At 41.2% G+C, this 68,578-nt stretch overlaps 1 protein-coding gene across 1 annotated transcript; it reads right to left on the reverse strand.

Moving 5' to 3' along the window:
• Nucleotides 1–32,621: 32,621 nt before the first annotated feature.
• Nucleotides 32,622–60,599, reverse strand: CUNH18orf63 (chromosome unknown C18orf63 homolog). Its single transcript, XM_088019715.1, has 12 exons — nt 60,466–60,599; nt 58,227–58,305; nt 55,936–55,992; nt 52,761–52,872; nt 52,122–52,163; nt 50,519–50,595; nt 45,180–45,289; nt 44,043–44,139; nt 43,856–43,941; nt 42,222–42,405; nt 32,853–33,872; nt 32,622–32,675 (listed from the first exon to the last, which is right to left on the reverse strand). Exons 1-12 carry the CDS (start codon nt 60,597–60,599, stop codon nt 32,622–32,624), a joined length of 2,052 nt encoding a protein of 683 aa, XP_087875841.1.
• Between the last annotated feature and the right edge of the window lie 7,979 nt (nt 60,600–68,578).

Genomic DNA, 68,578 nt, shown 5'->3' on the forward strand with positions numbered 1-68,578 from the left:
GGCCCCTTGAAATGGGGAGTCTCACAGAGGCTCACCAGGGTCAATCCGTGCTAACTACTTTCTGGAAGAAGCTGTGACCACTTAAGCAGCAAGAAAGGGACAGGCAGCTGTCATCAATGATTTGAGTGGAATCAGCATTAGATAATCAATCAGTATACCATAACTCTGCAAGGTCTTATTTGCCTCCTTTAGCATTACGAGTTGGAAAACTCCCTGAAGCCGGAATCCCCTGGACTGGAAAAGGCTGAAGCTCCTCCGGAGGGCTCGCCCTTCAGAACAGTTTGATTCAGGACAATGGGGGCAAAGTTCTGTGGAGGATGGAGCCAGCCCAGAGGGGCAGATACATCAGGAATTAACACTCAGGGCTTTCAAAAGAACCTGCTTTTTAAGAATGCATGTTAAAATAGAATAGAAATAGAAACTGTAACTTCCCAACCAAGAGAGAAAAAAGATGGGAAGTAAAGAAAAATTGATAAATCAACAGAAAATGGAAAGGCAGAAACAAAGGAACCAAATAAAAAGGAAGGCAAATAGGGAGCCAAACGCCTGGCAGAAAGAAGTCCATGTGGTACTGAATATGCGTTGGAGCCAGTGCAGTAATGTAAGAAGAACAAATAAAAATTATAAAAACTGGAAAAAAGGAATAAAACTGTCATTCTTTTTTATTTATATGATCGCATATGTAGGAAACTGGAAAGAATTTAGGATTTAGAAAACTCAAGAGAATTAAAGAATAAAAAGTATCAATCAAGAACTAATTTTAATTAATATAAAATTTAACCATTTTGCAAGAAGTAACAAATAATTACAAAATGTAATTGGTAGAGATGTTGCTTATAATAGCAAAACTAGTAACAAAATACTTAGCAATAAATTTAATAAGAGACGTGTACACCCTTTATGAAGAAAATGATACAATTCTAAGGACCTAAAGAAGACTTAAGTGTAAAGACCTACAAAGACCATGTATTCACAGACATATTAATGAATATGTCAATTTTTCCTCATAGTTGCTACTGCTGTGTAAAAAATTCCTTGAACTCAGTGGCATGAAAACCAGACATTTTTCTATGCTCACACTCTGTGCGTTATGGTCTGGAAAGGCCATAGCAGGCACTGAACTGCCCTCCTCCTGTGAGGCAGGAAGGAACCCACTTCCAAGCTGATTCCTTCCCTTGCGGTCTGGCACCTGGTCTGAGCATGGCCCTTAGCCCCTGCACGTGGTCTGGGTGGGGCCTGGCCTTCTCATGGCTGCGCTAGGTACTGAGCAGGAGCGTGCAGATAGTATTTGATCCCAAGGTAGAAACTTCGTGGTCTTCATGGTGCAAGAACATTCTTGTTACTGATATCCCTTCCATAGTGTTCAAAACAAAGCAGTCCTAGATAGCAAGAGAGAATGTCGTGTTTATAACACTCACGTACACAGGGATGAGGGGTCGGCACCCTGGAGCTCAGGTGCTGTCTGCAATGTCTCCATTGCTTGGTTTCATTTTTCACTCTCACTCTTCAGCATGAGTAGATGTCTGTGCTTTGTAAACCTAAGCAGTCTATTTATCTTCTTGATCTGCTCAGTTTTTAAGATAAAATTGTGTATTTATTGCCTGCCTTGGAAAACAGACAACATGCATGGATATCATGAGCCACCACAGGGAAAATGATGGTGGCATTTCTAGAATGAGAGTGACAACTTCCATGCACGCTAATTATAGGTTTACAGGTTTCCTGACTGCTCTCTTGGAGGGGAAGGTACTACACAGAACAAGGCTGGAAAACATGCAGGTAGAAGCAACCCTTTCCACTCATTTTCTGGAAATTGAGAAAATGTGTAGTCAATTGTTTGTGTAATAAAGTGTCCGGGGGTTATTGCAAAATTGACTATTTCTCAGTGGAGGTCATTCTCTGATCATTCCTTCATGGTTACAATAAATATGTATTTGATGTGATGAAAAAGTCCTCAACAGGAGAGGACTTAACTTCCTATATTTTAGAAAAAAAATGGAGAAAAGTGGCACAAATTAATTCTTCTCCAGTTGTCTTTTGAATGTGATGATATAGCAGCTTTTAAAAATTGCTCATACAAAGGGCCAACAAGCTCAGAAGATGCTCAACAGCTCAGGCCATGAGGAAATGCACGTCAAAACCACAATGAGGGGCGCCCGGCTGGCTCAGCCGGTGGAGCACGCGACTCAGTCTCCGGGTCGTGAAGCCTCCTTCAAATACAAAAGCCATGCAGTGAGACACCACTCTACAGCCACTAGGATGGCCATCATAAAACACAATGGAAACTGACAAGTGTTGGCAGGGATACGGAAACCCTGGCCCGACTCACACGCCACTGGTGGGCATGCAGACGTGCAGCTGCTGTGGAAAACAGTTTGGCAGCTCTTCAACACTTTAGACAGAGTGACCAGATGCCCCGGCAATTCCACTCCAGGGTACATACTGAAAAGAATTGGAAACAGACGTTCAAACAAATACTTGCACAGGGGTATTCATAACAGTGAGATTCATGATTGCCATGAGGTGAAAACAACCAAAATGTCCATCAGCAGGTGGACAGATAAACACCGGATGGCTCTCCACACAATGCAGTGTCGCTCGGCCATCAAAGGGAATGGGGCACTGGCACACGCTACCATTCGGATGAACCTTGAAAATCTGCTGTGTCGGGCACCTGGGTGGCTCAGATGGTTAAGCGTCTGCCTTCGGCTCAGGTCATGATCCCAGGGTCCTGGGATCGAGTCCCGCATCGGGCTCCCTGCTCCTTGGGAGACTGCCTCTCCCTCTGCTTCTCTCTCTCTCTCTCTCTCTCCGTTTCTCATGAATAAATAAATAAAATCTTTAAAAAAAAAAAAAAAAAGAAAAGAAAATGTGCTGTGTGAAAGAAGCCAGATACCAAAGGCCGCGTGTCATAAAGATGCCTCTTACGGGACATGTCCAGAGTCGGCAAATCCAGGGGGACAGAAAGCACATCAGTGGGTGTGGGGGGCGGGTAGCGAGATGGGGAGTGACTGCTGAATGGGTAGGGGTTTTATTTGGGGGTGATGAAAAAGTTCTGGAACTAGGTAGCAGAGTTGCACAACATTATGAGTATACTGAATGCCAATGAACTATACACTCCAGGTGGTTCAAAGGGTAAATTTTATGTCATGTGTATTTTACTAGAGTAAAAGAATTGCAGACCAGAAAGCAGAGATGCAGTATTTTTCCATCACGCAACTCAGGGTAGACGGGCTTCTCAGTTTCCTGGACAGGCTTCTCCTGGAGACAGTTGCCTTCTAGCTGGGCTTGGGCCACGAGACTACATCTGAATCAGAGGGCAGAGATATTGCCGCTGTGCCTCATGCCAAACCAGAAAAATACAACCCCAGAATTCAAAAACAAAAAACAAAGATTTATTTCATACCCATAGAGCTTAATTTTTGGAACTGAAAGTCTTTTGGTAGCCAGGGTCTGTGGGCTCCACTGAGAAGGCTGGTTCGAATCCATGATCACTTGGGGGCAGAATTGCCAGATGTGGCTGGGAGTGGAAAATGGGAGTTACCCCTTTTCAGAGGAAGAGCAGCGGCAATGATGGAGGTGAGGAGAGGATGGGGGGCAGGCAGCAAGGGCTCCAGACCCTGCAGAGCTGGGCGGAGAGGGCTGCTGGTCACTTCTGAGAGCCCTGCTGTGGAGCTGGTGTGCTATAGTGATGGGTCTCCCCTTCCAGAAATGTGCCCAGGAGGAATCGCAGCCTGAGGGGTGCGAGTCTGAACAGTGTGGTTGTCCTGTTTTCTCTGTTGCGATGCCCCTTCTTTCGCCTGCAGACTTTTGTTCATGCCTTAAGACTCGATTCCAGCAGGAGCTCCTTGGGAACCCCTCAGCACTTGCCCAGCCAGAATCTGCCCCACTTGCCTCTATGGTTCATAGACCTGTCTGTATCTCCTCACTGCGGCTTTGTTAGGTTAGTAACTCACAGCCATGCTTGCTTTTGCTCCACTCCACTCCATCAGAGACCACTCAGCTGGTCTGCAATGGCCATTCTCTTCTTCCTTAATAATAGAATCCTAATTTTATTAAGAGAGTTGGTGCACTTTTTTGGCCCTTCCCAACTTCCTAGTTCCAGCTGCCCGGAGAGCTTACGTGATGACTGGAGCTCCAGCAGCTATTCTGGATAATAAGGTGTTCTTGAGTATGGAAGCCATTGCTTGGATAGTGAAGCATAAAACTTCAAGGTGCTTGGAACTTATTGTCATAGACCTGTCATGGGCCATCATGGACCAGCTTTGGACTGCTTATGGACTTCCTTTACATAAGAGAAGAATACATATTATGTCATTTAAGCCACTGTTACTTTGGATATTTCCATTATATGCAGCCCAAATTGAATGTTAAGTGGTACACTTGCATATCCTTGCCCCCAAAATTCTCCCACAAATTCCAGAAGCATCGATGAATAATGTTCATTTTACTGAACACTGGAGAAGGATGTTATATTGCAAATCACATGAATTTGTAAAATCCTTTTAAAACTCTTCTGTTCCTCCTCCAAGATTCTTTTCCCTGTAGCAGTGGTTTCATCCCTATTCTTCCCCAATCCCTCCGAATCTCCTCTTCAGCTTAACCAACCCTTCTCCTCCCCAACCCACACTCAAAGTTCTGTCAGCCTGCACACTCTAGCTTAGTCATCTGCTGAGTAAGACAAGACCACCAATTGCTCACCAGGTATGTCTCCGGGGCCTTGAGTCACTCTTCCATATTTGAGATTATAATTACTTACTTCTATCTTTGTAGCCACTTCACTTCCTACCTCCTGCTCACATGGTGGGGTTCATCAGTGTTCATGCAGAACCTCCTGCTCACATGGTGGGGTTCATCAGTGTTCATGCAGAACCCTGCATGCACCTGTGTATCCCCACTGCCCAGCACAGCACTCTGATGGGCAGAGTTCTACTCAATCCACCTGGCCCCCTTTCTTGTGGCCACAACTTTCACTGCAGCCTCCAGGGTAAATAAGTCTGCTATGTATCTGCCACATAAAGAATCAGCTGTACCAGGGTTATGCCCTGAGCCACTGGGAGTTCTTCACTCCTCTTGACCTGCACTTGGGGGGGCTGTATATCACCTCCTCTTTGGTTTATTTCTAAATACGGTGCAGGACAGGAGGACCAACTTCAATTGGTCTGTAAGCTACAAATTTTAAAGCTAATGTATGTCTAGGCTTCATGTGTTTTTTGTGGGCTTTGCTCTGTGCTTTCATTGGCTTTATCCCAAGCCTCTTGGGCAATTATTTTTGGCTCATTCAGGGAATGGCTTTAAATCAACTTTTTCTGTTCCAAATGCTTAATATAGGGCTTGTCCACATGTAGTGTTCATAGTATTATTGGAAAGTGTCTCTTGTACGTAAATCTTTCTGTACCTAATCAGTTGCCTCCATGCGGATGCAGTGTACACCCTATTTGCCTAGCCCGACAGAGAATTCTTTTTTCAAAAATATTTATTTAAGAGAGAGAGAAAGAGAGCGGAGAGAGAAGCAGAGGGAGAGAGAGAATCTCAAACAGACTCCCTGATGAGGGCAGAGCCTGATGCAGGGCCTGATTTCACCACCCATGAGATCATGACCTGAGCCAAAACCAAGAGTTGGGGGGCGCCTGGGTGGCTCAGATGGTTAAGCATCTGTCTTCGGCTCAGGTCATGATCCCAGGGTCCTGGGATCGAGCCCCACGTTGGGCTCCTGGCTCAGCGGGGAGTCTGCTTCTCCCTCTCCCCCTGCTCATGCTCTCTCTCTCTCTCTGCATCTGTCTCAAATGAATAAATAAAATTATTAAAAAAAATAAAACAAGAGTTGGACACTTAACTGACTGAGCCCTCCAGGCACACCCCCCTGCCCCCCGTCAGAGAATTCTAAGTGGGTTCTCCCCTGGAGGAGCTATTTCTTACATCCCATTTCCACAGAGGGGGAGGGACTGAAAACCTGTACTAGGATTTCCACACTATCCAATCTATCCGGACCAGCATAAGGCCTTTGGAGTCCCTAAAGACCTGTGGTCAACAACAGAAGTGAAGGGGCCAACTACACATCCTGGGGGCAAAGAAAACCCTTGGGCAGGGCTGCGCACACTGCCGATGGGAACCCAGCTCAGTGACCCCCTGCTACAGGTAAGGAGACATTATTGTGCCCAGGCTCTGATCAGCCTGTGGGAGGACTCAGGCTGCATCTGGGGGGTTCCGGGGGGTGCCCCAGTTGGGGGGCTGGGTGGGGGACACTCAGGCTGTTTCACATTTTCTCTCTGATTTCTTCTCTTTCTGTGTAATTTCCAACTGCTGCTGTAGCAAATAACCACCCACCTAATGGCTTACCGTACACTTACACACTTAAGACAACCCAGACTAATTGCCTTACAGTTGTGGAGAAGTCGGATATGGGTCCAGTGGGCTAAAATCAAGGTGCTGGCAGGATCGTGTTCCTGCCAGAGGCTCTAGGGGAGAAGCCGTGGCCTTGCTTTCTCCGGCTTCTAGAGGCCACTCAATTCCTTGGCTCATGGCTCCTTCCTCTGTCTTCAGCCAGAAACATGCCATCTTCAAATCTATCTCTCCCCTCTGCCCCATCCTCAGGTCTTCTCGTACTCTCCTGCCTCCCTCGTCCCCTTAGTCCTAGATAATGTCCTCACCCAAGATTAACTCAATCACGGCTGCAAGGTATGCCATATAAGGTAACATATCATAGTTTCTGGGAGTTAGGACCATGGGGCCATCATTCTGTCTCTCACCCCTCCCTGTGCACTCTGAGACCCTGGAGCCATGTCCTGTGCTGCTTCTAATTTTGACCCCTCCCACCCCCAAGTCCAACACCGGCACTACATCTAGTGGTCCGGTGTTGATTGACTCAGTCTGGTAAAAAGCTTCTCTTGGCCATCGATTTTCCCCTTACAGACTGACGGCTGCATTGTTGGGAAAGCCCACATCCCTCCCTCTGCCTTCTTTGTTTTTTATCTTGATTTGTCTATTATCAACTTCCACCTCATTTTTATGTCCTTTGATTGCATGAGAAAGCTCCAGAGCTTACAGAGGAAAGGAGGGCTGCTCACAGAGGAGCCCCGTTTCTTCCGGCTCCGGGCCCCAGATGCAGCCGTGGGCAGGCCTGAGGAGGTGGCTCCACGGCAAGTGGGGCAGTCTGGAACCGGATTATTTTAAGCGCAGAAATGTGCTGGAACTTCAAATCATTGCTGCAATCTGCTGGCTTTTTCCCCTTTTAGGCTGGCTTCTTTAATAGTTCTCTTCCCTCCCCTGAAAAATAATAGCCTTTACATAACTCTGTAGCTGGAAATATAAGACAAGCCCACTGGTTGTTTAAGAAATGTGAATTTTAAGATTAGGAAGCAAAAAAAAAAAAAAAAAATAGAACACGTTGCCTGGGTAGCTGGAGATTCTCAACAGGAATGTATGTGGGACACTGTTCTGTCTTAAAGGTGACAGTTTTAAAGCTTAGGAATTTTCTTTAAAAACAAAATCCAAAGTGGTTCACAGTCTCTCTTTTTTTAACCTTAAAAGGTTTTACCCCTCTTAAATGAATTCTGCTTAATCACTTCAACTATGGTGAACAGAAATATGGGGGTGGGGGTGGGAAACCCCACACATGCCATTGTTCAAACCCTGAGCCTGACAATAGCAGTGAAAAGGATAGAAGCCCGCCTTAGATGCTTCTACAACTGCCTGAGGTCACCTGAGAAAGGCACTGCCTGCCCAGAGGTTGTGAGCGCCCTGGTCCTCGCACCAGCCCCACAGCATCACGGGGCACGGGGAGAGGTGCGGTCCCTGCCCCAGCGGACAAGCCCCCACAGGAGGCTCAGGGGTCTGGCCTGCAGGAGCCCGTGTCATCTTCAGGGCCCCCTCCCAGGGCTGAGCATGGAGATTCAAGGACACATTAAATCTCACAGTTAGCATTGCATTTCTTTTATATTAAGCATTACCTCCCCTCTTTAAAATAGAAGAGATTGAGAAACACTGTCGCTTATGTTGTGCTCTTTTGGGGACCTGCCAGGGCATCCCTCGGACCAGCAGCTACTTTGACTGCACAACTGAGGAGAAAGGGTCACAGCTCCGGCGCAGGGCACTCTGTACCATTTGAAAGAATACGGCCTTCTAAAGAATACTGTTTTTTAACGTTATAGAATGAGATGTAAAAGTATGAGGAAGACAGGATTTACCGTGTCAGAGGAAAATAATACAAGAGTTTTGCACATTCTACCTAGGAACGTCTACCTGGGTGAAGGGTTTCCTTCTTCTGTTGCTAGTGGCGTGGACAGCTGCAGAGTGTAACCACTTGATACCAGGTTATACTCAGTTTTGTGCTGAGGAAGTGCCCCCTAAATTTTACACACACAGATGAACCTGGATGGAAGGTCATAAGAATTCCATTCTCCCTTACATACTCCTTGTGATTTGTGGGAATCACCTTGCTTAACTTGTCTGGAGCAGAGCCACCTTCTCACGGAGGGGTGCTGAGAAATAAATACCTTAAAAGCACTTAAAAGTGGTTTTTGCAATTGCAGGGTGATCTAAGTCACAAATAATTGCTAATCATTATTTTCCCCAGGCTCTTAATTTCTCCAGGTGCCAGAGAAATGCAAAATTAAATTAAACATTAGCATATACCTCGAGTGCTGCATTTTTAATGTTGACACATTAGTTGTGGTATTTCAAGTTGGGAAACACAAGACCATAATATATAAATTGGAATCCTAAGTACTCAACCATGCTCTCCCTGGGGACTCTTATAATAGATGGAAGTAGCCATGTTTCTTGAGAATATGTCCAGAGATCTGGAACTGGGCAAATGTTTTCCAAGTCTAACGAGAAGATATGATGTGTGTTAGAGACTTGAAGCATTTTTCTCTCCTTTGTGTTCTCATGGTGTTGCGATCTGTCTCTCCTTTTCTGCCGGTGGGGGCTGGAGCCCCACGTTGATCTAGAGCTGAGTGCATGGTGCCCTGGGATTTAACAGTGCACCTGAGCGGGCACCTCCCTCCCCCATACTGGCCTATCATAATATTGTTTAGGTCAGTGTGTAACTAAAGAATATTTATTCATTGATGAGCCATGAGCAATTTCCTGTCCAAAGTTCTGTTTTCCTTGAACTTTACAATCATCTTTTTTTTTTACTTATTTGGTTTTCACGTTTTTATTATGAATTCAGCCTCAAACTGTTCTGCATCTGTCCAAATCTCCTCTCAAGACATGTGGAAGCACTGACTTCACTTTCGGAGCGTGCCTGAGACCCCTCTACTCTGCCCAGGACTGATGGGTGCCTGTGGGCCCGGTGAACACCCCTGGGCCCGCCCTCTGCTGGCGCTGCAGACTCTCCTCAGTGCCTTTCCGTCCTGGGTGTCTTACTTCCTGTGCCCCCCATCTCCCACCCTCTCGTTTTGGGGAAGTACATTTTCTAGTAGCTTTCCAAGAAAGGGAGCATGGGAATTAATTTATTTTACACCTTGCGTGTCTAAAATATCTTGATCCATCTGATGCACGGTTGACAGTTTGGCTGAACATAGACGTCTAAACTGGAAATTTAATTTTCCTTCAGAATACTGGAGAATTTACTTCATTGCCTTCTAACTTCCACTGCTGAGCTGTGATACTTTTCTGATTCTTGCTTGTGTGTATGCCACCTATTTTTTCTCTCTGGACATTTGCAGGATTTTTTCTTTCTTTCTTTCTTTTTTGCTTCCAATGTTGCAAAAGAATCAATTATTATATTGGGTGCTCAGTGGGTCCTTCCAGTCAGGTAACTCATGTCTTGTACTTCCAGAAGTTTTCTTGAATTATTTCTCTGATGATTTCCTCTCTCACACACATTCTTTGCATTTTCTTTTCAGTTATTAGGTCTCCTGAACTTATTCTCTCTTTTCTTAACTTTTCTGTCCTTTTCCCCATATTTTTCCTTTTGCTCTATATCCTGGAGATTTCCTGACTTTTACCTCCTAATACTTCTACTGAGTTTTCCACCTTGCTGTCATATCTTAATATCCAAGAGTTCTTTTTTGTTGTTATTCTCTGAGTTTTCCTTTTCTGAAAAATAGTATCTTGTTCAATCATCTTGTTGAGAATACCAATGAGAGTACTTCTGAAGTTTTCTTCTTCCTCAGAGTCTCTGTTCCCTCCACCTGGTTGTCTCCTGTGTTGGTCTCTCTTTCATGTCAGAGGGAAGATGTCAGAGGGAAGATACTCAGATTTAAGTATTGGGGACTGAGAAGCTAATGGTAAGCTCTGAGGATCTGGGTGGGGTCTATGGACGTAGGGTTCATTGTGGGGAGACCTGCTGAGCTCTGGAACCAGGGAACCTGTGATGCTAGTATTTGTGTTCAGGAATTTCCTTGAGCTGCTCAGCTTCACTGGAAAAGTGTTTTTCAATCTCTTGCCTGAGGGACTTAGTTCTAGGAGCAACATGGAGGAGGAAGGCTGAGGATTTCTGTGCCTGTGGGGGTTCTCCAGAGAAGCAGAACATACATATATATTCAGAGATTTATTCTAAGGAACTGGCCTATGCGATTGTGGGGCTGGCAGGTCTGAAATCCAGTGGGCAGGCTGGAAGGCTGCAAATGCAGGCAGGGTTAATGTTACCATCTTCAGGTAGGATTTCTTTTTTTCTGGGAAATCTCGGTCTTGCTCTTAAGGCCTCCAACTGATTGGGTGAGGCCCATCGACATTATCAAGGGTAATCCGCTGTGCTGAAAGTCAACTGATTGTCGGTGTTAACCACATCTACGAAATACCTTCACAGCAACATTGTGTTTCATTAAGTAACTAGAGACTACGGCCTAGCCGTAGTCTAGGCTGACACCTAAGAGGAATCATCAGTCTTCTTATCTTTTAAGTTATAATTAATCAATCAATAATAATCAATTCAATAAATATTTATTGAGCAGCTAGTCTATGGTCTTGGCCTTTCATCCTCACTCTGTTGTGTACCCGGCTCTCAGGCGTGCATGCCTCACAGGACAGCCTGTTCATACCCTGCAGAGAACCTCAGGCTCACTGGGGCGCTCGGGGTCAGCACATTTGGATGGCAGAACAGGGGAAGATATGGGTTTGCTTGTAGACAAACGTCTCTATTTTATTGCCTTGCATCACCCCGACTCCATCCAGGCAGGCAAAGTCATCTGTCACCTGTTCAGATGCCTTCCAGATTTTAAAACCACACAGCTACTTGAGTAAATCAGCTACTCTGTAAACACTTTATTAGGAGCCATTTGCCGTCCATTTGAAAATCATAAATGATGTTCCTGAATAGAGAGCCCAGCTGTGTTCCTTCAACTGCTTTTCTGGCAGACGGGGGTCTGTGCTCCCCAAACTCTGTGCAGAGAGCTCCACCCACACATCAGCATCTTCAGACTGAAGGTCAGAGTTCATCATTATATTCTGTTGGGGATTCTCAAACTGTGTCTGACTGAAGAAGAGCAAACACCCCGGTTTGGGGAATGGCCTTCATGATGGGTGTGCCAACACTTCGATGAGCATTCCCTAGGCAGATGCCGTTCATTCATCAGCAGCAACTGAAAGGCGTTTTCTGGCCTCTTCTGCCTGGACACACAATAAGTCTACACATCTGAGTTTTGTGCGTCCAGCCTCTCGGCCACCTGGGATAGAGCGGTACAGCGAAAATGCCCCTCGCCTCACGTAGACATGGTGTGTCCCACAAAGTTACGTGTAAACACCATTTCCCTCAACCATGCTCGGATTTCCCAGTCTCTGAATCTGCTTTTGCATCCAACTCCCATTTATTAAAATCTGAGCCGTTCTCATGGGTACACCTGCCACCTCAAGCAGCACGTCCCCTCCGTCCAAACTGGTCCCAGGCAGGCCCAAGGGAGGATGACATTTAAGGCTCTCTTATCCAGGAATTTGAACGCCTCCCTAAGCAATTTGTATCTGGCCATCAATAAACATTTTACGGGCATTGCCTTGTGCAGGCTGACATATTTATCTAAGGTCTCACTTGCAATCTCGATTAATAAGGAAGACACAAACACAGGGCACAGGCAACTCAGAGAAGTGACTGTATGACTGGGGTGGCTCTGCCGTCCCTTCATCCGACACGCCTCTAGCTCCGGTCGCCTAGGCCACATTTCTGGTCCCTCTCCACGTTCCTTCACTCTGTGAATGGGCCTGTGCTGGCTGCAAAGCTAACAATGGAAGGAGAGTGGTAGTTGCCGCAGCCAGTGGAATGAACACAAATAGTAAATGACGTATCTAAAGGCAATTTGTTATAGGATTTCTGAAGCTCTTTCAATATTTCCTCAGGTGCTGGGGGCAAAAACAATCAAGTATGTGCAGCATCAGCCCTTGAGGAGCTGATGGCCTGGGAGGGACAGTGTGTTATGTTCCATTGAAGTGAGAGGACATGCAGGAGGAAAAGGGGGAGGTGTCTGGGCTGGGTTTTAGTGGTGCCACGTGGAGAAACACATTTCTGGTGAAGAGGAAAGATTCTTAAAGTACGGGAGTGAAGAGGCGGGTGTATATAATATAGTTACAGAACTATATAAAGCTATATGTTTGTGTATTGGATTATATACAATATACATCGTATATAAAAATATATGCAATATCTTACCCTGGCCTGAGGTCCCAGTTCCTAAAGGCAGAGGCGGTGGGGCTGGAGAAAGCTGTACCCTTGCCTGGACCCGCTGCACCAGGCATCAGAGAAGTGACCTTACATGGAGGCAGGGTCTCAGCAGGCTCTGCTAGACACACAGGGTTACTGGCCAGTCGCCTGCCCATTAGCCCCCCTGGAGGGGCTGCAGCGCTGTCATGACCAGCCAAGGTGGGTGGGGAGCACCACTCTGCAGGGCAGGCATGGGGCACAGGCTTTGTCTCTTTCTCTCTTTGTCCCTGACCCCCTCTCAGAGGGTAAGCCAGGAGGGGGAAAGGTAGGGGAAGAGCAGAACCTGCCCCCGATTTCCCTCACTACCCCTCTGCAATACATACATACACACATGTACACACACACACACACACACGCATGCACGCACACGCACACCCCCCTGGGGCCGTGATGCTAGCCTGCACTGTGGGAGGGTGGGGCTGCCAATCAAACAGGAGATTTATATCTTCAAATGTATATGACTGCATCTTAAAGAGCCCAAATGAAACTTTCCAAAACCTTGTGGTGACCTAAGAGCTGTCAGTAGGGAGTCTGCTAAGCCGTGGGGAGGGGACTGGACAGCACAGTGGGTATCAGTTTTGAGGCACATTTGTGTCTAAAGCAATCTGCTCACCAGCCTGGTTCCAGAAGTGAAAGGATAAGCTAGTGTTTTTGATCATCAGCGGCTCCTAATCACACCTGCGGGAGGGTGGCCTCCCCGCCCCCCTGCAAGCTCCCCTCGCCAAGCCAGCTGGAGCCCTGGCTCAAGGGCCACTGGGCGCTGGCACCTCCCAGTACTTTATTCCCAGGAGCCAAACCTGCAGCTTTCAGGACCCTTTGGACAGCATTTCTTCTTTCTTCCTTCTTCCCTGGGTTAATTCCCCCAAATAAGGAAGGCGGCACTTCTCGACTTACATTGTGAACTTGCATAAAGAGCTAGCCCTTGTGTGAACAAGGCAGGAACTCACACTCACCACGCACTGCCCCTGTGGTCTGATTCTCTGTCAGGAGGGCGATCGGTGGTGACTTTTCAGCGGTTGATGCTCTGCAGTCAGCCATCATGACAGACTGACGGGTTGCAGACAGGCTGGGGCTGAGATTTAGGTTTTGGAATTACTTGGATCCGGTGTTGGAACAAACACCAACAGTTCCATTCAGTGCTGTTTCTGGGGCTTGAAAACACAAAGGAAGATAGTCATGTAGCATAGCGATCGTCTTCCCGTTCCAGGAACCACCAGCATGACATGGCTTCGAAGCGTGTCCTCACTGGCCTCTGACACAGGCTTGTCTGTGTTCTCCAGCCACAGGCAGGCGACACCAGACTCCATCTGTTCCTCTTGTGGCTTTGGGAGCTCACTCGAGTCATGGGTTTATTGAGGGCCTTTTCTGAGGTCCTGGATTGCACCTCAGGTTCATTCTCACCCGAGATCTGATTCCCTAAGGAACCAGTGTTGAGAGCACCTTGTACACAGAAGGCCCTCGATCAGTTATCTGTTGAATGAACGAGTATGAGATAGCAGGGACCATGGTTCTGGTGGCTCCCACTGTTCAAAACATCTTTATTTTCCTCACTGCCATCTCTTACTGGCAAAGGGGTCAAGTCTACTTCTCAGTGGCCAGAGGGAAAGCCGCGGACTGTGAACTGACATCCTGAGAGGCCTCGCGACTGTGGGGGAGGGGGATCTGAGGTGCATGTCTTCCTTCTACCCTTGCCTCTCACTTCACAAAGTTACCAAGTGCCCACCAATCAGCATCTGGCCTTGACTGAAGTCTGGAGCCCGTTAGGGCCCCTAATTGGACCCCAACCCACCTTCACACCTTCTCTCCCACAGTGTATCCACTCGGGTCAGCCTGGGACTGTCTGTGCCCAAAGAGACCTGTAAGATTCCAGCATCCTTCCTGGGCCTGGCTCTCGGGTCTCCCCCAACCAGCTCAGGGGGAACGCCCGGCCCTTATGCTCCTCGAGCACCGCTGTCTAAACCCACTCACAAGGCTCTACTACGTGTACTGTGAGTCAAAGCTATTTTCCCCACGTAAACACACTCTGCAGAAGAGACCCCGTTTTCCTGTGACTGGGTTACAGAAAACCTAACTCTGGCAGTGCTGTCACCGCCGGGAGCCCCGCAATGGCTCGGGGTCACTCAGCCTCAACATCACCACCGTTTGGGGTGGATGCTTCTGCTGTCAGGGGCTGAGGGAACAGCCTCCACAGCATGCCTCTCCAGTAATTCCCACCACTGCTTTCTTAAAAACACATTCTTTTCTGGATTTTTTCTACATAATCATCTTAGAAGAAACTGTGCGGTCTCCCACGTCTTACCTCAAATGCAAACTACCAGATCCACCTGGGAACAGATGCGGGCTGCTCAACAGGCCAGTAGAAGCTTCTGGGGTACAAGCGCAGACTACAGTGAAGAACCCTGCACTGTGATGTGGTGGACAGTGACATTCAGAGCATGACCGTACTGTAGAAGTCCCCTGCGGCGACAGCTGGGGCTCTGACGACCTCGGACAGCTGCCGACTGCTGGGTCCTGATGTGACGGGGGCAGGGCCGGTGGCCTAAGGACAGGGACAGACAGTCACTCTTGGAGAAGCTGCGCTACTGCCCTGGCTTGGCAGCCTCACGGGACATGGAGGTTCCCGATACTCCTTAGGGACGCTCGAGAATGCAGGACATCTTCTCTCATTAGGGCTGTGGTTGAGTCAGGACTTGTGGAATTCAAAACCGGAGCCTGATGGAGGAATCAAATAGAATGTGAGGGTTCGAACAGAGCTTCCCAAGACGTCCACAGAAGCCCAGGTGATCTCCTCAGATGTGGCACAGATGAGGCTAGAAATTTCCAGTTAAGGAGTGTGGGTAGACTTCATGGTTTTTAAGACCCCCAAGAAGAAATAACCTTCAACAGAGAATAAAAAGTGCCCTCAAGTTGGTCTCGATTAAAGCCGCGGCAGGCTACCGCATGACTTAACCCGCTTTATGCCCCGGTTCTATCCCTCTTCCTCCTTCCACCGACAACGTTCCGAGTGACAGGGAAAAAAAAAACCAAACCCAAACAACTCCTTGTTTTCTTCCCTTTAAATACTACCAAATTCCCTGGAATTGGTGACTTTAAGGACTTAGAGAAATTAAACTACCAACTCCAGAATTTCCTCACTTAGTTTCATCAGTTGCTCCTTTGTTAGGTCAGGAGGCAGGGACCTGTACCGCGTTCCCTGAGGACGCGGTCAAAGAGGATCCCATCTCGGCAACGAGTTCTCTGCAGAGACCAGCGTCTCAAATCTTAGCAGAATTACAGTGTTGTGAGAACCACGTTGAACAAGCACTTTCCAGGGGCCACTGTGGTTAGAGGAGAGCAGAAGGTAGAGGGGCCGGGAGCTGGTATTAGACATCAGTAGGCACCCACGTGCATTCAGAAGCTTACATTCTAGCTACTCACAGGAGGTAAAGCAGAATCCACAATTCCCAGCTCATGTTCCCAGCCCAACACATGATTCTCTTCCTCACTGAACAATAATAATAAAGGGCGATGCCGCTGGGGGAGACCAGATATCAAGTTATATGTATATATCCTCATTGAAGAGAGAATGGTAATTAAAATTCTAAAGTTCCTGCAATATCTTAAGAGATAGGAGGTTGAATTGGCCTTTGAAGACGAATGTCTTTTTCTTCTGGGAAGCCACCCTAATGGGGAAAGACCTTCTGGGAAGGAGATGTTTGCAACTGTGTGGCTCTGCCCCAGGGAGGCTAAACTCTGCATAATAATGTAAAGGTTGTAAATATTGTGGTCAGTGTCTCATTTCTGCAGACTGTGATTCTTTAATTTATTTTCCAAATATGGATTTAGACTACAGTGTGCCAATATTTTATTGCTTATTTTTGTGGCATTGGTGCATAGTTCTTCACAGGCAGTGTTGAGAAAAAATCTGCAGACTGCAGGAAATGCATGCAGGCCTGACCTTCTCTTCACTCCTATGTACTGGGGAGAGATCATTGAAGAAGAAGAAGACAAAGAAGTCAGGTAAGGCAAGGTGAGGTCAGCTTAAAAAGAGAAGGGAATCAACTGGTCTTGGGGAGGCACAGTAACACAGACTAAATCCTGGGCTATAAAAAAAAAGTCTCAGTAAATAAATTTAAAACGAATGACCACAGTAGCATTAAACTAGAAAACAATGACAGAAAGGGATCTGCGAAAGCCACAAATATTTGGAAATTAAACAAACTTCTAAATAGAATTTGTAAGTATTTTAAGCTGAATGAAGATGAAAACACAACATGCCAAAATTGTGGGATACAGCTAGAGCAGTGCTTAGAGGGACATGGATAGCCCTGAATGCTTATATTAGAAAAGAGAAAGATCTGACACCCGTGATCTAAGCTTCCCTTATATCAGTTAACCACTAAGTCCTGGCAGCTCTACTTCCTGGATATTTCTCAAGCAGTTTATTTCTCCACATCATGTGACTGCAGCCCCCTACGCGATCTCCCATCTCCGGTCTTGCCTGCCTTCAACCTAAGTCTCCAGACCCTCCTCTACAGCTGCTCTCGCTGCCCTTCCTGCCTTGTGCTCTAGCCCTGCTGGTCTTCCCTGGCCCCTTGGAGTTCTCGTGCCTTCCTCTGGGTCTTCTCATACACACGTTCCCTGCCGCCCACCCCCCTTCACCCTTTCCTCCAGTTCACACCACTAATTCCCACCCTCAGAAATGTCCTAGCTGAAACTTCCCTTCTTTCTGGAAGCCACACTCCTGCTATCACTTCCATAATAGCTCATAGTGCTTCCTTTGTGGTAGCACTTAACACATCCTCAAAACGTGTTGCATTGTGTCTCTTCCCCACCGGATGGGGGGACAGCAACCAGGCCTTTTATATTTGATACTGCATGTCTGGCTTCTAGCATAACTTCTGTGCCTTGTAGGTGCTAAGTAAATATTTGAAAATGAATGAAAGCCTACTCAAGTGGAAATATGACCACTACATCTGTGGTTACAGGTCAGTGAGGTCAGGATTTTTGGATCACAGCTTGCAGTCAATGTCAGTTGTTTGCTGGCATCCACTGGCTCCTCCAGTTTGACAACAGCCCTGAATTCTATTTGGGAATCTGAGTGGTTCCTGGGACCCATATACTTACTCTGGCTCCAGCAGTTACTTAAATATTCAGCATTGAGAAAGCTGATCTGCTTGTGGCTTCAACTGCTTGAAGCCACATTTCTCAATTAAATGAGTTACTGGGATTCCCTAAAAGGCTCCAGGGCCCTCCCGCTTCGTCATCTTCCCATCACGAAGGTGCTGGGTGACTTCCCTGGCAGTATTCCTGTCAACTTTCCTGGCAGGACTATTTAGAAGTACCTGGGGGATTGCCCAGTGCTCAAGAAAGAGCATAAGCAACAACTTGGCACATGTCGGAGTGAAACATGCCTAACACCATGAGGAGATGCAACAGATAAGAATAAAAAAGAAAAACCAATGTGGAATTAATCTAAATTTAAACAGTATCACTCCTTCAATATTTTTGCATATATCAGGCAAAAGGAAATGGATGTCTGGCCAAAAGAGAAAATGCTATGTCTTGTGCCATCTGTTTTTCAAAATAAATGAATTGTCTTCTTCCTGATGATACAAATAGTTCATGCTCATTATAAACACTTGGGACATTTTTTAAAAGGTACAGAAAAAAGAAAGATCACGCAAATCAGGATGCAAAGTAACCACTGGTGATGTTCTGATGCATTTCCCTTCATAAGTTTTTATACAGGTAATACAGATGTACATTTTCCTTCTCAAAATTCAAATGTATGTTTTTGTGTATCACTTGTGTCCACATATGTGACTCCAAGAAGCAATCTGTATAACCTGCCATTTTGCAGATATAAATTACAAGAAACTCTTCTCCTATTGTTGAACATGTGGGTTTTTAGTTTTTACTGTTACAAATTACTTGGTGGTGAGCACACTGAATATTAATCTTCATGGGCACCTCTGCTCAAATCACAGGCCAGCTTCTCCTCTGGTGTTTGGACCCTCTCTTCCTTTCTCAAGGACACTCCTCCTACCTCAGTGTTCCCTGCTTGAGAATCCTTGCGATCAGTGTGCAAACTTTCTCTAGTAACTTCCATCTTGCACAAAGCAAAGCCCCTGTCACCCCATACCCTCTCCAGCTGCCAGGCCCTCCCTACTCCAGTTGCTGACCACTTTCCCTTTATCCGATCCTGACTTCAGCTCCACTGCTTCACCTCATATTCACTTCCATCAGCTCTGGTCGGGTACGGCCCCGCCCCTCCAGGAAAACCGCTTTCCATCTCTGCTTGTTCATGCATTTCTCTGTCCTCACTGTCCCTGACTTGTTGGCAACATTCAGTAGAGCCTACCTTCCTTCCAAAGGACAGTCCCAGCTCCTGGCTCCCACGACATCATCCTTGTTGGTTCTCGGACTTCCACATCCTTTGCTGGCTCTTCTTCGGCTTGTCCAAAACTGTTGGGGGTACCTTAGGGTCAGATCTCGGACCTCTTCCCTTCTATACCTTGTCTGGGTAATCTTATTTTCTCCCTGGACTTTAACCACCAGTGATATGCTAATGACTGCAAATGTGTCTCTCCAGGTCAGACCTTTCTCTAGATTCACAGATTAACTGCCTAACTGATGTACTTCCCTCGGATGTCCGTTAGGCAACTTAAGCCTAACACTGCTAAAACAAAAACATTTAGTTCCCCCAGCTCTTCAAAATGCCTCCATCCTTCCCCTCTCTTCTGAAACTCAGTAACTCCCATGATGAGTCACTGGTATTTCAAGACAAAAATGTAGGACTCAAGCCCATTTCTCTTTTTCCCACTTCATATCCAACCCACTATGAAGTTCATCTATTTCCACAATATTTTTAAGTTCAGTCTGTCTCTCCATCTCCAGTGGTTCTCTTCTTTTCTAAAGCCTTCACCATGTCTTGCCTGGATGGCCTGGCAGCCCCTCCAGTGCTCTCCAGGCTTTATGTCTTGTCCAAGTGTGACCTGTTCTCCACACATCCCCCAGAGCGGCCTCTTTACCAGCCTCCCACTGCTTCACCATCTGGCCTCTGCTGTCTCTTTGATCTCACCTCTGACCACTCTCCCCCGGGCACTGATGCCCTGGCCACCTGGGCCATCTTGCTCTTCCTCTCCCCCGCCACCATTTTCCACCCTAGAGCCTTTGTGTTTGTTGTTCTTTCTCCTTGGAACATTCTGCTCCCAATCTTCACATGACTGCCTCCTTCCTACCACCCAGGACTCACCTCAAATGTCACTTTACAATTTAAAGTTGGCTCTCCCTTCACATATTAACTCCAGAGTCTGAAAAACTTGCACATATGCAAATCACACACAAAACAAGTGGAAAACAAAGAAAAATGCCAACTGGAAATGATCCAAAGTCCGTCAGCAGTGGAATGGATAAACCATGGTATATTCATATAATGGGAGAGTACAGCAAAGGAAAAGGAACGAACAAGAGCAAGGGCATCAGCATGGTTGGACCTCAAGTCATGACGATGAATGAGAGAAGGAAGTCGCAGAAGAATGCACACAGCGTTGAGTTAACCTACACAACTTTCAAATATATTGTGTGGGGATATAGCTACATATGTGCTCAAACTATAAAGAAAAGCAAGAGAATGATTAACAAAGTATTCAGGGAGATGGTGACCTCCCTTCTGTGGGGGGAGTAAGGGGTGCATAGGGAGCCTCTGAAGTTTGGTAAGGTTGTCCCTTAACTTGGACAGTAGGATAAGATACTTGTTTCATTTTTAATCTTTAAGTTGCACATGTATACTTTATAAGTGCTTTTGAATTAATGGTATTTTTTACAATAAAAAGTGTTTTTTTTTTAAGATGGGACTGTAGAGCAACAGAATTATTTTTTCCTTAGGATTAAAATAATAATGTGAACTATGCTTACTCTGTGTATCTTGGTTCCCTCAGAGCTGAGTTGAAGGAACTGGACTCCTCAGCCAAGATCTCTTCCTGTTCTTACATTCTGTCATTCAGCACAGGGCAGGCTGGTTTGAAGGGACCTTGAGAGGAGATCTGGTCTATCTCCATATGTTCCAGAGGAATTGCCAGTTAATTAAAACCAGTCCAGACAAAAGTAAACCAGTTTGATTTGGAAATCCCATTCTCCATCTCCCCAGGAAGAAATTACACAGCCTTGTTATGTAATTAACTTTAAATGTCTGAAAATTCTTCCTTCTGACTTATATAGTTGGTTTACACTTTGGGACCTCCTTTCAAACAATGGGACAATACATTCAAAGTCAGAAAGTTTGGGGAGACTTAGACTAAACGGGGCTGTCCGTCAGAAATGTCATGGCTCCCCACACCCAGATGGAGCTCTATACCTGCTCCTAGAGCACAACAGGATGAAGATGCGTAGTGCGCGTGTGGGGAGAGGAACGCTGGGCTAATGTGCTCTTGGGCCAAATAAAATCTCTGTCAAGTTGATGGCACAAATACAATGTTCAGTAATCTCTCAAAGGAGAACCTGCCTGATGTGTGTCAATGTTCTTATAGGGCAGGGACACGCAAAACTGTATGTTTCAACAAAAGTATTTTCTGACACTGTGGAAGAAGCCTTCTGTTTCTCATAGCCCCCAAGATTGAACTGCACTGGAAATCAGGTTAACCAGAGCTAAATTTAATCGTTGTGTGACCTCACTGGGTATATGCAACCTGGCATATTGAATATCCTACTTCATGTTGCTTTTATTCTCAATTTCATCTAGTTATTTCCTTAGGGACCACAGAGCAATAGTAGGCAGAGAAGTAATGAAATGTGGTAAATGTGGTTAAAGAGAAATAGGACTAAAAATACTTTTCTTTGTTTCATTTTAGCAGCCCCATATATAGCGTGGCTTACTTTAGTTTACAAAGTCCCAAAACTAGTTCTTAGGACGAAAAAGGCAAGCTGAATTTATTGCTGTGGGAAATACAGAGCTTGCTCAATTTTATAACATAGAAGTTCTTTGTTTTATAGCTATGCCATGAAAGTCTGGGTCATAATCATTAACTGCCATTTATACAGAGTGCCAAAGCATGCTCACTGAAGCTCACGGGCACCTTCTGAGCCGGGACACTGCGTGGGTGGCACTGGCATCGACGGCTCTGCCAGGCCTGTGGCATCCTCAGCAGCTACAAGGCAATCTTGTGGCCTGGGTGAGGTTAGCACAGAGACATGCTAACACCGAATGGACTCTGGAAGCCTCAGGCATGATCTCTGAGGGAACAGGTCTTTCTGCTGAAAACTGAGAGAAGCTTACACTTTCTCAAATAGGTCTCAGTGCTATAAGCTGGGAGGACTTTTGGGCATTTTGGCCTAACCCAAGAGTGAGTCTCAAGGGAAACAGAGGAGAGAAGGGAAGAATTCCCCTCCCACACTCCTCAGTTCTTGAAGGGCTTTTGCCAATGTCTAAGCTCCATGCACCACTGCCAAACCCTCCCTCCATCTAGAGATCCACTGAGTGGGGTGAGAAGTGTCTAAAGGGAGCAAGTTTACAAGGGGGCAGTGAAGCAGAGAAAAGATGAAGAACTGCTTACTTGAGGAAAGGTTTTGAAGGGTTGTATGTGTTCGGAGGTCACCAATACCCATGAAAATGATCATGTGAATATGTCTTCTAAATCCTTCTTATATCACACATTTAAAAAATCTTGAAAATGGGAAGCAATTCAGTTTAGCAGAAAGAATGCTGCATGAGTGTTCCGTTTGTCACTGGCCAGTTGATCGGGTCCTTATGCATCGCCCGCCCCCCACGTGTTTCCAAGGCAGAAATGCCACGCGGCCCCCACAGAAGGCAGGGAAAGAAGGAGAAGGGCCATTACAACACTGACAAATCCCTGAGAGGGAAATGCAGGGTACCAGGGAGGGGCACCAACCCTGGTGTAGGGGGTTAGCAGGCTTCCCGGAGGAACTAGCATCTGTGGGAAACACTCGCTAACCAGGGACAAAGACCTGGTGCTCTGTCACCTCCCAGCACAGGCAGATCAGTATTTCCCACCCTGCGGTAGACTGGGAAACACAGACGTCCCAACGTCCCAGGGCATCAGACTCCAGTGGCAAGGCCTCCCGGCTCCACTTTGAACGGTTGTCCTCCTACACAAATGGAGAGCACGCCAGTGAGCCCGACAGCATGGCACAGGTGTCTGCTCATGTCTTTCATACTCATGTTCCCAGGGGCTTGCCTAGCACTGTTGCTTGTGAGCCCTGTTCTTCGTCCTCGTTTCTACACTGTGCCGTTGTACTGTTCGTCTACTGCTGTGTAACCCATTAACCCCCAAACTCAGTGGCTTTAAACAACCGTGAGTATTTCTCTCATGGCTTCTGTGTGTCTGGGACTCGAGAGTGGCTCTGCAGTGGGAAGAGACCACGTATGCCATAAGTAACAGAAGGGGAGCATCATGGGGAGGCATCCTGCAAGTTCCTAATAATGCTCCTGAAATTTTGAAGTCCATTTCCCATCGACTCTCCCCCTCCAACTTGCAATAGTGACATTAATTGTGAATTCTCTCCCCCCAAACTCCATTCCCTAACAATTTAGGTTTTGTGTTTTTGGCAGGGGTGGGGGCATTTCCCTCCTCTCTTTTAAAGTTTACGGGACGTGCTAGGACTTGGCCATTTCTTAATAACACTTCCTATATTCCACAGTATGGTTACTTATATTTGCTTTCCAAGTTAATAAAGGAATGGTTTTCTAATGCACTGTCTTCTTTATATTGAACCCTGAAGCAAATCCATGAAATAAAAAAAATAATACCTTAGACTCTTATTGGTCACACGTAGCTGCCATGGGACTTCCCTCCCTGCTTTCTTCCTCAGGACGACCCTTCAGCATCCTCATTACGTGGATAAGGGTTGAATAAAACTAAGTTGGAAGCAGAGATTATAGGTTTTTTGTTTTTTGTTTTTTGTTTTTCCAGAACTCACATGAATTGATCTTAAAACTGAGGTCCACAAAGTAAAACCATGCAATATGACTGTAGACCTAAGGTCAGTTAACTCTTTTCACACTAACCATTTCTAGTTAAAACTTCTCAAAGCATCTGACCTGATTTGATCACTTAGTTCCATGCTATAGTGCTGCAGGTTTCTGTTGCCCTCTGCCCTTACCACTCAGCACAGATGCCTCTGTTGGGATTTTTTTTTTGAGCCTAGGGTCCTCCTACTATGCTATCTTGCAACCTCTCATCCCTATATTTCTGTAAAGCAGCTCATTCTGAGAGTCCTGGGCACCCGCCATTCTTCAGAGAATGGTCAGAATGCAATCCTTATGACCTACAGCCCCAGTTTACTTTCTTATGGTCCTAAAGGAAATCCCCTTCAGTATTCTACACTATGTGAAGGTTGTTATATTTTCCCATTTTATTTTTCTCTTTAAAAAACAAAACCCTGTGTAATATGATACACACACTGAAAAGTATATAAACGTATAGGTACAGTTTAATGAGTAATAATTAAGTCAATGCCTGTATAACTACCACCCAGGGACAAGACACAGAACAGATATTGCTAGTATCCCAGAAGGACTGCCCTACCATTTACCTGCCCCAGCCATAGCCCCTTCTCTCCCTCATGACACACCACTATGCTGAATTTTTAAATAATTATTCCCTTGATTTTCTTTATAATTTTTACACGGTTCTTTTGCTTGATCTGACTTGAGTTCACTGCTCCGATGATAGGTTCATTTAATATAAAGTTTGGTAAGAAAACCATTTTTTAAATCTCCAATTAAATTGTTAATACATTGCTTTTTCTTTTTTCCCAAAAGAGGCATATGTAGGTTGCAGAAACCTTTATATTGCTTATGTGATTTTTAAGGATTATATGGTTGTCTGCAGAGAATTAACACTTATATTAGCAAAGATTTCTTTAATATATTGCAGCCTTTAAACAACATTGAAAGGAAGAATAAAAAATTATAACGAAAAATCCTTAAACAACATGGTTGAATTTTTCCTGTTTTTAAACTTCACATGGATGCAAGCTCATTCACATCTCATTTCTATCATGGTAGTAAGATTCATAATGGCGATTTAGATTGCCTTTGAGCCATTATGAACAGTAATAGTATGAAATCTTATTTATATACAGTCTACTGGGCTCTTCTGTTTCAGTGGTTTGTCAATCTGAACACCAATACCATATTGTTTTAATTATCATAGCTTTGTATAAATCTTGTTATCTGGAGAGCAAGTTATCTCCTTCTTTTCTGTTAAGAGTCTTTATTTGTGACTTCTGCATGCCCATATCAATTTTAGAATAAACTTATCAAGTTCTAAAAACAAACATGTTGAAATGTGGCTCAAAATCACAACTGAATCTTTCCACTACCCAGTTTCCAGTCTATGAATATGGCACAGCCCTCCATTCACTTTGATATTCTTTAATACCATTCAAAAACATTTAGTTTCCTCCCTAAAGTTTTTGATATTTCTGGCACCTTTATAGTTCTGATATTATTTTATATTCTTGGTTTGAATTTTCTTGGATCACCTTGGTGAATACGGGCAGAGATTCACTGGAGCTCATGTTTTCCCCCTATTTTTCTGCACACACCCCCCCAGGCTCCTGGGGGTGGTAGCTGATGGTACCTTCACCTTGGGCACAGTCTTCAGGTTCCCAGCAAAACACGTCTACTGCAGAGTGAGGTGGGCATCACCAGTAGGCTCCCCGCCTTTGACAGGCGCCAAGGGTTTACATTTCTGTTCCCCTCACTCTTCAACATCATCAAAACACAGCTACATTTCCAGTCTGGGTTATCAAATATCTTAAGAGCAAAAGTAATTTTGAATTCTCTGTTTACTTTTCTGGTTTTCTCTTAGCATTTATACTGGTAATTCCTTCTGTCATTTTGGTTCTTGAATGTTTCTATGAACTTTAAAAAATGTATCCATCATTATTGGTTTTCTGTGACAGGTTTAGTTTAAATAACCTAGCCTGTCTTTATCGAAAACAGGAACTCGTCGAGGAAGCTAGTTTTCAAATTCTGACTCAGACCAAAACAAGTTCACCAAGTCCAGAGCTGAAAGAAGAGGGTAGGGGAGGCTCTCTGCTTCATACAAGTAGTCCCATGTTTATTTATCTCAGTATGGCAACACTGGTATGGAGCAAAACTAGGAATGGATTTGGGAAAAAATGTTTTTTAAATAAAACTTTTAATGGTTTAAAACAGTATGTTTATAAAATTCCATTGTGTTACTCATTTGAGCTAAATGATTATATTAATATATGTTCCAAGTGTAGACCCATGATTTTAAGGCAGCTTAACTCATGTTTTTCAGAGATTTAAATATTTTATTCCTAAATTATTTTAGTGGTAAGATAAGTAGCTATATAATAAACCACAGAGCCAATTATGTTTTGCCAAGTTTCTCCTTAATTATAACTGCAGATTTCTACTACTTTTCTATAGTAATACAGGCTACCAACTAGAAATAATTCCCATCGATGCTCTGGAAAAAAGCTAGTGGAACAAAATTTAAAAATATTATGCATATATGTAATTTCTTTCATGGATAAATGTCAATAGCAAAATATTCTTTGAATAAATTCAGAAATTTAATAATATAATGAATATATAGTTAACAGCCAGGATGATCTTTGTAGAAGACAATAAAATATTGATGCATTTTGTGTGTGTGTGTGTCAACTAGGAAAATTTTCTCTGGCAGAAAACAGAATGAAAGATACATGCAGTATTAAGAAAATCAATCATGAACATTCCTTTTAAACCCAAAGCTAATAAGCTGATGAACTGTTTATGAATTTTTGTTAATATTGGCAGTAGGTTCCAGAATTTTAAAAAATTATAGAGGAAAAGCTTAGGATGGAAAAATCCTACCCATTTGATTCATTCTCACCAGGTATTTGTTCCTGGTTCGTGTTTTTACCCTCTTGTTTGTTCACAAATGTCCCTTTGATCTTGCCATCCCTTCAAACCAGGGTGTGCGGGTCCTCCCTCCGCAGCCAGACTTCCTGCAGGGACCCCAGCACTTGCTTCCTGTGCACCTGACCATCCCCCCTTTGAACTGTAGACCAAAGCTGTCTCTCAGGGCACCTCCTGGCCAGTGCACTGATGCTGACCTTGCCATCTCCACACTCTCCTTTCCTTGGCTCGGGGACTGCTCACCTCTCTGACCTTACCCTGACAGCTCCTCTCTGCACATTCTCCCTTTCCCCATTCCTTACACACCAATACTGTGTCCTCAAAATTGTCATTCATGTTCTTCTCCTCACTCCCTACACTCACACGCATCTTCAGTAGTCCTATGTGAATGATACCCCAAGCCCCATTTCCCTGAGCTTTAATATTGTTGGTCTATTGTCTGTCTCTGTGGTCTATCTTTATCTTCTGCTAATGCCACTAACTCAGTTCACGATGGACTGAGTCAGCCATCTTCTGTTATATTTTCCCCACCACACCCCTATTCTCTGTATTTTCAGAAGGTGGCATTCTTCTTACAGTGGTTCAAGATTGAAAATCCAGCTTCACCTCTGACCCTACCTCTCCAGCCCGTTTCCCTGATGGCCACTTGTAGGTCTGTCAGTACTGTCCTATTTTCTTTTCTCTGCTGCCTGGACTAGGTTTCTGGAACAGCTTCCAGATGATTTCATTGCCCAGCCTAACACTCTTCTTTACCACTGTGGCCTGGTCTGCAGTCATTCTGGTCCCCATATGAAGCACAAGCTAACCACACAAGAACCAGCATTCACTCCCAAACATGTGTACCTCTTCAGGCCTTTTCTCATTTGGTTTCTCTTCGGAATGCCCTTCCTCCCATTCCTCCTGTGTCCCAATGTGTCTGGCGTGACTATTGTTCATCCTTCAAAGTCCTTGGGCACTCAGTGCCAGTCAGTAAGAGAAATAGAAACTTCGTGTCCAGAGACGTAAGATTATGGAGGCTGGGGGGAATATGGTTTCAAAAAGGGGATAATCAAAGGATAATATTGTCAAGGGTAATTAACAAGGACTCAGAGAAGTCCACTGACGACACTTCTCAAAAGAGCTGTCTACACTCAGGGTTTCCAATGCTCCCCTCTCCCGTCACCCAGTCAGGCTTTTGCCTGCATCACTCCATGGAGTTGCTCATCATCAATGGCCTCCACACTGTGAAACGCCATTCCTGCTCCTTTTCATTTCAAGTGAGGTGCGATCAAGCCAAACACCTTGGGGTCATCTGCAGCACCTCTCTCTCAATCCCAATCCTCCAGTGTACGCTGTCCTTCACAACATGCGCAGCCTCGACCACTCCTCATCTCTTCTGCAGGCGCCATGGTGGCACACCACTTCCATCTTTCCCTGGATGACTGCACAGCCTCTGGGCTGACCCCACTTCTTCTCTCCTGCTCTCCTCTCGCCTCAGTCTGTTCTCAGTGCAGCAGTCAGAATGAGTCTGTTGAAACCCACGTCAGACCATGTCACCCCTCTGATCCCAGACCCATCTCACTCGGTGTTGAAGTGACTGTCTTCGCCAGGGCTGACGGGCCCAATATCAGATCTGATCTTCTGGTCCCCGCTCCCGGCTCTTTTTATTCTGGCCACTCTGGGCTCCCTGACCTCTCTTGAACATGCACAGCCTGTTCTTTTTGCCTGGAGAGCTCACCTTCTTCACGTCTTTGCTCAAGGAAGCCTACCTTAAACACCTCCCTTACTTTTCTCTATTTTTCTTTTCCCTATACTTGTCACTTTCTAATACATTATATTATTTATTTGTCATGTTTATCGTCTGTCTTTCTCAGTGTTCACTGATATATCCCAAGGTTAGCGTTCACTGATGTATCTCAAGCACCTACAATAGTGCTTGGCATGTAATAGATACTAAATAACTATCGGCTGAATGAAATGAAGAAGCAACTTTTGAGAATAGAAGTTCTGGGAAGTGGTGATGACCTAACTAGTTTACATGGCTCCAGCAGCAAATGCATGTGAAGAAATGGAACCATAAATGTAAAAGAGTTTGGAATTTATCCAAGCCTTTCTATTCCTCTGTGTAGTCTCTCCAAAACATGAAAATACACCTATCTGAATACCTTTATTTTCTTATTTAAAATAAGACACTATGTAGGATACAACATGGACATTTTAAGCACCAATAAATAATTACCATGACATCTTTAAACAGTTATAAATACCGACCATTATTAAGTATCAGTAAATACAATATATTGTCAATTCCAGCATTAACACCAGATGGGATGTGCAATTTGAAAAAGAGAGCAAAAACTGGCTAGTGAACTGGTTAATAATCATTGACAAACCCATATATTTTACCTATTTGATATGGTAAGCAACAAATACAAAGAAAATAATATATAATGTGTAATATAATTTTAGTAATATATAAAAAAATATAAATAGAAAAATTCAAATATAGTAAGCAAAAAATACTGTGAAATTGAAAATACAAATAGCACATGAAAAACATGTTTACATTTCTATAAAGATGATTCTTAACATAAATTCTGGCATATTGCCATAGGTTTTTAAATGAAATGGCTAATATTTTAAGGTTCTGCATATAGGCAAACATAAAATTATTTATGGTTTAAAACTGTAATGGTTCTAAAACTAACATACAATTGGAATATGAAGAATGATTTGAGGGCAGGGTGGGGTGGTGTCCACAATGCATATAAATCAACAAAAACTTAAACAAGGAAGTGCAATTTAGTTTTCCCTATTAGATTTGGAATTATCCTGGCTTTCAAAATTATAATCTTTAAAATGAACCAAAATTTTCATTAATTTTTTCAGTGAGTCTGAGCACAGCAATTTGGCCTGGAACCTCTTCTCTGAATATGAAATAGTAAATAATCAATCTGTTCATGTATCTCTATAGTAAATCATATATATACACATATATATAATATGTACATACGTATATGTACATATATATCAAATACACACGTTACATATATTTTGTGTGTTAAGTTTTCATTAAGATAAATATTGTAAGTAGAAAAAGAAACCTACTTTACACCAGAAAATAGACTGATCCTAACATAAACAGGCTTTGCCATGTAGATTAACATTTATCTAAATGAAATACTATCCTATAAATTAGCTTTAGACACAATGGAGTAGAGGAGGAGCTAGCAAGGTTATTTATATAAAGAGGTGGAAGATACTACACACTAAGCAGTGGATTTATCTTTTTAATTATTTTGCATAGTCTTATAATAAAGTAAGTCTTTTATTACCTAAAGCATGAGGACAGTAGCAGGAAGGCAGCTAGGAATGCATGGAGCAGAGGGAAAGACTGGTTTCAAGGAAGTACATGTTGTAATGATTGAGTGACCAAATATATATCCTATATTCACAGAATATGTTAATGAAAATATTCATAGTATTTTCATTAACAAATATTGTCACCACAGCCTCACAAACACAATGACATGCCATTTTTTTTATCGCAGTCTACTAGTTATCTATCATACCAGTTTTAGAATGCACAAGACCCACTCAAAATGGGCTTTAAACCAGCTGTGCTTCCCTCTGAAAATGACAAAATGTTTCAAAATAGAAATACTCTGGGAAAAAGGAAACACAGTAAATTAATCAACCAGGTACAACTTCAAGAGCAAGAATTGTATTTACAGTTTTGAAGCAGAGTTTGTATTCACTTTTGCCTTTAATTGCAATGATTTAGTGAAGTAGCAAAAACAGTGAATCACATTAAAAAAAATCAAGGTTCAACTTACACTCGGCTCTCTGCTGGGTTTTTAAAAATTTAATGAAGAATTATTTCAGTAGAATATTAATGAGGATTTTGTATTTCTTTTAAATATCTTACACAACAATTATATCACATTTTGCAAATTAAACATCTAAAATGTTTGAAAGCCAGAATAATACTAATTAGGTGAGAAACTCTATTTCTGTTTCTCCCTTTTATAAGCTCAATAATTTATTTGTAATATAGACCAAAACGTCATCGTTGCATTTGCTTCACTGCACATGCACTTCTCCGTCTTTGCTAGGAACCCAGAATGGGTTGGCTAGAGGCTAGACTACATAGCCAATGGCAGTTTTGTTATTTCACTAGCACAGTGCTTGGTCCACTGCCTGGCGCAGAGCACATACGTATGCTGAACAAATAAATCTTCACGCCATTATTTTGGTTGTATGACTGAAGGCTCTAGCTGTTCTGTAAAATAGGTTTTATGTTTACTGAGGGCTTTCTGTCAGTTTACATGTTAAAGTAAAATTTAGTGAGTTAGTAAAGATACTGTAGATAGGCCAAAAATGTAATATATACATACACATATTCTTTTTTTCTTTAAATACGCTATCCCTTGTCTGGTAGAGAGCTATAGTAAAGTGTTTATGGGTGAACTGTCTGATGTACTGAATTTGTCTTAAATAGTGTAGTAAAAAAATGGATCTGTGAGAAATAAGTGCAATAGAGTGGTAAAATATTAATTGTTAAAGCTGGGTGATGGCTACTTAGAGGATCTTTACACTATTGTCTATAGGTTGTAAAGCTTGAAATATTCAATAATTAAAATAATATATTCAAAGAAATCTCCATAAAAACAGGGCAAAATAAAGGTATTTTCAACTAACAAAACTACTATACACTTGGATATTTTAAAAATATCTGTTCAAAACCATTTGTAAAATATTGTTGCCACAGTGAAAAGTTGGGAACAAAACTTAAGTGTCAATCAGTAGTGACAGTTAATATAATATACTCACAAGCCATGGAATAAATACTATGCACCCATGAAAATAACAATTGTGAAGTGATAAAGGAAGTTCCCCAGCAGTGTATGGAGCCTGGTTCCATGCTCATAGGAGTGTGTGAATGTCCATCCATATTCAGAGTGGTTATCTCTGCAAAGAGGAATTACAGGTATTTTGTTTTTGTTTTTTTACTTTTCTCATAACTGTTTTGTAATTACTCAAATTTTTTACAGGGGTATATACTAACTTTACATTTCGCAGAAATTATTTTCAATAAAGATAGCCGTAATTTTTCTCATTATGCTATTCTTTCTAGGTGATGGAATGATTTTTTTAATTTAAAAATTATCTTAGATCTTAAGTAATTCAAAGTGGGAAAGTGTTATACTTCTAAAAAATTATGAAATCTGGAATAGATTTTTAAAAATGAAAATGAAAAATTTTAAGGCATTCTAGCACACACTTTTTTCCTTAACCACCTACTGAGTGCATTAAAATGTAAGTCAAAAACTACATGAAATACAAGATAATTTTAAAAAATAGGAACAGAATTAAGTACCTTTTGGTTAATTGAAATCAGGCTGAAATTCTATCAGGAAGAAACAGCATTCATAAGAGAAAAGAAGAAAATGTTTTCTAGTTCACAGGAATTTGAAAATATTCCAGTAATTCTATGCAAAAAAAAGTATTTGTGGATATTTTAGTAAAATGTTTGTTCTCAGAATAAAACAGATGGCAGAATGGAATAAAATGCAATTTCCAAACGCATGGTTTGTGAATTCAGTGCCTTGGATTCAGCATTATCAGCTAAATCTCAAGTTACACTTTAGCGGGCACTGCAATTTTGTGGAGTAAATTTTAACTTGATTAACCTTTGAAACATCATATAAGGTTAATTATCTTGGGTAAAAGTCCCAAAGGTACACGTTCTAGTGGTTGCGGAATCTTATATCTTTAGGCGGTCTGTTACCGTTATGCCCTCTTTTTAGTCTGCAAAGACCACAGAGCAGTGTGGGAGACAGCCAGCTGTGGGACCTTTCTCCATCTCATCCCTCTGTGGGGGCCTTTACTATACGCAACAGATTCTGTGTACAGTCCTTATTCAAGGGCTGCATTGTTCCCAATATTTCCTATTTCCTTGCTGATTATAAGGCTTCAGGGAATTTAAAAGCAGCTCCTTCTTACCAAGAGGTTGGGGATCCCTATACATGGCAATACCAATTCAGATAATGTAACAAAAAATAAATCAAAATATATCACCTAAGTTACCTGGTGGACATTTCCTTCCTTCACATCCATGTTCTAAGCTTTAGGGATGAGAGATTTCTGAGCTTTTGATTTGGCCACATCATGTACCTGTAATCAGATTAAAGAATCACACTTGGTTAAAATTAGCTGTATATACTTGCAGTTGTGTTAGGGTAGATACTCTGTTTCTCTTTATGTTTCTAGATGATCTGGGGAAAATCATTTAAATCTTTATTTAGGGGTTTGAAAGGCCTACCATATGATAAATACTCCAGATTTTTTTACCTTGTTCCTAGAGAAACTGGACTGTCCATAATGGATAGTATTGGAATGAGGTCTCTTTGAAGTTTTTGAAGATTCCTGACACAATTTCCTTTTAGACCTGTGGGCTGTTTTGCTTACCAATTTGTGGTCATTTATATCAACTTTCATAGTTTGATTTATTGATTGTTGCTGTAGTAGTTGGGGATCTTCCGTTTCTGTGTCTGATTCAAAAATGTGCGGTTGTTTTTTTATTTTTAGTGACTTGTGGCCTTTTCCTAAAATTTGTGTTATATATTTGCTTGTTAAATGTTCTTTTTCATTCACTTGGAAGTCAACAGCACTGTTTGTTACACCTAAACTGTTATTTGACATCTGAAATGCTAAACTATTAAACAGGTGTTTACTTTCATTTAAACTCACAGTTGATGATTCTCCATTAGAAGGGGGATATTTTATCATATTTTCACAGGACCCAGTGTTTTTTTCTTGTAGTCTAGAAGTCTTCCGATTTAAATTTCTAGCATTCATCTGAATGTTATGATTAAGTCTTTTTCTCATAGCTGGATCTAAATTCAGTTTGTCATTTTGCATCATGCTAGTTTTAAGTGAAAACAATTTAGATTCTGTAACAACATGCTGTTTTCTTTTCAGGTTGCCAGGTTCTAAGATATTTTTGTTCATTTGTAATGACTGATTTTTGAAAACTGGTATGAATTGAGGAGCAATATTATTCTGGGAACTAAAATTTGTGCTTTGAACTTGAATCTTTTCTCTGTTGGGCTCTGGTACTTCCAAATGTACTTGGGGTGCCTTGTCAGACATGGATTTCTTTCTGTTCTGGACAGCTTCTTGCTGGAGGTGCAGAGTTGAGGACACCCAGGGCTTCTTCAGATGGCTGCCTGAATGCTCCACCTTGTGGTCCATGACTACTGAACACGGTAGAAGACGCTCAGCCAGAGCAGGTCGTGTGAAAGACGCCTGAGTCAGAGGGAACTTGAACATTTGTTTAGTGGTCAGATTAGGTGCCTTGACTTTGTTTTCCTGAAAGGATAGAGATTAAGAAATTTTTAAAATGTAAAAATGTTCTTAATGGAAAAGAAATAACATATAAAATATCAAAATAAGAGTATAAAGTAACACTACTATAAAACAGAAAAAAAAAAAAAACAAAACCAACGAGCTTTCTTGAGGAAACAAGTACGCTTCTATGGTTTGCATCCTTTTTAAGATACCAACCTTTCAAGATATTTTAGATGAAGACATGTTCTACATTCTATATAAATCAACTATGAAAACTACAATTAGCTACCCATCGTCCTCCAAATAGGTCCGTGCTGCTCTCGTTCAGAATGTCTTTCCCTCTTCTTTACATTCTTCCCCTCAACTTCCTAAGAATATGCTATCAGTATTTGTCACCAAAAAAATAGTAGTAAAAGGTGGTGTTCTTATCTTTCAGCATGCATGTTCCATCACCTTATGTAGATACTAGATTCTTTGAGGGTAGGAACCATGATGTATTTATTCTCATATACTTGACATTTTTAAAAAAAGATTTATTTCAGAGAAAGCTCACTAGTGCACAAGAAGGGGCAGGGGCAGAGGGAGAAGGAGAGGCTTCCAAGCATACTCTCTGCTGCCCAAGGTAGGGCTCTATCTCACGACCCTAAGACCATGACCTGAGCTGAAACCAAGAGTTGTATGCTCAATCTACTGAGCCACCCAGGTGCCCCTATATTTCAGATTCTTAAATCATTCACAGTTACTACAAAATTCTTGTTCTAAGAAATTAAATGAATGGAAGAGGTGGTTGCATCTATAGCAGGCCTTTAAGAATAAGTAGGATTTTGACTATAGGACATTGGCTGTTTGTGTCTTGATCATCTTGTATTCTCGTTGCCTAAAAGAGTGCTGGTGCCTGGTAGCAATTCAACAAGAATCTGTCAGACTGACAAAGAGTCAGACAGCTCAAAGACAGCCAAGTGTTTAGTCTTTTTTAAAAAATTGTGGTAATATAGATAAAACATAAAGTTACCATTTTGACCATTTTTCAGTATACAGTTCAGTGACATTGAGTACATTCCTTACTGCACTCCTGTTGTATAACCATCACCATGATCATTTCCACCACCTTTTCTTCATTCCAAACAGAAACTCAGTAGTCTTCAACAACAATTCCATTTTTCTCTCCTTGCAGCCCCCGGGAACCTCTATGCTACTCTCTAGGTCTATGAATTTGCCCTCACTAGGTATCCTGTATAAGTGGAATTATACAATATTTGTCTTTTTGTGTCTGGCTTATTTCACTCAGCATGTTTTCAAGGTTCATCCATGTTGTAGCAGGGGTCAAAATTTCCTTTCTTTCTATGCCTGAATAATATTACACTATATAGAAATCCCATATTTTGTTGATCCATTCACCTATTGATGGGAAGTGTTTATAGTCTTTTAAAATACATATCTATTGAGTCCTAGAGTCCATAAAAGTGACATGTGACAATAATCTGAAACATGGGATGGGGAGTTCTTTTCTCATCCTCTGGCATCAAAAACAGAGTCACAACTTGAAATAAAATTTTAAAAATTGCTAGGAATAATGTGCAAACCAGAACTGGTTTGCCTCTCTCCACTACTGGAGGTTCAGTTGTTGAATGGAGTTGAGAGGAGAGCTGGAGAGAGTTTTCGGAGATAAGAGTTGTAAATAGGCAAAGGAAAAGTGAGAGATCCAGTTATTAAGCAGAGTAAGTCACACTAAAACTTAGTGGTTCAAAACAATAATTAGTTCTTCTCTCTCACGATTCTGGGAGCTGATTTGGTTTAGTTCAGAGTCTCTCGTGGGGCTGCAGTGAGATGATCCTGGGGCTGGTGTCACTTCCTCACTCATGTGTGATGCTAGATGCTGGCTGTAACCTGGACTAACTTCAGGCAGCCCCCTCATGTGGTCTGGGATCCCAGAGCAAGAGTTCCGAGACAGACAACTTCCACCTAACCTAGTCTTGGAAGTGATGCAGCATCACCTCTGTCACAGTCTTGCCCAAACACAGGAGGAGGGAACAAAGACCCCTACCTCGCAACAGCATGAGTGTTGTCACTGGTCATAAGGGCATGTGGATGGACAATCTTGTGGCCATCTTGAAAAATGGGAGTACATGTCAGAAAGCATGCTGGCTCGAACCAGAACCCACGTCATCTCCTACCACCCTCAAGCCTCCAATGTCACAATACAGGTGGCCTACTGAAGGGCTGGTGCACTATGCAATGAAGCTGCACAAAAACCTGATGCAGTATTTAGAGAGACTTAAAGAAGAGATATAGTGGGAGATGAAGGAACCACGGCCTAATTCCTACTCCACACCAACTAACAAGGTGCCATAGCACATCCCCAGAGGTCTGAGTTGTCTTTCAGGCTTCACATAGACTTTCCAAGTGTAAACATGGTTCTTGCTTCACTTCCACCTCTCCAGTCACGTGCCACCCTAAGCCTGAACTGTGTAGAGAAAGGAATTCAGAAAAATATACTTCTGGCATACTTAAGTTGACATAATACAAAGTCACCATAGAGAACAATATTCTTTCTCCCACCCTGGCTATTCTTGGGAGAAGTGGGAAGACTCCAAGAAAAATCTTGGGTGAGGTTTGAGTTGATGCTGAAAACAGATGAGGAGGGCTCACTTCTCAAGTTGGAGGCTTATCCATGACAGTAAAGCAAGAAGTCACCTTACTTTACTTCCCCATAGTTTTCAGAGGGCACAGAAGACCCAGCCAGGTTTCATGACCCTGAATGAAGGGATACAGAGGTTGACTAAGAATAAGAGCTGGCTTATAACCCCTGGAGATTTGCTAACCTGAATGAAAAAGCATTCATCAAAAACGGGTTTGTATTAGTTTGATAGGGCTATTTTAACAAGTATCATAATTGAGGGGCTTAAGCAACAGAAATGTATTGCCTCAAAGTTCTGGAGGCCGAAAGTCCAAAATCAAAGTGTTGTTAGGATTGCGGCCATGAAGAAAATATCTGTTTTAAGCCTCTCCTCTTGGCTTGTAGATAGATGGTCATCTTCATATTCACATGATGGTATCCCTGCACGTGTGTCTGTCTCCAAATTTCCCCTTTATATAAACAATACCAGTCGTCTTGGATTAGAGGCCCACTCTATTCCAGTATGACCTGATCTTAACTAATTACATATGCAATGATCCTATTTCAAACAAGGTCAAATCCTGAGATACTAGGAGTTAGGGCTTCAACACATGAATAAGGGGCAAGGAGGACACAATTCAACCCAAAACAGGGTTTGACATATACTTCTGAAGACAATGAAGAGGGGATGCAGCTGTTCTTCTGAGGACTCTCTGAACAAGGGGGCTTAGAAGAAAACCTTATACGTCATCTTTGTCAAGATACCACCAACATCAGACCAATCCAGGTCAAGAAACGAATGCCCTCTCTCCCCTGCATTACCCAGCTGTGACTGTGTGATGGATATTGGTGGACTGAAGTTCAACATCCATTCTTCCCTCCATCTAGTGTTCCTTCCTAAACTGGTGCCTGGAAATCTAAAATGGACATTTTTTTCCTTTGCAGTTAGGGTTCAGGTGCAATTTAGGATCAACTAATCAGACAAACTCATACATTATTTGGAAGGAAGAAATAAGGTAAAGCCACACTTCTGCAGTTTCTGCTGAAAAGTTCAATTACTAATGTCTTTGGTTTTTCAGTTGCTGAGTTAATAGCATCCATGTATCCAGCTCACCATCTTTGTAGGTGTCCAGAAACAGCTTAAGGCATTCATTCTCCTGGATCATTTTAGGTAAATACACCAGATGCCCTCACCACACACAGCCTTTTCCTGCACATAGATGCTATCAAGGGGAGAAGAACAATTCTTAAATTTGAATGAAATTCTACCTCAAAGAGATGTTTTATCAGAAGTGACTAAGTCATCTTAAAATATTTAGATAGATTTTTTTCCATTTGATGAAAAAAGGATTCAAGAACTAAGCCATTTTTTTGACTCCTGCATTTTATAAACTGTAGTAACTTTTAAACAACATATCTACTACTTGAGATTCCAAAAGAAAAACTCATTCTAGGTAAATTTAGATGAGAGTAGAATTACTTGCATTCTGACATAAAACTTATGTAGAATATGTGTCTGAAATATGTTTATATTCACACCCTGTTTCATCTTCATCTGTCTCAGAAACATACATCTGATGAGAATAACTTCCAAGGGCTTGTTTTGCCCCATAGCCTGTCGATGTATTATTTACTCATTCTTTCAACTTCTAAAATAGAGTAAATAGCCCAAAGGGTGAAACCTCTAGGTTTATATTCAAAATTTATAAAAAGACTACAAAAAGGACAATGTAAACAGCAGATGAGATGATAAATAATTCATGGAACTAAAATACTTAAATGGTCAACAAACCAAAGCTTTATGAAGTCATAACTCAACAAAAATCTTATATTTTACTACATTATTACCATTATTCTGCCAGGTGTCACTGGCAAATGTGGCTAAGTTGACTTTTAATTTCTAGAACTTTACAAACATCTTAACATAACTTGGCACATTAACATAAACTGTAGAAGAAAACCAAAAGCCTTAGCATATATTTAGATGAATGGATGTCATTTAATGGAGTCCTAGAATTAAGGTAATGATTAAATGAAACTTGAGGATTGACCAAAATGACTGATCAAATGTGTTTTATCTATTAAAATCTGGTTCTGTGTATTGTACCACCTGAGTGTTTCTTGACTGAAGTTGAACCAGAATTCAGTTAAGCTTAGATCTAACCACAGGCTTGTAGGAAATAGGAGGTTTAGAATATGTTAACTGCAAATGACATGGCACAAGAAAGCAACAGTCAGATCCAGAATATGGAACGTTCTCCAGGGAAAATGGTCGTTTATCCAGCAAATAACTGACATAAATAAAAAAGGGAAGGGGGTTTGGAATGTTATAGAATAAAAGAGACCTAAAAGATATAACCACCAAATGAAAATATGTGGACCTTGCTTGGATTACGATTTAAACAAAGCCCCCTAAATCTTTGAGATAAACAGGGAATTGGAATATGGACTGGTATTAGATGATATTAAGGAATTATTGTAAATAATTTTTAAAAGTTCCTGTCAGAGATGCATACTGAAGTCTTTACAGATGAAAGAACATCATATCTTGGGTTTCTTTTAAAATACTCCAGTTTACTCCCCACCCAAAAACTACATCAAAGAAGAGCTAGATGACAGGCATAGGAGAGTTTATTATACTAATTTATTTATCTTTGAGAACTTCCATCAAATAAAAAAGAAAACTAGTTTGGTTAAGCACTCTTGCTAATTTAATTTTTTTAAAAGTCAGTTGAGTTTTATTAAATAGTCTGATCAATTTGTTTTTCACTTTTTATTTTTTTATTTTTTGTTTTTTTAAAGATTTTATTTATTTATTTGACACAGAGAGACACAGCGAGAGAGGGAACACAAGCAGGAAGAGTGGGAGAGGGAGAAGCAGGCTTCCTGCTGAGCAGGGAGCCTGATGTGGGACTGGATCCCAGGACTCTGGGATCATGACCTGAGCCGAAGGCAGATGCTTAACGACTGAGCCACCCAGGCGCCCTGTTTTTCATTTCTTAAACTTACGCTTTTTAGGCTGCATGAATCTTAGAGCTAACATGTGGTGTAGCAATAATAGGAACTAACATTTACTATGAGCTAAGTACTAGGAACTCTTCTGGGCATTATCTAATCCTAAAACAAAAAACAAAACACCCTGTGAAGTACTGTGAAGGACACAGTGACATGCTGCTCAGATCCCCTTCACAAAAGGGCTGCTGCCCCCACTGCTGGGAGCTGGCCCTTGCAGGGATGCCCTAGTTCCAGAAACCTACCTCACCTATGGACATGCCTATCCCTGGGTGGCCCAAATCCAATGACAGATGGAGGAGGGGTTATAAAGGCCTGGCTATTTGGACAATGCAAAACCACCATGATGGGCTGTTTTAGTCTTAGAGCTCCTGGGAAGATTGGCCAAAGCTACCTGGTACCTGCTTTGCTAATGACTTCTCCCTTTACCCCATCTTCTTCCATCCTCACCTTCCACAGGTGTTCCAAATTCAGTCCCCAATAAACATGTGCACTAGACTCCGGAGTCAGCTTCCTAGAGAGCCCAATTTGTGACAAATATTATTATTACCACCACTACCATGCCCTGTTTTACAAGAAAACTGAGGCACAAGGAGATCAAATAACTTGCCTAAGATTATGCACATAGTACGGGTTCCTAGAACCAGAGCTCTTAAACACCAATCTAAACTTTCCCCAATTTCATGACTAAGAATCTTCCTCTGGGTTTCAGTTCTAATCCTGCAATGTATTTAACTGCGTGGCTTTGGTTAAATTACTTGGATGCTCTGAACTTCAGTTTCTTCTGCAAAAAGTGGGAAAACAATTCTTTATTCCAAGATGATTAAGATGAAATAATACACATAAAAGAAGCTGGCACACAGAAGCACTCAATAAAACTGAGTAGGATAGGGCGCCTGGATGGCTCAGTTGGTTAAGTGACTGCCTTCGGCTCAGGTCATGATCCTGGAGTCCCGGGATCGAGTCCCACATCGGGCTCCCTGCTCAGCAGGGAGTCTGCTTCTCCCTCTGACCCTGTTCCCTCTCGTGCTCTCTATCTCTCATTCTCTCTCTCTCTCTCAAATAAATAAATAAATAATCTTAAAAAAAATAAAACTGAGTAGGATAAGTTCTTATTGTCAGGAGCAATACAAAGACCAGAATTTCCAATTAAGTGTTATTTTACCGTTAAGCAAATTTGCACAAGTATATTGTCCAGATTCACTATTTCTAAAACAGACATGGGCTGGAAATAATAAGTATTCGATAAATATATCCAATAAAAATGCATTATATAATGATGTATTTACTTCTAAATTCTCAGATTTGGGCTTGGCCAGGAACTACTAAGAATGTTATGTTTGGGCAAAACTTTAAGATTCATTATCATAAGGATGCCAGTTGGAATTTGTCCATTCACATTCTTTTTCTTTCTTTTTTTTTTTAAAGATTCATTTATTCCAGAGAGAGAGAGAGAGCAAGGCGGAGGGGCAGAGGGAGAGAGAATCTCAAGCAGACTCCTCCATGAATGCCGAGCCTGATGTGGGGCTCAATCTCACAACTCTGAGATCATGACCTAAGCTGAAATCAAGAGTTGAATGCTTACCCGACTGAGTCACCCAGGTACCCCTCGCATTCTCTTCGTAGGAAATGGCCTTGCCTATTGGCCCTGATGTCTGTCTGGGGTGCCATGTTTTTATATCATTTACATGAGGTGTTCTTGACTCAAGGATAGCAAATCCAAATACTAGCTGGGTGACAGATGATATAGCCTGGCCTGAAAAGATGAGTGGGGCCTATCAGATCCTGGCTCTGGTTAATTTTAGTTGAGGATCAAAAAGAGAATGAAACAATTAGCATAGAAACAAAAGCTGAAAAAAATGCCATAATCCATAGCAAGTCAACACCATGTGAAAGCTGAAATCATTGGAGCAGTGGAAACTACAATAAACAGAGGACCTAGTCAAGAAAAAAGATTAAGCAGACACAGAAATATTCATATAATTCATATTACAATTCAAACTGCTCAAATTGTTCAAACTTTTGTCTTTCCCTTTTATGAAAACACACAGTTGTCATTTACAAGAAAGGTCACTGTTGAAAATTTTAAATTAAATTCCTTATATTTGTTTCTCCAAAACCTCTCTTCCAATTTTATTGTCTGTTGACAAGAAATCTTATTCTAGTGAGTGTGAAGATAGGCCAGCATATTTTCTTCATCAGTATTGCTTAATTGCTGCTACTTTTTTTTGGAAGATTTTACTTAACACATCATCTTATAAGGAAAATGTTGTTTAATTAATTCAATTTATGTAACTAGAACTATACACAAAGGCTTTTTGGATCAAGCAGACTCAAATGAAGTGGCAGTTCAAAGTAAACTTGAATTTGTATGAGACAAATGTTCCCAAACTGCCCTATAAAATCATTTATTCATTGAAAAAAACTTTTAATGATCATCTATTTTGTACCAGGTACTTGGCATAAGAAAATGAATATGATCTCTGCCCTCCAGGAGCTCATGCCAAATTAGAAGAGACCAGTAAACAACTATTACTACAATGCCACAATAAATACAAAAAAGACAACAAACGGCGGTGATAAATGGTCAAGTACAATAACAAGTAACATTAAAGGAAACACTGAACTGAGAGAAAAGAATTCTAGTACAATGGGTTAGACAGTCCCTCACAGAAAGCAAGAGGTCCAAGATAGGTACATGCTATGTCTTTGAGAGCTCAGTAGGGCATGAAATCTCTTACCTGTACATGAGGTTTCATCAGTTCTTGTGTGTAGTAGCATGGTTTAGTTGTCATCTTTATGGGAAAGCCACAGATATGAGGCAGTTTAGATTTTAAGTCTGAAATGAAACTTTTCAACACACCTTCCAAATCTACCCTTGGAAAGAACTGTATGGGCTGACTTCTGATGCAGCTGAGAGGATATCTGAACAACGTTAAAGAACAGTAGAAGAGTTTTTGTACTTAAGAGATAACAATTTCTTTCTTTTTCTTTTAAAGATTTATTTGAGAGAGAGAGAATGCATGCATATGCACACACACACACACACACACACGAGTGGGAGAAGCAGAGGGAAAGAGAATCTCAAGCAGACTCCACGCTGAGTGCAAAGCCTGACTCTGGGCTTGATCTCACAACACAGATCATGACCTGAGCTGAAACCAAGAGTTGGACGCTTAACTGACTGCACCATCCAGGTGCCCCAAGGGATAGCAATTTCTATGGAATTAGAAAAGTATGACAATATTAACTGTTAAAAAGGCACACATAAATAAATCCTATTTCATATATTGCTTATTTCATATTTTCCAAAGCAAAATGTGTTTTATCACAGGGATCTTGCTTCATTCTCTTTTAACCCTCAAAATCAAGACTGCTCATTGTGTCCTTCTTATAGAGCTTTCTGTATAGACTGGCAGACCAAGATATTCCAAAACTAATTTATAAGAAAGACACTATGACCTTTAGAGATCACAAAAATAAGTGTTGATAGTAAACAATAAAGAGGTTTCATCTCCAAAAGCTATAAAAATTCAATACAAAGAAACAACACATATAGAGTGTATTCAAGCTCCAAAAGCAATTCTTTTAGAAGAGCAGTTACTTTTTCTGATGAAAAATATTCCGAGGACTTGGAATAACGCCTTTGCATCTAATGAAAGGGAGTAGTTGATCCCTGTCAACCTCAATTTTATATTAAGATTTGGGTTAGGAAGTGTAGAATGGAGAAAGAGAACACAACACCATGGCTCTTCCTTCTTCCAATCTGAAACTCCAGCAGGTCAGAACACAGAGATAGGAATGAGAAATCAGTACCAATTATAATTGAAAAGTTTCACCGGAATACTCATATTATTAACTTATTTAAAATAATGGTAAGACAGATATTTTCTTAAATCATTGGGGTGCATTAAGTGAAAGTCAGATCCTCTAAATTTTGCCTGTAAAATTAAATAATCTTCCAAAGACAAAAATCTTTGTAAAAAGACTAATTCTTTTAATTTTACCCTTTCAATAATATCCAAAATACCACTGGAGGGAGCCCTTGGCTAAGGAGAATCCTAAGATTTTCTTACTGTCTACTAGCAATCATGTGAACATTTTTCTATCTACTCTAAATTTCCTTTTGTTGCCTAAATTGTTGCAATAGTGCTTAAGAGAAAAAAATAATCATTATTAAGCTCATTCTCAAATAAAAATAGAAAAATTCTAAGGAAAACAAAAAACATTCAAGCTGGGGAAAAAATGTAGAGGGGAATGCAGTTTCATTTAGACATAGAGAAGTTTGAAAATGAGGACAACATCAGAGCCAGGAGTAAGACTGGATCATGAGGTTGGCAGGGGCTTCTGTTATAAGTGGTGTATAAAAGGATATGTGAAGATCTTTCCTCTTATCATTTTAAAGTAGATGCTGCAGTATATTTTAGTATTTCCACAATCTTCTGGAAGTTTATAGCCATACTAAAAATTAAGAACAAAGCTGAAATTCTCTTAAGAGAAAGCTAAACTTAGGTTCAATTATAAGAATAGCTTCTAACATAATATACATTTCTATTCCTTACCAGGTCATTCCAGTGCATCTGGAAATCTTCATATGAGTGAAAAGGACAGTCAGGGGGTGTGGTGTGAAGAATATTTATTATTTGTCCCCTTTTCATACTATGAAAAATAAGAGTTGATAAAATATTATGAGCCAGTGCTTGGATATAATTTTATTTAATTATATAATTTAATTTAGAGAATACTCAAAAAGATTTAGCCACTATCAATATATAAGTAATAAACTAATCATTTGCTCCTAGTTCCAAGTACATCATTTTATTAAACCTTAACAACCAGAATTGTTAGGAAAAACTAAATTGAATTAATACAATGTGCCAGTTATAAACAGAAAATAATGTTTAGTAAATGTGGCCATACAGAAGTATGCCTAGTAACTGTTAGACTTTAAGGAAAATTCTGTTAAGAGGTAAATGAATCAGAGTCAAATCTGTGTTCTCTACCTACCTCCTCTCTGCTTTGATGATTAAATTATCATGCACATTCTGTTACTTAAAGTTCTTTTTCCTAAGAAGGTTAAAATTTCATCCCAATAGTCCTATTTATATTAATAACAAGCCATTTTTTCCCCTAAAGACAGTACAAACTTAAAACAGTTCCTATCAAATGATAATGAAACATTAATTATATGCACAGTTTAAAAGGTTTTACTGATATTATTACATTATATTATATATATTATATATTATTATTATAATGGTTCATAATGAGATATCTGGAAATTTTACTTTTGTAAAGACTATATTTAACAAAAGTATATGTGTGTAATAAAATTGTTTTAGTAATTTGATACAGGAAATTGAGGGCTTCTGTATGATGTTTTTTAAGTTACAAATCGCTTTCAAAAATTCAGTTTCAAAAATTCCTTTATAGGGCACCTGGGTGGCTCGGATGGTTGAGCGTCTGCCTTCGGCTCAGGTCATGATCCCAGGGACCTGGAATCGAGTCCCGCATCGGGTTCCCTGCTCCTTGGGACCCTGCTTCTCCCTCTGACTCTCTCTCTCTGTCTCTCATGAATAAATAAATAAAATCTTTAAAAAATTTCCTTTATACTTCTGTATACATTGTTGCTGAAGCAAAATGAGAGAGACCTAACTATAACTTGGACCCATCCCAGATGATACAAATTGAAATCTCACCTTGGCAAAACGTAGCACCAGTTGCTTAAAATTGAATGTCCTTCAATGACAGCATTCTTGTCGGTATCAAAATCCTTTATAATACTCTGAGAAATACCAAATTCTCTTAGCTTTTAATAGAAATAAGATTTAATGTGTAAGTCCTCAAAAGAATTTGTCAAACAAAAAGAAACACATACATAGTCAATTACAAAGTAGTTTTAAAGGCTTACTTTATATTGGAGATACATAACACTTTACATAATGTAATCAATGTTTCAGCTCTCCCTATTTCTCTCTGTACAATATATCTAGTATTTCATGCTTTCTCTCATTTTCCAACCCTGAACCTCTCTCATACTTATTTCAACTGGTTTTCAACTTTTTGATTATGCTTATAGGAAGTTGAATTCCTTCTAAAGGAAGGTATTTACATTTTGTAAGAATAGTGTCTTAATTTTTTTTTTTTTAAATGGAGGATGAGTTACGGAGCTGTTCCTCTCTTTGGTCTTTGAAGGGTAGAGCACAGAGCCAATACTCTCCTTCTGTATCCCTTTTCCATCTCCTGGAATGCTTTTCCTCTGGTCATCAGGTGCCCTATCTGCAGGGTATTTAAGCTGATAGTTTACCAATCCTTTTCTACTTATGGTTTTCTTACCCTGTGGGGCATTTTAATACAGTGAATCAAAGATAAGGAGAGACTTTAAGTAAAGTATTAATGTCCTCCTAAGAGGATACTGCGTTAGGATCAGAGAGAATGGTTCATAATCCCTCACCCCCTTTTTAACCTATCATCATACAGATTTTGGGAAATAATGTTCTAACTTCATTCTCTACTACTGTTTTTCAACAAACTCCAACTAAACTGGCCATTTTTTTTTTTATTGCCTAGACAAGTCATAAATAACAATACACTTGCTTAAAGCACTGCCCTTACTCTGATTTATCTGAGTTCTACCAGTAAGAGCCTTACAGGCCTAGAGCTAGACCCATCTCCTCTACGTTCAGTGACTGATCCCTCCCTGAATTCTAATAGCATTTATTAAGACTAATGGAAATTAGGGAGCAGGGCAGAGCAGAAAAACATGAATGCAGAAATAGGAAGATAAGAACTGCTGGTTATGTTGTGAGGTAAGAAAGCAAAGACAGTAAGAATGAATAAGGATTCATATTGTCCTGTGCACTGGAGAAAATTTGCCCGGTGATATACTGTACTTAGGAGCTAAGTTGTCTAATTTGTGACCTACGAAAAGGATTGTCATGGGGCGCCTGGGTGGTTCAGCCGGTTAAGCATCTGCCTTTGACTCCGGTCTTGGGATCCAGCCCCACGTTGGGCTCTTTGCTCAGTGGGGAGCCTGCTTCTCCCTCTCCCTCTGCTGCTCCCTCTGCTTGTGTGTGCGTGCTCTCTCTCTGTCAAATAAATAAATAAAATCTAAAAAAAAACAAAAGCGTAGTCAGTGCTGGGATGGCTGTGAATGTCAGGAAAGACTGACTGCAGGTGAATAAATAGATTATTTGAGGGAAAACAGAACCTAAAATTGAATTCAGAGAGGGTAGGTATCATGTCCAAATATTCAATTTATGGGTTCTCATATACACTCACTTATATAGCTTGAGTTTATATCCTTCTGGCTATTTTCAACACTATTCAGAGATTCAAGCAAATTGCTGCAGAGATCTCCATGGTACCAGCACTTAATGTCTATATTGGTTTTTCTCAACATAGATTTTTTTGAAGACTGGCTAACTACCCAAGTGTTCACCATATGCCCCAAGAGAAAGTTAACCTCTTACATGTATTTACTTAACAAATATTTATAATGTGTCCTTTCCTGAACAGACCTGCACTAACAAGGTACTCAGTAAATATACCTTCTTCTTTATAACGCCAAGCTAAAGAATTTGGACTTTATTTGCTCTAGGCAATGTTGAGATACTAGAGATATTTAGGTTGGGGCCATCTGTTTTAGAATGAGAACTCTGTTGATACTTTGAAGAAGAATTAGAGAATAAATAAGGGGAAAGACTGGAAAAAAGAAGGCCAGTATGGAAACCATTTTAATAGTTCAGGCAAAAGAAGAGAGTTTAATCAGAGCAGCAGAAATGGAGAGAGAGGAAGGGATTTCAGAGACCAAGGTAGGCTCTTAAAGGCTGATTAGATGTAGGGACTGAGACCCAAGGATAACTCTGCAATCTGTAGCTGGTTAACTTATTGGCTATTGATGCCAGTAACCAAGAGCAAATACAGGAAGAACAGAGTCGGGGCTAGTGAGGGTGACAAATAATTCAGTTTCAGGCATAACCGAGACTGAGCATCATCAGTACATTCATGTGAAAATATCTGAGAAAGGACAAATTGCAATTATACAAGAATATTTGGGAAGTAAGTGTATAGGCTTACCACTGGAAGAGTTGAACCTGCTAAGGAAAGGGAAGGTGGGCTGAAAATGGAACCCTAGGGAACAGCAACATTTAAGGTGCAGTAAGAGAGGAAGAACCACGAATGCGTGGTAGGAAATTCGGGATAAAGCAGTTTCAGAGAAACCAAAAAAGGATATGATTTCAAGAAGGAAAGGGTAGAAAATAATGTCACAGTTCCAAGGTTTCAAATATGAATTCTCTCAAACATCTCCTTTTTTTTTTTCTGAACTCCTAAAGTCATGTCGTTCTTATGATGCTTAGTTTGGTACTATATTATCAAACACTGTTATTTTTTTCAGTACATAATAAATACCTACTCCTGTCAGGCTCTATGGGACGTACAAATTTGAGTCAAGAAACCTAAGGCTAGGTGAAGGAAGTATAATGCAGTGTAGCAGAAAGGACAGAGTCAAAAGAAAAACTTTTAAATCCTAAATCACTTTCTTACTACCTTTATGACCTAGAGCAAGTTACTTAACCTCTGTCCCAGCTTACTTATGGGGAATGAAAATGTAGAAGATAAACTGGAAAGGAGAGAAGGGGTAAACATCTTCCTCCTCACTTTTATTCCCCTCACCAGACCTATAACCAATACTACATTTTGATAAAAGGAAAATTCAATGCAATTATCTTTTAGTCTATTTGGGGAACAAAGATAAATAAGGGAAAAACTAGACTCTCAAAGAGATCACAACTTAATAGGAACATAGACATGTATGAAACTAATTTTTATAACAGTGAGAACATGAAAAATGCCATATCAAAAATTTAGGTAAAGTGAGATTTGGAGGAGCTGATTATCGATTATAATTTAGGAAATCAATTTAAATGAATAGAATAAGTGTCTACTGAGTATATAATGTTGAGTAGAAGATAGGAGTACATCTTCTCCACTTGTGGTGTTTGCTTCCATGTTGAGAAAGCTCTAACACATACTCCTGATGTCTCTCTGCCCTTCCACTCATTCCTCCTGAGGGCAGATCAGGTGACTTATCTGGCTGATAAAACTGGGACAATTCCTTCTTCCTTTTGGGAACTGGCTTGCTGGCAGAAGGTGGGTACTGCATTCTGTCATGTGGGGAACGGTTCCTGATCTCTCAAGGGAGCCTGTGGGTTTCCATTACTCCCACAAGTAGGCGGGGAAGCTACCTAATTCGAGGGTTCAGATAGGACACATTCTCTAACAACTGTTTCTTTTTTCCCATAATAAACAGTGTGACCATATATCTGTTAAAATAAATAAAATGAAAACCAAACTTGAAAATCCCTTAAGCAGACAAAACCAGTTAAGCACATAAGTAAAACCTAATCCAGCTCATTCTATAACACAACTGAAATTTAACTTCGATTATTTCTTGTAAATGCCTCTTAAAATCATAAATAAAACTTAAATTGTTTTCCAAAACAGAGTAAGACAATCAGTTTTAACTAATTCCCTGTCATCTGGAAAACCCCATTACTATAACCAATCATTATAAAGATAAAATAGCTTCTACATTTTCATTATATAAACTGTCCTGCAACAACACCCTTCTGAGTTTCGTTACACTGTTAGTTTGAAGACTCTTGGTTCACAAACTATTCTTTTATGTACAATAAATTCAATAAATACAATTTTAATTGATCTGATTTTATTTTTATCACACCCCAGTTCATATATGTTGGGCCAGTATCCCCTTAGGTTACTGTCCCTTTCACTCTCAAAAGTATCCATTTGGGACCATAAGTTATATTCTCATCCTAGTAATGAAGACGGTATTCTGATCTCTATATGTCTTACTCTTCTTTGTCAATCTCTAACTGATTCAAAACTCAGATATATAAAGCACAAGTCTCATCTGCAGAAAATTCAAAGGGCAGTAAGACATGGTATTAGTCCTTAAGAAGCTTATTATGAAGTAAATTGGGGATATAAAAATGAGTATAATTCTAAACACACACCTAAGTATGTGAGCATGGTGCAGAATAGAATGAAGGTTTAAAAGAGGCTGGGAGGTCATAGTGGGTCCAAGCCTTGGAAAGGTTCCTCAGCAGTACAAGATATTCATGTCATGCTGTCCATTCCATTTATTTTTATGCAGGTCATTTTCCCTGCTGGCTTATATAATTCCTGAAGGCCAGATAGCAGAGCCTATTTATTTTTGACTTGTCTATTGCCTCAACATAGCAGGTAATCAAAAAAATTAAAGAGAAATATGAATGGAATAGCATTGAAGCTGGCCCTTAAACGATGGGCAGGATGTATAGCTAATGAGAGGGTCACTCTAAGCAAAGGAGTCATCTGTCTCAACGTGGACACCACTGACACTTCAGGCTGGATAACTCTTTGTTGGGGTGGAGGTGGGGTTGCTGTCCTGAGCACTATAGGGTGTTTTTTAGCAGCATACCTAGCCTCAAACCACTAAATACCCCTCCCCCTTTGTCATAACCAAATTTTTCCTCAGACTTTACCAAATGACTCATGGGGAACAAAGTCATTCATTTCCTTCTCCACCCCCCTCTACTGAGAACCACTGTCACAGAAGAAGGAAAACAATATTTATTGAGTTACTATTAATGTGTAATTGTAGTTGGCTAAGCATCTGCCTTCAGGTCAGGTCATGATCTTGGGGTCCTAGGGTGGAGCCCCGAGTCAGGTTCCCTGCTCAGTGGGGAGTCAGCTTCTCCCTCTCCCTCTGGCCCTCCCCTCTGCTCATGCTCTCTCTCAAATAAATACAATCTTTTAAAAAAATTAAAAAAAAAATTTGTTAAACTGACGTTTCCTTTGAGTAAACCGATTTAGAAGAGTATCAACATATCAAGCATTTAATAATATGGATTTTGATAATAAAAAACCCTTCTTATCACTCTTGTTAAAAATTAAAGCCTACTAGCATATTTGTAATAAAGTATATAGTAAATATAGCAAAGTTAATTATAGAAATCAAAATATGTGGTACCTCAGGTAATGGCAGTCTGATTGTGTAAGCTTCTATACTTAGACAAACTTGAGTTTCGGTTACGCTGATGTCTAATACTGAAAATAAAATATTTAACTGTGAATTTTCTGGAATTATTACTCCATTTTATTAAGTTAATATTTTAAGTAACAAAAAAATAACCTTAACTTTATTTATTCACATTAGAAACTCAATTAAGAATATGTATTTTTTCCTCACATGGTAAAATTCAAAAAAATCACCATATAATGTTTGAGAGTCTGCAGATGAGACAGAGGCCTGAAACAACATGGATATATGGACATGTATGTATTGGGGGGCCACAGGGCAAGGTTACAGTAAGAACAGTGAGACATCCCACAGTTAGAACAATTCAACAAGTACCTTTTACAAGCCTGATTTCTATTTACATGTGAAAAACGGACACTGTCTTCTTAAATTGGGAGAGGTGCCATGCCAAGCTCCTAACTTTATAGTCTTTTCCTAACAAATGCCCATCAATATACCAGCAGATACAATACAGATCTCATAGAGACCCAAGGCTTCTACCTTGCTTTCTCATAATTAGAATTACTTATGATAAGTCAGAGAGTGGTTATCTTGGGAAGGGGTAGTACCTGAAAGAAAGCATGGGGTAACGTTCTGTTTCTTGATTTGAGAACTGGTTATGAGGATATGGTTAGTCTGTGAAAATCCAATGAGCTATACACTTAAAATTTATCAGTTCTGCTATAGAATATTACATTTGGTAAAACTAAAAGAAAAGTTCTAACACAAGAGTGAGGAATTTTTCTCTTCTAAAGTTTTATCTTTAACCTCTGACAGCTATAGTCTCTTGACAGTGTCTGGGGATGAAACTGAATTTCTGTAATGAACCCATTCGTCCAGAGCTACAGCACAGTGACTGCTGTGTCCAACTTAAAACTAGTGCAAGGAGGGCAAATAGGCTTCAGCCTGAAAGTCAACTCAAATTAAATAGTTGTGGATTATAAGTGCTAGCTCAGGATCTCAGGCTATGCCCAAACTGCAGTGAAAGCTACCATGACTGATTGTCTACTTGGTCTTAGGACTTCCACTTGTCTGCTATCTGTGGACTACTGTTTAGGAACAGATCTATTTGAACAGCCATGCTTATCAATGAAAGAATGAGACCATACTATAAACTGTGTATTTTAGGTCATCTTTGTCTTTAGACAATCTTTTTTTTCTCTTTTATGGAAAAGAAGAATTATGTTCTCATAAGAAATACATCTTTTACTTAACAACAGTACTAAAGAATTTTCAGTGATATGACTCTGGAAGCTATACATTACAAATGCCTGCAGAATTTAACTTCTTCAGAGTAATAATTTCAATTAAGTAGAGAAATTAAAAATATAGATTTTATTCCAATGACGAGAAGTAAATTTTTTTCTCTTATAAATAAGAACATATATTGTGACCCAGAGATGATGTCCTGGGTAAAATTGTGATTGTAATAATACCTGATTATATTCTGATAATCATCAAGATTGTAACAACCCAACAATCTGTAACATTGTTTTCTATAATGACTGTTAGCCATACTAATGTTTTATCTATTGACTTATGCATTTTTACTTACCAACAGCACTTTGCTTTCCCATCTGAGAAAGAAATTCTCTCCCTTAAAAAATTCATAGGGTATGCCACATTATTACAACTTATAAATCATGCTTAATAAATACAAACTTTTTATGTTTAATTATCAAAGCTAAGGAAAATACCTTAAAATGCAGTTTTACACAAAGGAATATCTAAAGACAGTTCAGAGAAAAAATATAACCACTCAAAAACTATCTTTTTAATTAAAAGGACAGAAATACCCAATTCTTCCTTCTAACATTTATTTCCTGGCATCAAGTACTTAGAAAATGGTCAGACCTCAACACAAAATCCAGAATAGCCTTTTGGTTCCAACCATTTTTGGTAATTTGTATTCATTTTACTATAATGCTCTATAACTTATATTTAGTCCTTCGTAAAAATCACGTATTACATAATTTTAAAAAATTCTTTGAAAAAACATCAGCAGGCCTCTGGATATAATCCTAAGTAAGAAGACGACATTTATGTTGTTGTGGACTTGCCTGAGAAGGCTTAGCTGGGGCTATGCTTTAAAAATTATTCCTTAAACATAATGTATCTTGAAATTTAAAACAGATGCACAGACTAGAAGTAATCTAATTCAGAAACCCCCAATGACTGAAAGATATAAAGTCACCTTGCACCAAGAGATGGCCAGTTTTATTCCAGGCTGGAGCAAGTTTAGCTGTGAGTGAATATGATAGGCAGTTTTGAAGAATTACAGGAATTACTCTTTGTGGAGCCGCCACCTAAACATATTAAAGAACAAAACACAGGCAAATTTCCAGCAAATGGCATGCCCTATAAACTCAAAGAAAATGTGTGTTTAGATCACCACCCAAAAACCTGGGTTATTTTGGATATCAATTATAGTCATCACTACAATTAATCCTATCTGGTTCTAAAGTTAAATTAGTGTTAAAACATATTCGCTTTGAAACCATGAGGACTATCATGCTACAATGGCCAAATTCTTCCTTCTTATCCCGTCCCAATAAGCCTAAAGTTTTAGAGCTTCTGCGCTAGGACCCTACACTATACTTTGTGTTCTGCTCTGCACAGAGGAAACCAGCCCACAACTATATTATAATTTTCATTGTTGTTCACTCTAGTTCAGTATCAGAAAACAATTACTTACATGGGCACACATGAAACCAGCAGACTATTTCTACGGGTAGAGAATTTTTTTAAATCAAGACTTTTACTTCTGACTAATAAAAAGTAGTAGGATCCAGATTTATCCTCCCACTTGAGGTAACTAAAAAACTGAGCAAGTTATATGAAACGGTATTTCACAAGACTCTGGACATCTAGCAAGAAAGAAGAGCAATCCTTAAGAGATGGTAATCCTACAATTACCACCCCCCCACATACACACCCCAGTATCTCAATTAAAGGGGGTTTCTAGGCTGTGGTGCAGGGAGGCAGAACCCTGGACGAGTCAGTGGGCTACCTAAGTTGAGGGATAGCTGAGAGTCCAGGAGGCCAAGGGAGCTAGTTTTGGGGGCAAAATATTAGACCGGGGAGAGCTGCACAGAGAGTGAACTCTGAGATCAGCAGAGTCCCTCTTGAGTCATCAGCTGAGTATGGATTAGCCACATGCATGTAAGGAAAATACCCAGGGCTAGGGAAAGAACCAAGGTTTTCTTCTATACAAATATCCTTACAAATATAGTCCAAAAGAAAATGCTGCCATTGCTGCTTTTAGCAAGATATGCAGAAAAATGAGAGAGCCAAGGAGAATTGTTTCCCAATATTATTCACCCTTCATTTTTGTACTATTTTGGTTTCTGGTGAATTTTCCCAGGATACAAGTAACTAATTTGTTGGCAGTGAAGAAGACCAAATCTCTTCAATTCGTTTCATAGATATTTTAATTAAGGATATTATCAATAGGACTTCAAGCAGCAGGATGAAGCCAACCTGTAACACTAACCTCAAATATGAACCCAGGGTCTCAGGCCTAAACAGCTGAACAAATCCCATAAACTATCAGGATCTTCCTTAGAAAGCCAAATGGTTTTCTCCTTGATTCTGTATTGACTTTCTGCTTGGACTGAGGCATTAACCCAGATACAGTAGAATGTATCAGCATACATTCAGCCTTGGCATACAAGGAGGAAATGCAGGGCAATTCTGTCATCCATAACCAACCTGATTCATGACCTGGATGCCTTTCAGGGCAAAGATGGGGTCACTGACCACTGCAGCTAAAGTCAGGGCCAAATTTTGTGCCATGTTTTCTCAATAATTGATACAAAAGATAGATAGAAAATAAGAAGAATATAGTAGCTTAACAACACTATCAACTGCTGTTGATAGATAAGATATAAGATAGATAGATAGATAAGACCCAAATTAACATAGACTACTTGACACAACAGCAGAATACACATTGTTTTTAATTAGACAAGGAATATTTACTAAGGAAGACCATATTCTGGGCCATAAAACAAGTCTCAATAAATTAAAAAACGTTCAAGTTATATAAAACATGTTCTCTAGCCACAATTAAATTAGAAAACAGGGTGCCTGGGTGGCTCAGTTGGTTAAGCGACTGCCTTCGGCTCAGGTCATGATCCTGGAGTCCCGGAATCGAGTCCCGCATCGGGCTCCCTGCTCGGCAAGGGAGTCTGCTTCTCCCTCTGACCCTCTTCCCTCTCGTGCTCTCTATCTCTCATTCTCTCTCTAATAAATAAATAAAATCTTAAAAAAAAAATTAGAAAACAATAGAAGGATCCTTGGAAAACCCCTGGATATGTGGAAACTACATAACACACTTCTAACTAACCCACAGTTAGAAAGGAAATCAAAGGGGAATTAGAAAGCATTTTGAACTGAGGAAAATTAAAACAGAACACATACATAGGAGGAAGTTTATAGCACTAAATGTATCTAATATTAGAAAGGAATGTTCTTGAATCAATGACCTCAGTTTCCACCTTAAGAAACTAAAAAAAGAAGAGCAAAGTAAACCCAAAGCCTAAGAAAGTAAATAATAAAGACGAAAATGAAAAGCAATGAGATACAAAACAGTAAAACAACAGAGAAAATCTACCAAACCAAAAGCTTTTTTTTTTTTTTTTTTTGCAAATCAATAAGCTTGCTAAGCCTCGAGCAAGACTGATTATGGAGGAAAAAAAAAAAAAGACAAGACACATTACCAATATCAGGAATGAGACAGGTGACCTAACTACATATTCTCCAGCAAAGGAAATTAAGAGAGTATTACAAGCAACTTTATGTCAATAAATATAACAAGTTAGGTGAAATGGACAAATTCCTTGAAATAGATAATTTGAATCACTCTATCATCTATCAAAGACATTGAAATTGTAGTCAAAAACCTTCCCACAAGGAAAATGCCAGGCCCAGATAATTTGGTGAATTTTACTAAGTATTTATGGAAGAAATAAAAATTCTATACAAACTCTAGGGCGCCTGAGTGGCTCAGTTGGTTAAGTGACTGCCTTCGGCTCAGGTCATGATCCTGGAGTCCTGGGATCAAGTCCCGCATGGGGCTACCTGCTCAGCAGGGAGTCTGCTTCTCCCTCGGACCCTCCCCCCTCTCATGCTCTCTCACTCTATCTCATTCTCTCTCTCAAATAAATAAATAAAATCTTAAAAAAAAATTAAAAAAAATAAAAAATAAAAAATTCTATACAAACTCTAAAAACTAAAAAAGTGGTTCTTTTACATGCAAAGCAATATCATATGAAAAAGATATTTTAATTTTTGTTTGCTGACAAAAGAAGTTGAATACAACATCAGTATAAATAGCATTTGGAATTATTATCCTTTTAAAAACTTACCTTAGCTCCATATTTTTCAATATAGGCATTAAGTTTTCCAGCTTTATAAAATGGTATCTATAACAACAAATCAACAAAAATCCACATTTATAAAAATTACTTAACACAAATATATTATTAAATAATGCAATATAAAGAATTTAAACATTTAAACCTACAGCAGCCAACCCATCATCAGGCTATCATCCTAACAGCTTCTATTCCTTGGAGAAGCAAGTGATAATCATTTTCTCCCTAAAACAGAATCTGTGGGTACATTCTCAAAATGAGGAAAAGCCTTTCTGAGAGCGATATGAATGTAGAAAAGGAAAAGGCTAATAAATTTCATATTATATTTAACACCTTTCTTAATAATAAGTTTCCAGGCACATAAGGAAAATGGACACAAATGTAACCTCAAGAGAAAGTTCAAAAGACCAAGGTGCTTCAACTAACCAATGAAAGAAACAGAAATCAAAGAAGATATTATTTTTAACCTAAAAGATTGGCAGATATGTAAAGGTTGTTAATACTCAGTGTTTATGAGAATGTGGAAATACAGATTCTCTCAATATGCTATTAAAATGCTATCTAGTACGAGCTTTTCAGAGAATAATTTAGCATTACCTAGATTTTAGTTCAAAATATACTGCAATTGCACTTCTAGGAATTTAAACCATAGAAACTACCAAATAAAAATGATATAATTTCAATGATGCTTTCTGAAGTCTTGTAGTAGTACAACTAGAAACTCAGATGTGCATTAGAAAAATATTAACTAAATTATTATACACTCATACAATGAAATATTTGACAGCCTTAACAATGAATAAGATATATGTATTGAAACAGAACAACATCCAGGAGAGGCTATTCAAGGAGAAATGAAAGGCAAGTTTCAAAATAGTATGTATAAAAATCCAATTTTCTACTTTAAATATTTTAAAAAATTTATAGTATGTAATATCTTTGTAAGAAAGCAAAACATGTTTTTAGATGGTTACTTTTCTTTTAATATTCTTGCTAAGATTAGGAGGCTTGGATTTACTAGAACTCTGAAACAATGTCCTCCTTGTTCCATAAAGATTTGCAGGTAGAGAAGAATACAAATAAGAGGTAGTAGTGTTTACTTGTCCGTCAACAGCTTATCTTTCTTAAAAAGGATATCAATGAGAAAATAAAAGATGAATATATAACCACACATAAAATAGAAGAAAAATAAAGGAACTAGATTTTTTGATGGCTTGTATTAAAAAATGTTCATTTCACTGAATTCTGAAGATCTAAATTCTCAGAATATGAGGATTTTCAGAAAGATTTTTGACAAAAATCTCAGGATAATATAATTTTTATAAAGATTTTTGGCATTTCATTATTATTCCCAGTGACATACAGCACTGGGAAATATGTTTCTCACTGTAATTTTATTATGTGTAAATTTTTTTATTTTGTTTTTTTTTAATTTTTAATTTTTTTTAAAGACTATTTGTTAGAGAGAGAGAGAGACAACACATGCACGAGCAGTGGGAGCCACAGGCAGAGGGAGAAGCTGGCTCCCTGTTGAGCAAGTAGCCCGAAGTGGGACTCAACCCTAGGATCATGACCTGGGCTGGAGGCAGATGTTTAACTGACTGAGTCATGCAAGTGTGCCTAAAATTTTTTTAAATAAAATTTCCAAATTAAACAAAGAACTGTCAGGTGGCCTGGGTGGCTCAGTCATTTACGAATCTGCCTTTGGCTCAGGTCATGATCCCAGGGTCCCGGGATCAAGCCCCATGTTGGGCTCCCTACTCAGTGGGGAGTCTGCTTCTCCTTCTCCCTCTGTGTGTGCGTGTGCAAGCGCATGCACGCTCTCTCTCTCAAATAGATAAATAAATATTTGGGGGGAGAAAGAAGAAAGGAAATATCAAGTTTAAAATAAACAAACCATTGATCTAAATTCTTTAAAAACAACTGGAGATACATTGGGATAGGAAACTTCTTCCTTTATATTAAGTGGAATTCTAAAGAATAAAATATTAAAAAAAGATTAAGCCCATGCTATCTTAAAATTATGCTATAATTTTACTATCCATTAATAGTCTTTATCTTAGCCTTTGTGACGAAAAAGTAAATATTAGAACCACAAAAATGAGTTTTAAACATCAGGTATATCAAAGTTAAAGTCTATAAATGGTTCAAACTACAACACAAGGTAATTTGGCTTCAGAAACCACCTTCAATTTGAGCTAAAATTAATATTTGAATTATTGTTTATCAATATTGCTCCCAATAATAAGTAATAATACTTCATAAAATTTTAAAATACTAACCGCCATCACTACCCAAATTTGGCTTAATATTCCAGGCACAGGTGATGTAAGAATATCTTGGTGCAAATACAGCAATTGCCTGTGGAGATGAAATGTATAATTTTAAAGTGGACTTGCCCTCTGTCTGATTTTACTTTATCAGAACATTTTGAAAATTACTTAGTTCTATTCAAAAGTTTACATTTTTTTCTAGGGAAGGGCTGTGTTATATAGACTTCTGTATCCCTCCCCACGCTTAACATGGTAACTGGAATAGTTAGCCACTCAGCCAAGATTTAAGACTGTTACAAGCTTTCAGATATTGATAAGAATATTGTCCCTGCATCTTAGTTTCCCAATCTCTTTCGTCTGTGAACCTAAATTCTTCATTTAAAACTCCATTTCTGGGGGCGCCTGGGTGGCTCAGTCGTTGAGCGTCTGCCTTCGGCTCAGGTCATGGTACCGGGGTCCTGGGATCGAGCCCCGCATCGGGCTCCCTGCTCCGCGGGAAGCCTGCTTCTCCCTCTCCCACTCCCCCTGCTTGCGTTGCCTCTCTCGCTGTATCTCTCTCTGTCAAATAAATAAAAATCTTTAAAAAAAAAAAACAAAACTCCATTTCTGTCCAAATAGAGATTTGAAAATGTCTAAATATTGTTAAGAATCCAGCTCTTCTAACTTCTGTTTTCCTTTTTTTAAGTGGTAGTCAGGAGGTACTGGAGGCAAGAGTCTAAGGATTCATCTATCAGTGAAGTTATCAACTACTTCAAGGTTAGAACTACTGACTAGATGCTTTTCCTTCAAAAAGGAAATTTTTTCCAAACCTAAATGAAGTGAGTAGTGGTTTCATTTTAGCATTCAACAGCCAAATGAACTCACAACAAAAATTATAATTCAAATTATCATCAAGAATTTTGTTTCAGGGGCGCCTGGGTGGCTCAGTTGGTTAAGCAACTGCCTTCGGCTCAGGTCATGATCCTGGAGTCACGGGATCGAGTCCCACGTCCGGCTTCCTGCTCGGCAGGGAGTCTGTTTCTCCCTCTGACCCTCTTCCCTCTCGTGCTCTCTATTTCTCATTCTCTCTCTCAAATAAATAAATAAAATCTTAAAAAAAAAAGAATTTTGTTTCAAAGATCAAGGAAAAGGTGGATAAAACACATGAAAAATTTCAAAATTAGTATCACGAAAATAAACTCTTAAAAAATAAAAATGTGTGGCAGGGAGGGGTTACCTCAAAAAGTAAGAAGGGCCAGTCTGTTTCTGGTCAGAACCCTGGTGCAGAACCAGGTGCAGCAGGTACTTGGTTTTGCAAGGCCTGCCTTTGTCTAACATAGCTAAGCCTCTCCTCAATCTGTTCCTGTCTCTTTGTCAGTTACTGGGACAGTGAATCAAGACACCTCACTCTGTGGGCATGGCCACCCTCAAATTGAGGGTAAACAGCAGAAAACCTCAGGTTTTCCACCCACTTGTTTCCAAAAAGAGTCACAGGTAAATGTCCAACAGGTATCAAATGATACCTTAACACAAAGGGTACAGGCTCCCAGATGTACTTTATTAGGAAAATATACAATGGGGAGAAGAAAACTTTTGTAAATAAGAGCAAAATGGGAAGACACCCCAAGAGTGTTTTCCTTATTTCTGGCTCCTAGCAATCTTGTGTTTGTTCTTCTCCAAGAAATTCAGTTACAGATATAATCTGTATTCTAAGAGTCCTTCTTTGAGTGACTCAAACAATTTAAGGGACTAATTAATACATGGTGGGTTCTTAGCAATCATGGAGTTATACTTTAGGCTTCAATCAAGCTGTTTTTCAAAGACTATCTTGGGTCAGACATTTCAAAACAGCTCTTGGAAAAATACTCTTCAGAAATCATCTTATATTGACCCACAAATTAAGAAACTGCATTAATCTAAAATGTTTACAGTATCTCCTAAAGTGTCCATAAACAGAAGTAAATATTTATTAATTTCTACCTCTAAGTTTTTGGGAACCTGACTTATCAATGTCCGTAAAAAATTTAAATTAAAAAGATCACAAGAAGTCACAAATATAAAAACCAAGTAATGTGACATTCAAATATTTTAAGCCCTTCCCTAAATATAATCCAATATACCTGGTCAGAACATAACTGAATTCCTGTATTTAAAATTATATACACAGATTAAATGAAAGAATGTTTTGTTTTAAAGGAGATACTTCTGAAACAGCTCTTAAAGATCTCAAAAAACTTAGAAAGCCTTACTTATAGAATGGATTTTTTACCTGCACATCTTCATCTGTATACTTCTAATCTCAGTATCTGCCACCTCATTACTCAATATTATCCTGACAGCACAGAGTTTGTGTAAATCTGGAGGTGTGATGAAGAACAGTGATTGCTGCCTAGAATCATTCATATTTTCCTGTTGACTGAATGTCTCCGCTATCAGGCCTTTAAAAATAAACAAACAGCAATAAAATGGTAGTAAACTATCTTATCAAAAAGGTTTTAATACCAACCCATCACAGAATATTTGATATTGTGTTCAAATAAGACAATAAAAACAAATTAGCAGACTTTAGCGTTTAAATAACAATAACATCTTGCCCTGAAGAATTGTTTAGCCCGGGTGACTCGGTTGTGCAACTGACTTGATTTTGGCTCAGGTCATGATCTTAGGGTTGTGAGATCTAGCCCAAGCCAGGCTCTATACTCAGTGGGGAGTCTGCTTGAGACGCTCTCTCCCTCTGACCCCTTTTCTCCCCTACACATACTCTCTCTAAATAAATAAAATCTTTAAAAACGAATTGTTTAACCTGCTAGAACTTTTTGTTACAAGTTTTATTAAGATGTAATACAAATAACCTCCAATTCATCTTTTTTTTTTTAAGATTTTATTTATTTGACAGATAGAGACATAGCGAAAGAGGGAACACAAGCGGGTGAGCGGGTGAGCGGGAGAAGGAGAAGCAGGCTTCCCGCCGAGCGGGGAGCCCAATGTGGGGCTCGATCCCAGGACCCTGGGACCATGACCTGAGCCGAAGGCAGACACTTAACGGCTGAGCCACCCGGGTGCCCCAATTCACTTTTTTTATATTATTAAATTCAATGGTTTTTAGTATCACAGTTATGCAATCATTACAATACCTATTAGAAAATTTTAATCATTCCAAAAAGATAATGTAGAATTACAAGCCTGAAGCTCTATATCATAAGTAAAGTAATTTGAGTACAATAATACAAAAATGAGCTATTTATTAAATGCGTACTCTGATCTAGATAGTAGATATATTTCTACCCTCTTGTCTTTATTTAATAAACTTCTTTTAAAGTTCCTGGCTATTCTTAAGTTTCATTTTGTTTTCAGGAAAAAAAAGAATTTCCTATGACAATAATAATTTTTTGAAAATCTAAATGTATAGCAAAGTCTTCTGTTGTTTCAGGTTATCTCTGTAAAGCACTTCCAGGTTGAATATATCTTTCATTTTTTTACGTGAAAAGAAGTATTTACGAAGGTCTCTAATGTTTGTTATCTAGTTTCCTTTCCCAAAATTACTTAGCTTTGGGGACATATTTTATAGCTGATAGCTCACAGCGCAGGCCTTCGACGCCTATCCTGTGGGTTAGAGAAAACCGGAATGTTAAAGGAGCCGAGTTCATCAACTTCTCCCACGCGCCCCCACACAGCAGGCGGCAGGTAGCCGAGATCCCAGTACTTCCAACTTTTAAACATCCACACGTTCTCTCCCTTTAAGAAGAAAAGCAAGCACAGGATCAGCGCAGGAATCTGGGGCACGACCAGCCCTGAGCGTGCTCTCAGGCACCGACCGTGCGGTACCCGACGGCGGCGGACAGTGCCCTCCTGGCAGGCTCCCACGCCGCCGCCGCCTCCTGAGCGTTCGGAACCTCCATCTCTCCAGGACCACGTGGTTCCTTTAAAATGGGAAATCCTCTTGAAAAGGTGAACACAAATTCCCCTGCGGCATTAATGACCTCATCAGTGGGATTTCTGACATTAAAAGTAAAAATATTCCTTCTGCTTTTCCGCTCTCCTATTTTAACGCTTACTGTTATGAAAAGGTTTTTTGAAAAGTACAAGTTCTAAGGCAAAGACAACCTACTTCGCAATTCTGCCTAAAATCCGCTTTCCCTGAAGCGTTATAATAAAGGGCATCAGAAGTGTGTGAGGCAGAACAGAAAGCACAGAACTCATGACGGCGCAGAGGAGCAACTGCGAGGCCTTGGAGGGACGCGGCTCCCAGACCAGCCCGAGTCTGCGGTTCCCTCGTTCGCCCCTGGCCTGCTTCCCCCGACTGCGACCCCTGCCATTTTCCTCCCAACACCTTCCGGCGGGGGCGCCGCGAGGTTGCTGCACGGGACCGGCACCGCCGCGGGTGCCCTCCGCGCCCCGGAGCGGTGAACGCGCGGCGGGCAGAGCCCGTCCTCCTTCCCGGCGTCGCCCCAGACCCCGGCCGGAGCGCCGCGCGCGGTGCTGGCCCCGGGGGCGGGCCGCGCAGCCTCCCCGCCTGCCCGCGGGCCTCGTGTCCTCCGGGCGCTGACGGACCGCGCAGGAAGCACCCCCCAGCTCTTCAGCTTGAACACGCGGAGCACCGCCTCCAGGCATGACAGCGAGCCGTGCTCCCTGGGCCCCGCGGCCCCGCCGCGCCCTCCGCTCTACCCCACAGAGAGGCGCCGCGCTTGTCGGGGCGCGGGCCCCCCAGCGGGCTAGCCCCCTGACGGTTACAGACAACCAGCAGCGCTTTCGAAGCCGTCGCCTGGTGAGGCGGACCCCCAGGCCTTCGCACTGGCGCGAGGAGGGGGTGCGGCGGCCGGCGGGGCCTGCAGGGGCCTGCGTGCTCCCCTCTGGATCCCTCACCCGGGTGTCTCCCAAGGGACGTTCGCCCTCTGCTCTGGGGGTCCGCGCTCCTCCCCTGCCGCCTCTGCGCTCCCCTCGCGGCTGTGGGGCGTGCCCCCAGCACGCCCCGCGCGCCGTCCCGGCAGGCCCACACGCCCCCAGCACCACCCGCGCGCCACGTGCTCCCAGCAACCTCTGCGCTTGGCCGTTCTTGGCGCCGCTTTCTGCCTGCCCCCCGCCCGTGCGGCACGTGCATTCTCCCGACATGCCCCACAAACCCCCAACACGCCCCATGTGCTACGTGCTCCCCTGGCATGCCCCGAGCGTCCCCGGCATGCCCCGCGCGCCTCAGCTCTTCCCGCCCGCGCTGCTGATGGCCCCTGCCGTTCGTTTAGAGAAGACCTGGGGATGGCCCAAGCGGGGCCTGGGGCGCGAGGCCCTGCAGCTGTGGGGGGAGAGGACACCCGCCTCCCCAAAGCGCATCCGCTGGGGAGCTGTAGGCGCCCCTCCGCGCGCTGGCCGGCTTTCCGGGCTCACGTAGGCAAGGGCGCCCTTTGCCTCCCACGAAAGGCCCGCAGAGGCCGAATGGTCCCTGACCGGAAGGTTCCGCAGCACGCTGTGGAGCGGCAGCTGGGTGCGAGCACTTCATGGGCACCTCTCCTTCGTCTGACAGGTATTTATGAAGCGCCTGCTGTGTGCCTGGAGCTTTCCTAGGAGCTAGTAGTGGACCGGGAAGCAAATAACATTCCCTGCTCTCGCGGACCTTGCATTTTACTTGGGACAGAAAATGGGATAAATGAGCAAAATACGAATGCGGTAGAGGGTGGTAGGTGCACTGCTGAAAAATAAAGCAGGATGGAAAGCCAGGGAGTGTTGGGAGAGGCCGCGACGGAGGGGGAGGCCTCATGAGGACGTGGAGGCGATGGAGGGGGTGGCCGCACGGAGGTCGGGGGACAAGGTGCAGGAGCGGGAGCAGCGAGTCCAAAGGGCCGAGGCAGGAGGTGGCCCCGGGCCGCGGGGGAGCCCCGAGAGGTTGAAGTGGGGCACACAGCACTGGTCCTAAGGCGTGCGCGTTGCAGTAGGTGCAGCCAGGCCGCTGTGCTGAGAATGGACAGGCGAGGACAGGGGGCCGGGAAGGGGAGCCGTTGGGGGTGATGGCCGTGATCCAGGAGAGCACTGGTGCGGCTTGGGTCAGGGAGGGCTGGGGAGGTGGGTTTGGGGTGTGAACATGCTTTGACGTTACGTGCGTTTCGGACGTGCCTTGATCCGGGGTTTCAGAGAGAGGAGCCACGTGTAACTCGGAGGGCTTTGTAGGAGGGGCTTGGAAGGACAGGGCTGCCCCTCACCAAGAAGGGGAAGGCCACAGGAGGGAGGAGGAGTGCGTTTGGGGATGAGGCTCAGGAGGGGTGCAGTGCTGGGCGTGCCGGTGTTGGGAAGTGACGAGCATCTGTACGTAACAGGCCGAATTTAAAAGCACGGGGCCGGGTCACCAAGAGCGTGAGTGTAGGAAGAACAGAAGTCCTTACACTGAGTCCTGGGAGACTCCAACATCAGTACGTTTGTGGAGATGAGGAGCAACCTCTTGGGTGGAGTGCCAGGATATTTTCATTAAGAGAAGAGCCATTTTTCAACCTCATATTTTACCGGGTTCCAAAAGGTGTATTGTGAAAGGATGAGATTTTGTATTGTGTTTAACGTTTGATCCACTAAAGTAATTTACTTATTTTGTACTTGCAAAATACATTTTGGCAAAGAGGAGTGCTTTTAGGTATTTTGTAACTCAGTAAGAAAGCGCTCAATACTTGTTTGGTTACTTATAACCAGCTGGGAGATCACAGTAAGTGATTATCACAAGATCGATGACCAAGATCGATGACCAAAATGAGCCTCCTGTGACAAACAGCAACGTTAGGTGAACGATATACAATCTTCTGAAGCAAATATAAAACAAACAAAATTTTTGTCTTTTTTTTTTTTTAAAGATTTGCTTATTTGAGAGAGAGAGAGAGAGGGAGAGAGAGCAGGGCGCCCATACACCCAAGGTGGGGAGAGGGGAAGCAGACTCCCTGCTGAATGTGGAGCCCAAGGCGGGGCTGGATCTCTTGACTCTGAGATCATGACCTGGCACCCCGTCCTAAACTTTTATAGTCTGGCTTTATGTCAGCGGGCATTGGAATTATTAAAACAAATCTTTGAAGATTACAGAAAAGCTCTTTATCCTACCTGGTATATACACATAGGAAAAAAAACTGCATTAGGACAAGGTGAAAATAAATATAGATTCAGTTTAAATAAATGTATATATTCACTAGCTTTTCTTATCTATTTAAGTACAGATAAAGTCTCGTGTTCTTCATTCTGAAAAGCACACCTGTCAGCACTTCATGTTCTTAATATCTCTGCTATTGGACTTATGGCCTCTGGCTTCAACAATTTTAACAAGGCAGAATTAAAGATATTTGAAGTTTTCAATTATGCCCACATCACCAAACTCCCAAGTACTGAATGTCCAGTTCTCTTCCATTAAAATGAAATGTTGCCTTATGGAACAACATAGATAAATCTTTTAAAATTAAAATGTAAATAAATCATAAGTAGACAGTTTTATGGTTTTTCAAAAAGGACCATCCTCGTTTACCCACCAGTCAGACCTAAAAGCAGAACATTACCTGCATCTCTGACACTCCCCTTCGTGCCCTCTCCCAGCCACTTACCCACTTCCCCCAAGGTAATCACTGTTTCGACTGCTAGCATCATAAGTTAATCTTGCTTCTTTTGAAAATTTATATTAATGGAAGCATACGACATGAATTGTTTTGTGTCTAGCTTCTTTTGTAAACATTATGAGTGTGAGATCTATATTATTGAGGGTAGCAGTATCTTATTCATCTTCATTACTGGATAGCATTCCATTGTGTATATATATACTTTACCTTTTCTGAGATTAAATGGACAATTAGACTGCTGCCAGTTTGGGATTATTATGAAGAATGCTGCGAAGAGCATTCTTGTTCAGAAAAAATCCTAGAAGTCTACATAGTTGTATAATTCTATTTTTATAAAGCTCAGTAGTTCTCCAAGAAAACCTAAACAATGAATTGTTTCTTGATGTATTTATATGTGCATAAATATTTTTTATAAGCAAGGAAACAATAAGCACAATTCAGGATAATAATGATTTTTGGGTGGCAGAAGGATGGGATGTAGGAGGAGCCCATAGTCCCCAAGTCAAGTCAAGCGTTCATTGGTGCTCATTTATATTCTTTTTCTTCAAAACATGTATGTGCATTCACTTATATGAACATTACATCATTATTTTTAATTAATAAAGCACAAAATGTCATAGGGGCCAGCCAGAATTTTTATCCAGGGAAAAACTTTACTGACAGGATACATTTTGATGACAACCCTGTGGACAGGCGTATTCAATTTACCAGGTATATTGAGTTACTTATGTTTGTTTCCCTTTATCTCACTCACATGCATTCAAGATGGGAAAGAATCCTCTTAAAGATTCCACCCGCTAGTTTGTATGATTCTCCTTCATGAAGATCAAGGTTGTTGCATTATGCTAAATCATGTTTAAACTGTGTGGGCAGGGCACCTGGGTGGCTCAGTTGGTTGGGCGACTGCCTTCGGCTCAGGTCATGATCCTGGAGTCCCGGGATCGAGTCCCGCATCGGGCTCCCTGCTCAGCGGGGCGGGGGGGGTCTGCTTCTCCATCTGACCCTCCCCCCCTCATGATCTCTCTGTCTCTATCTCATTGTCTCTCTCAAATATAAACAAAAAATCTTTAAAAAAATAAATAAACTGTGTGGGCATACAAAGATTGGGTCATATTTTGTGGTAAGGCAGGTACCACATGAAAATGAAGGTCATTTCTGAGAAAGATCACCTGGGGAAGAGTCAAATCTTTAGTCCGGAAGCTGGAACTAGGATGATAAGCCCCAGGTGGGAGCTGAGGCTGTGTTCAGCATGCACCTTGACCTGGGATTTGAAGAGTTTGGATGTCTAAGATTATATTTGTGGGTAGAGCATAAGCAGCTGTCCTCAAACATACAGAGGGAGACTGGGACTTAGCATGATGTGTCCCTAGAAAGGGCTCCCACTGGGTGTGTGCTCATAGTCACTTAAGGAGAATTAAGAATCTAATGAACTGAATCAGTTGACATCACTGCTTCATTTATTGAAGTTGAATAGAGTCTATCAGGCTGTAGGATCACTGTATCGTGGAAAATTATTTTTTGCTTCCTTTAGCAAAGTTCATTTGAATATTCTGGTCCTGCTGTAAGAAAGCTAAGAGAGAGCTGTTTCTTCATACTTATGCCAGAGTGCCAAGGAGGAGAGTAGGGTAGTAGTGGGTGGCAGGGAGTGATATCAGTAATCAGTGAGAGAATCAGGCAAATAAGGATATCCAGAGACTAATATTTACTTCCTTCTAGCATCAACCTTAGAGGTCCAAAGTGATATTTTTATTCAGGTAGGTAACTGTTCCTGACATGGCGATTCCAGCTTGCAAGAACTCCACTGCCCTCTTCATCATTCACATCACTTGTACACTTACGTGGATGCATCAAGCACTTTGCATAGCTCCTAGGTGTGTACATTGTTCATTTTAAGCTATTTTCATGCTGTTGTTGTTGCATTTTTGCCTCTCTTTTTTTGTTTCCTAGACTGGGAAAGAAAAAAAACAGTTTTATCTTTAGTAGATGTCTTGGGAAAAGTTAGAAACTTGGGAAAAGTAAAGAAAACTTATCTTTAGTAGATGTCTTGTGAAAAGTTAGAAAACAAGTGCCTCTTGCTAGTGACGGATAAATAAATCCACATTTTTCGGTATGGTTAAAGTAAAATTATGACATTTCCAAGTACTTACATGCCAAATTCTGTATCAGTTTATACCCTTATTCATCCCAAAACATTCATTGAGCACAGACTGAGTGCTAGGCACTGTGCTGAAGACACAGCTGTGACCCTCAGAGTACCTGCCCTTGAGGAACTCTTGGCCCAGTGAGAAGGGCAGATGTGTAGACTGATGACTTAGTGAGTGTGTGATAATCAGAGAATCAAGGAATACTGAGTAGGCATTAGTGGGAGGGGAAGAGTGATCATGATCAGCACATGCCTCCTCCAGTGTTGACTCCCTAAGCTGAGTCAAAAAGGGCCCTGAGTTCTAGGCCCAGAAAAAGGAAGCGGGAGAAAGGAGTGAGGAGAGTACTCTGGCAGAGAAGGGGACTTGAGCAAGGGTGTGGAAGTGAGGATAGGATGCTGTGTCTCCAGAGAGCTAAAAATAGCTCACTGTTGCTAGGCTGTAGGTTGGAGGTGGAAATGACAAAGGATGGAGCTAGAGAGAGGCAGATTTTGAATGATCTTGGACGCTCTGGTAAGGAATGGGAACTTTAGTTATTGGGAGACACTGGAAAATCTTAGGCAAGCAGTGTTGTGATCTGATTTTAATTTAGATTCATTCTTCTATGGAAGATGGAGCTGAGGAATTGAAGACTAGAAGGGTAACCTGTTAAGTTATTGTAAGCAGGTAGGCG

The sequence above is a fragment of the Eumetopias jubatus genome, unplaced genomic scaffold (assembly GCF_037043125.1).
Source record: "Eumetopias jubatus isolate StellerSeaLion01/CBP00866 unplaced genomic scaffold, mEumJub1_p1.0 scaffold_16, whole genome shotgun sequence".
NCBI lineage: Eukaryota > Metazoa > Chordata > Mammalia > Carnivora > Otariidae > Eumetopias > Eumetopias jubatus.

Bases quoted from the DNA above. Each gene is read 5' to 3' on its own strand.
- CUNH18orf63 (XM_088019715.1), bottom strand. From the start codon at position 60,599: ATGAATGATTCTAGGCAGCAATCACTGTTCTTCATCACACCTCCAGAT. The intron at 52,873-55,935 runs GTAAGTTTTTAA...TAATATGTTTAG, and splicing joins TTGAAAAATATGGAGCTAAG to GTGGCGGCTCCACAAAGAGT. The intron at 44,140-45,179 runs GTGAGATTTCAA...TATTTTTCATAG, and splicing joins TGGTGCTACGTTTTGCCAAG to TATGAAAAGGGGACAAATAA.